General features: G+C 56.1%; 2 protein-coding genes across 6 annotated transcripts; one reads left to right on the forward strand and one right to left on the reverse strand.

Annotated features, from left to right (window-relative positions):
• On the forward strand, positions 1,695–25,337 carry ATP8B3 (ATPase phospholipid transporting 8B3). Of its 5 annotated transcripts, none has more exons than XM_021084219.1 (28): positions 1,695–1,930; positions 3,197–3,255; positions 4,000–4,091; positions 4,369–4,482; positions 5,472–5,570; positions 5,903–5,964; positions 6,434–6,506; positions 6,626–6,696; positions 7,103–7,185; positions 9,466–9,624; positions 10,285–10,373; positions 12,241–12,431; positions 12,547–12,755; positions 13,727–13,755; positions 13,841–13,997; positions 14,373–14,561; positions 14,639–14,751; positions 16,361–16,525; positions 16,631–16,742; positions 17,879–17,954; positions 18,175–18,295; positions 18,576–18,951; positions 19,073–19,296; positions 22,046–22,129; positions 22,257–22,496; positions 22,667–22,805; positions 23,082–23,209; positions 24,343–25,337. In XM_021084219.1, the coding sequence occupies exons 2-28, from the start codon at positions 3,207–3,209 to the stop codon at positions 25,222–25,224; spliced, it is 4,326 nt and encodes a 1,441-aa protein (XP_020939878.1). In that variant the 5' UTR covers positions 1,695–1,930; positions 3,197–3,206; the 3' UTR covers positions 25,225–25,337. The 5 variants fall into 5 exon arrangements, with proteins under 5 accessions (XP_020939878.1, XP_020939879.1, XP_020939881.1 ...); XM_021084220.1 differs by having other exon boundaries at positions 1,695–1,814; XM_021084222.1 differs by lacking the exon at positions 1,695–1,930 and adding an exon at positions 2,013–2,118.
• ONECUT3 (one cut homeobox 3) lies at positions 30,508–49,250 on the reverse strand. The gene is made up of 2 exons (XM_021085517.1): positions 48,065–49,250; positions 30,508–30,800 (listed from the first exon to the last, which is right to left on the reverse strand). The coding sequence occupies exons 1-2, from the start codon at positions 49,248–49,250 to the stop codon at positions 30,508–30,510; spliced, it is 1,479 nt and encodes a 492-aa protein (XP_020941176.1).

Here is a 69,177-nt window from a genome sequence, read left to right on the forward strand (position 1 = left end):
TTTCTTTTGTCTTTTGTCTTTTTTGTTGTTGTTTTGTTGTTGTTGTTGTTGCTATTTCTTGGGCCGCTCCCGAGGCATATGGAGGTTCCCAGGCTAGGGGTTGAATCGGAGCTGTAGCCACCAGCCTACGCCAGAGCCACAGCAACGCGGGATCCGAGCCGCGTCTGCAACCTACACCACAGCTCATGGCAACGCCGGATCGTTAACCCACTGAGCAAGGGCAGGGACCGAACCCGCATCCTCATGGTTCCTAGTCGGATTCGTTAACCACTGCGCCACCACGGGAACTCCCTTTTCTTTCTTTCTTTCTTTCTTTCTTTCTTTCTTTCTCTCCCTCTCTCTTTCTTTTTCTCTTCTTTTTTCTTACTTTTAGGCCGAACCTGAGGGGTATGGAAGTTCCCAGGCTAGGGGTGGAGTCGGAGCTGCAGCCACATCGGCTAAGATCTGAAAGTCTGCAACCTTCACCACAGCTCACAGCCAACATCGGATCCCTAACCCACCAATCGAGGCCACGGATCCAACCTGCGTCCTCGTGGATCCTAGTAGGGTTCGTTACCACTGAGCCATGACAGGAACTCCCTGTCCAATACCTTTCTAATTCTGTCCTTCAGAGGGTTCCTAAAAGACTATGAAAAACAGCTTAATCATCTCTCTTGTCCCCCCGAGTTTGCCCCTCCTAGGTGGACACTACCTTCCTTAGAGCCTCCCACACAACCTCCTGCCCTGGCTCAAGTCCCCCACTCTGGCCTGAACGCTGCCCTACCCTCATTGCTGGCTCCCACCCCTCTGGTACCTTCAGGAAGGCCCCCAGAGCCCAGCCCACCCTGGGTGGGCACACACCAGACCAGGACCTTATGGGCTCTTTCCTGGGCTCTAAGAGCCTCCCCCAGCCTGGCCTCCAACACTGCACCTACGCATAGGAGATGCTCCCTGAACTGGACCAGGATGAATGAATGAGAATCCAGGCAGGCAACTCAGAATCTATCCACTTGTACCAGCGATTTCCAATGAGTCCTTTCTGCGCCCCAAACCAACACCTGCCCCGCCCAGCCTCAGCAGGGTCCAATCCACCCCACCCAGCGCTTTACAAGGTTTTGCTCCTAAATGACCAGGCCCTTAATAACCCAAGCCCAGATAAAGACCCCCTCCATGCTACCCGGCTGTGAAGGATCCTCCCCATTGACCCGCCTCAGCCTCAACCTCAGCCTCAGCCCGCCCCTGCCCTGACACCCCTTGTTCTCTACAAGCACCCCCATCTTGGCCCACCCATAGGCTGCCATCACTCCAGAGACCCTCCACTGCCTCTGCCTCTGCCAGGGCCCCGCCCACCTTCTCTGCAAGGTCCGGCGCAACCGGGTCAAGGCTCCCTGGGGCCCCACCCCATCCTGCAAGTCTCCGCTTACCCCGGTATTCTGCCCCTCCCCGACCCCTGGCCTCTCTCCCTCGGGCCAGGTTCCTCGAGGTCACGCTCAGCCCCGCCTTCTGCCCCGCCTCGCCCCTCGGCCCTGCCCACGTCTGACCCCTTTGGGCTAGAAGGCCTTGCTCGGCCCTGCCTTATGCCCTGACCTCGCCCCAGGCCACGCTTTCTGCAGGTTCCGCCCCCTAGCCCCGCCCCGCCTCTATTCTGGCCCACAAGCCATGGCCCCGCCCTCATCTACCCGGCCCCGCCCCTAGGCCCCGCCCCACCCCGCGCAAGCCCGCGCCGCCCGTTTCAGGCCCGTTGGAACTGGGCTAACAGCTCCACCACGTCGGTCGCCCTGGACGCCCGTGGACCGCCCCAGGCAGCCCGGCCCCGTCCGCCCCGGCCCGCGCAGGTGAACGGCGGTCCTCCTGCAGCTGTGCGTCCCCGGACGCCTGCGCACCCTCTCTGGACTCCGCCCAGCCTGAGGGCTACAGGTCATAGCCGCGGCGGAGGAGGCGCCTCCTAGAGGTTCGCGCTGGGCGGGGTCCGGACAGGCTCCCGAGCGCCCAGTGTCCTGTGGACCCGGATCTCCCGGTCCAGGGAGGCCTCGGGGCGTAGGGGGGTGGACTGGTCATCGAACCCTACGCTGCTTCGCTACGGCAATGCTCGGATTTCCGGGGGGCTTGGTGGGCGTTCTGGCGAGCTTGAGAGTGCGAGTGAGGAGGAAGCAAGCCCGGGGGCGGCGGGGAAGGGGGGTGTTCCTGCCCCAGATAAACTTTGAGTGTATTCTGGCCATCAGCATCCCTCCAACACCTTCTGTTACCGGCCGGGTTCCCCCTGTCTCTGGGCCCCACTGACTGAGCCTCACTCACCCTGAACCTTACTTTTCCTCATCTGGTGAATGGGCGAGGGCCTTGCTTGGGCTCCCAGGAGCATGAGATCTGGCCCTGAGCCAGGCCCTCCCTCCATGGCCCCCCGGGACACCAGTGACTCAGACGCCAGCAGTCCCTGACCTAGAGGTTCCAATTTCAGCAGGCAGCCCAGACAGGGGAAGAAGCAGAGGAGTGAGGGTGATCAGAACTGGGATGGGGGACACTGCAGGCAGAGGGGGAGCCCAGAGGAGGTGCCAGAACAAGCCTGGGCGGTCCGGGAAGTATGAGCTGAGAGCAGAAGGGTGAGGAGGCTCTGGCCAGGTCAGCGGGTGGGGTGCTCGGGTGGGGTGCTCCTGGCCGAGGGAACAGTGGGGCTGGGTCATGGAGAAGAAGGAGCTGCCGAGTGCTGGGGGTGGCTTGGAGGGACTAGGGGTTACCAGGAACTAACTGATGGGAAACTCCCAGGCTCTGTGGAAGTCTGGTGTCCCCTTGTCTTCTCCATCACGCTTGGCTGCTCTGAGACCATTCTCAGACCTCTCAGAGCACATTGGCCCTCGTATACATGCTTCAGGATATGATGGAGAACCCAGGGACCCCGTTTAGTCCATCAGCAAACATTGACCGAGCACCTGGCCAGGTTGGGCATTGTGCTCTGTGTTGGGGTTGGGGCAGGAGGGGCAGCAGCCGGGGAGGGCACGGGTGCTGTTATCCCAGGAGAAGCTGTGGGGGCCTGGTCCTACGGAGCCGTGGGGGTGGGAAGCAGTGGCCAACTGACCAGCTGTAATAGGGAAGGACACACAGCCAGCGACTGGCTGGGGAGAGGACAGCAGATGGATGCAACAGTTCAAAAAGGGTGGAATGATGGGCACTGTCCAGTCAGGGCTGGGCCACTTATGTGACCTCAGGCCCCTCTCCCCGACAGCCCCACCAGCATGGGCAGTCTCGTGTACCGAGAAGAACTTGAGGAGGACAAGAACTCAGGTGCCTGTTGGGGCCCAGTGTAGAGATGGGGGTGGTGCGGGAGGGGATGGGTGGACCAAGCCAAGCGACATTAGAAAGTGTAGTGGCTTGGAGTTCCCGTCGTGGCGCAGTGGTTAACGAATCCGACTAGGAACCATGAGGTTGTGGGTTCGGTCCCTGCCCTTGCTCAGTGGGTTAACGATCTGGCGTTGCCGTGAGCTGTGGTGTAGGTCGCAGACGCGGCTCGGATCCTGCGTTGCTGTGGCTCTGGTGTAGGCCGATGGCTACAGCTCCGATTGGACCCCTAGCCTGGGAATCTCCATATGCCGCGGGAGCGGCCCAAGAAATAGCAAAAAAAAAAAAAAGAAAGAAAGAAAGTGTAGTGGCTGAAGTGGGGACGTGAGAGGCACAGCGTGGCATTTTCGTTGGACTCCCGATGATTCAAAACCCCATGACTGAAAGGTGGACTCAGGATGCAGGGGCTGTGAACCAGAACTCTCTGGGCTGGGTATAGAGCCTCAGCTGCCTTGCAGCCTGTCCTCAGGCCTCAGTGTATGCCTCTAGAGAAGGAATGGGAGTGAATGGGTCTCCCAGGGCCCAGGGTTGGCTCAGGGTCCCCTCAGATCCACTTGGGTGCCCTGAGTGGAGCGCCTGCTGTGTGCAGGGGCAGTGTGGACCTTCCCTCTGTTTACGGCCAGATCCCCTGAGGGCCCATTATCCTCCTCCAGGGTGTTGTTAGCCTGTGTTTGTTGTCTCCCGCTCCAGCGTTCACCTGGGAGGTGCAGGCCAACAACAAGGCCTACAACAGGCAGTTCAAGCAGAAGGCCTTCCTGTGCTGGTGGAGGAAGAAGTACAAGGTGGGCAGGCCCCGCGCACTGACCTCGACACCGTCCTCACTGAATCACTGGTCCGGGGCTGGAGCTTCACGTGTCTCTTCTGCCCGAAATCAGTTAATATGTAACCTTTGCAGGGCAGTGTGTCCACAGGCTCCACCTGAAACCCCTGCATGGGTCTCACTTTGGGAAGCCCTGGGGTCACAGCTCGGCTCACTGAATCTGCACCCAGTGTGGACAAGGCCGGGTGGGCAGGGGGGTCCCTGCCTGGCCAGTGCCCCCACACCGGCTCTTGTTCCAGAGGAATGCCATCCACACGGCTAAGTACAACGTCTTCTCCTTCCTGCCCTTGAACCTGTATGAGCAGTTCCACCGCATGTCCAACCTCTACTTCCTTCTCATCATCGTCCTCCAGGTAGGGCAGGTGGGGGCAGCTCCAGGTGTCAGCACCTGTGCCCACTCCTTCCAACTGTTCAAGTCACTTCCTCCAGGGGAGCCCTCCCTTCCCATCCTTCCCATGTGGCTCTGTAGACCCAGGGTGGTTCCACTGCATGTGTGTCTATGTGGTTGTTGGGACAGTGTCTGGCTTCCCACACACTGGGACACCCTCATAGCTGGGTCCCCACTGCCTGGCCCAGGGCCTGGCGCAGTTATATGTTGAATGATAAGGGTCTGTGGGTGGCTCCTCCAGGTCTGAGAAGGCCTTATGGCTCCTTTGGTCCCCAGGCTGAGTTGACCCTAGAGGACAAGGAGGAAGGATCAGGGAATTGGGACCCACCACGTCACTTCCTGGCATCAGGCCCATCATAGGTGGTGATGGGTGGGGCAGGGGTGGAGCCCTATGTGGGATGTACATTTTCCAGAACACTCCAACACCCGTCTAGAATCTTATCCTGTACTGAGTAAAGTGAGACATTCGCTTTTATCTATCAATCCAATAAATATTTATGGAGCACCTACTGTATGCAGGTTCTATTCTGAGCACTGGGGACTTAGTGACTTGAACACCTGTCTTCAGGTGCCTCAGGGACTGGTGAGGGTGACTGTCATTAAATCATGTGGTGGGAACCAGTGATGGGGATGGGGACTCCCACCTGGATTTGTCTGGGGCCTCTTGGAGCTCAGCCCTGAGGGTTACAGGCAGGAGAACCAGTGAGCACCAAGGCCCTGAGGAGGGAAGGAGCTTGGGACTGGGAAGGCTTCCTAGAGGAGAAGGCGTGGAAGGGGAAGAGGCACTGTGGGGAGAAGGTCCAGGCAGAAGGGAGCGGACCTTGGACCCAGGTGGTCAGCAGGTGGGACACGGGATGCTAGGTTGAGAGGCAGGGTGTGCTGGGTGGGAGGGCCGGGGAGGCAGTGTGGAGGCGCCTGGGAGCATGGGCCGGTGTCACCCACTCTTCATGTTAGGGCATCCCTGAGATCTCCACACTGCCCTGGTTCACTCTCTTCGCCCCGTTGGTCTGCCTCCTCACCATCCGAGCCACCCGAGACCTAGTGGATGACATTGTAAGCAGGGCCCTAGAGGGGGAGAGGAGGGGCGGGGGTACAGGTGGGACCCTGGGTATGGTGGGAGGGGGCCAAGCCATGGGAGGTGGGCACAGTGGCCTTGGTGGGCTGTGCCCATTTTGCCTTGTGGTCACAAGGGACAAGTGCCAGTGGCCCTCCAGCCACAGCACCTGGCTTTGGTGTCCACGCGGGCAGGAGGCGGAACGTGCCCTCCTGCTGCGGCGGACAGCAGGATGGCTGGACGGACGCAGCAGGGCCTGGGCTCGCTAGCAGGGCACCTGGGCAGTGTGCGGGGCAGCAGCATTGCTCTGACTTACCCTCTGTTGGCCCAGGGGCGACACAGGAGCGACAGGGCCATCAATAACAGGCCATGCCAGATCCTGGTGGGGAAGAGGTGAGGCTGCCGCAGTGGGTGTGGGTTCCATACCGGGGTGGGAGGAGGAGCGCAGGGATGCCAGCAGAGTCGGAGGTGGACACTGTTGAGAGGGGTGCCTGGAAGATCATCCAGCATCCTCCATGCTCCTGAACATCCTGGGGGGGGGACCAAGGCCAGCGTTATTAGGCACCTGCTGTCTACCAGGCCTGGGGTGGGCCTATGAAGGGGCAGCAGCTGAAGCCACATTCATTGTTCACCCTTGTGGATCTGAGAGTTGAGCCAAGGGAGGGTGGGAAGGAGGGGCTCAGGGAATCCTTCAGGGGTTGGCCCCCAGGGCTGGTAGACAGGGACCTGCAGGTGGGAAGCAAAACACCAGAGGGTGTCTGCACTGCACCCCCTCTTCCAGGCCCTCTAGGGCAGGCGGGAGGGGGGTTGGGGCTTCCCAGGCTGAGCCACCCCCTCACCCGTGCCACCCCCACCCATGCAGCTTCCTGTGGAGAAAATGGAAGAATCTGTGTGTGGGAGATTTGGTCTGCCTGCACAAGGACAGCATTGTCCCGGTGAGCTGGGGTGCTCAGGTGGGAGGGCTGCCCCCTGTGCGCCCTATGGGCAGCTTCCTCCCCACCCCACCCAAGCCCAATGCACAACTCCGTCTCCTCCCACCTCACCCCTACCCCAGGCTGACTTAGTCTTGCTGGCCAGCACGGAGCCCAGCAGCTTGTGCTATGTGGAGACAGCTGACATCGACGGGTGAGACTGGGTCGGCACTAGGGCTTTGGGGACCTGGTGGCCGCCCACCCTGCCCACTTGGATATTGTGGCCCTTTGCCCTGGGAGCACGGATGGAAGTGCCAGCAGGGGCACTAAGACAAAACCAGGGGAAGGGACTCACCTTTGCACCACCACTTCTGGAAGCCCCACTGTGTGCCACATGGCACCACCCTCAGAACAAGAAGGCCTAGGGTCTGCCTCACCCCTTTGGGAAACACCCTGTGTGACCTCAGGCAAGACCCCCTCCCTCTCTGGGCCTCCGCTTCCTGCTCAGCAGCTGGAGCACAGTGGGTGCTAAGGGAAAATGTGTGGGTGACTCTGGAAGGAGGCTGGGGACGCCTTGCCCAGGCACGGTCTGTCCTCACCTTTGGCCTTCTCATCCTCAGGGAGACCAACTTGAAGTTCAGGCAGGCCCCGACAATCACGCACCATGAACTGACCAACATAAGGAAGATGGCATCCTTCCAAGGTGAGAGCTGACAGACTCCTCCACCCCTCTGTGCCCCTGTGTCCCCCATCTCGTGCAGTGGGAGCAAAGGTTTGCCAGCTTGCTGGGCTGGGGGTTGTAACGGGATATGGTGGGGGTGTTGGGCGGCATCTTCCAGCCCCCTCTATCCGTTGTTCTTTTTCTCCTTTTTTTCCCAGACTATTGGGGTTGGGATGGCTTTTCAGAGATGGGCTTATTCTAGGCCTATATCCAATCCCTCAAATCCATGAGAAGTGGAGGCATTTTCTGTTATTACAATAGGTGCTGCAGTGTTTTATCAGGTGTTACTTTTTTTTTTTTTTTTTTTTTTTTTTTGGCTATGTTCATAGCTTGTGGAAGTTCCTGCTCCAGGGATCAAACTTGTGCCGCAGCAGTGAACCAAACCACAACAGTGACAATGGCCGATTCTTAATCGCTAAGCCACCAGGGAACTCCCTGATGTTATACTTTATTTTTAACACGTGACCACTTTAAAGCAAATGCCTTTGGTTATTTACTTGAAATGGCAGTCTGTGGGGACTGGCGAGCAATTCATCTGCATGGTGGGAGAGCCCACAGGGACAGGCAACTGTCCTACACCTACAAGTTTCTTATTTTCCCCCAGGAAAGTAAAACATTTCATGAGTTCCCTGGTGGCACAGCAAGTTAAAGATTCAGCATTGTCATTGCTGTGGTGTGGGTTCGATCCCTGGCCCAGGAACTTTTGCATGCCTTGGACAGGGCCAAAAACAAACATTTCAGGAGTTCATGATGTGGTGAAGTGGAAATGAATCTGACTAGTAACCATGAAGTTGCGGGTTCCATCTCTGGCCTTACTCAGTGGGTTAAGGATCCAGTGTTGCCACAAGCTGTCGTGTAGGTCACAGATGCGGGTTGGATCCTGCATTGCTGTGGATCTGGCATAGGCTAGCAGCTGTAACTCTGATTTGACCCCTAGCCTAGGAACCTCCATATGCCGTGGGTGCAGCCCTAAAAAGCAAAAAAGAAAGAAAGAAAGAAAGGAAGAAAGAAAGAAAGAAAGAAAGAAAGAAAGAAAGAAAGAAAGAAAGAAAGAAAGAAAGAAAGAGAGAAAAAGAAAGAAAGAAAGAAAGAAAAAGTTCACATCTAGGGATCCAGTTCCTGTTTGCCAGAGCCTAGCACAGGGATACTTTGTTATCACTATTACAATTATTATCTCCTTGTTGTATTGCAAAGGCAAGTTACTCTAACTGGTTCTGGAGCAGACCAGAATCTTTCCAACCCCAGCATCTAACCACTGGTTGCACGTCTGTTCATGAATCTGGGGAAAAGTCTTAACTCAAGTGGAGGGTGGCTGTACCTACCCTGATGGCTGTCTGGGTCCTGACCTGCTCCAGCTGCCATGGCATTTCCTGCAAAGCATGACCCTTTTCCAGAGGAGGAAACTGAGGCTCAGTGGAGTGATGAGAGGCGAGGGCTTGCTCCATGGGCTCCTCCGTCCTTTGCCTGCCCCTCCCCAGATAGCTTTCCTTTCTACATTGAGGACAGACTTGGGCTCCAGCCCTTGAGAAGGAAGGGGGTCAGGCAAGGGGCCTTCAAGGGCCCTGTAGCCACCCCCCAGCTCACTCCCTTCCTGGGTCCCAGGCCACCCACCAGATGCTGCCTTGGGCCAGCCTTTGCACCTGGGGCTGGTTTTGTCAAAAAAACAAAAAAAAAAAATACAAAAAAAAAACACTGTCTCAGGGTGCTGGTGGACAAGCCCATCCCTGCTGCCTTATGGGGAACTCAGTGCCATGCCCTGCTCTTGTCCCCTGTGGTTTAGGATTCTGGACCTGGGAGTCCTTTCCTTCCTCCCTCATTTACTGAGCACTTCCTATGTGCTAGGTGCTGGGCCTGGGTCCCCAGCTCAGGTGAGACTCCTGGACCTCACAGACACTGATGATACCACTGCAAGAATCAATGTGCCTTCCCAGGATTTTAACCAGGAAGAAGGGGCCCAGCAGGGGAGGGACCAGATCTGGATGGAGGATCAAGAAGGGCTTCCCTGAGGAGATGTGAACGTTGCCATAGGGAACAGAACACACACAGGCCCTGAGACTGGAAAGGGCCAGCTCTGGAGCATCCAGGAGGAGGCTGTGTGGTGGCAGTAGAGGTGCCAGTGGGTCAGGTTTGGGGCAGTGCAGGACCTGTGAGGGTGGCCCTGGCCGGAGAGTGACGAATATTCCATGTCCCCCACCGCACATTGGAGGGGTGTGGCCAAGCCCAGCCGTGCCCTTGGCTCCCTGACGGCCAGGTCTCCCACAGGCAAAGTGGTGTGTGAGGAGCCCAACAGCCGGATGCACCACTTCGTGGGGTGCCTGGAGTGGGAGGGCAAGAAATATCCCCTGGATAGCGGCAACATCCTCCTGCGTGGCTGCAGGATCCGGAACACAGACACCTGCTATGGGATGGTCATCTACGCCGGTACGGCCACCCTGCAGACCCGGGGTGTGCACTGCCCAGGTCGGGGGCGGGTGGGTGAGAGCCTTGATGTCACTGGCAAAAAGTCACAGGCAGGCCGGGCTGTTGCATGTCTACTGCCATAGGATGAGGGGCTCCTGGCATAGTTTCTCTAAAATGAAACGGATGTGTTGAGCCAGTGCCTTTGTTTTGACTGGAAAAATTAGGCTGTTTGTAGATGGAAAGATGGCTGGTGGGGCGAGTGGCGAGTGGATAGATAGATGGGGGGTGATAGGGGAAGGGAAGAGGGTGGATGGATGAGTAGATGGAAGAGTGGATGGATGGATGGATGGATGGATGGACAGATGAGTGGATGTATGTATGGATGGATACATGTACAGATGGATGGGTGGGTGGATGGATGGATGGAAGCATGGACAGGTGGATGGATGCATGCATGGATGGATGGATGGATGGATTGACAGACAGATGGATGAATGCATGGACAGATGCATACATGGAAAGATGGATGGATGAATGCTTGGGTGGATGGATCCATGGATGGATGGACAGATGGATGGGTGGGTGTTTGGACAAATGAATGGATGGAAGCATGGACAGATGGATGGATGGATGAATGCATGCCTGCGTGGACTGATGGCTAGGTGGATGGAAACCCTGCAGGTTTTGACACAAAGATCATGAAAAACTGTGGCAAGATCCATCTGAAGAGAACCAAGCTGGACCATCTGATGAACAGACTGGTGGTCCTGGTGAGCTTCCCCAAGCCACTTCCCTGGGTGGGGGAACATGGAGGAGGGGAGAGAAAGGGCCCCAACCACAGACAGAAGCCTGGGCTATCATTTTGTAGTCTCAGCTTCCCTCCTCTGCAAAGTATGCAGCCTGACTCCATGGTAGGTCTGTGGACCAGAGAACTTTTTCTTAAAATGATGATTTGAAAAAAAGCTTTTTTTGGAATTCCTGTCGTGCCTCAGCGGAAACGAATCCGACTAGCATCCATGAGGATGCAGGTTCGATCCCTGGCCTCACTCAGTGGGTTAAGGATCCAGTGTTGCCTCGAGCTGTTGATGTAGGTCACAGATGTGGCTCAGATCTGGCGTTGCTATCTATAGCTGTGGTATAGGCCAACAGCTACAGCTCCAATTCGATCCCTAGCCTGGGAACCTACATATGCCATGGCTGCAGCCCTAAAAAGACAAAAAAAAAAAAAGAAAAAAAAAGTTTTTATAAAATAATATTCGATCCTGACATTTGCCAAACCCACAGGAGATTATCAAATGCTCACCTCTCCTCCGTTAACATTTAGCAAGCCTTAACTTTATGCCTAATCAACTTCATCTTTATAAAAAGTTCTGGGGGCAGGGGGGCATTCCCTAGTGGCTCTGTAACTCAGATCACTGCTGTGGCTCAGGTTCAATCCCTGGCCTGGGATCTTCCTCATGCTGCAGATGTGGCCAAAAAAAAGTTATTGAAATAGTAATTTTATTTTATTTTAATTTGTTTATATTTTTAATGATTTTTATTTTTTGTATTATAGTTGGTTTACAGTGTTCTGTCAGTTTTCTACTGTACAGCAAAGTGACCCAGTCACAAATACATATACATTCTTTTTCTCACATTATCCTCTGTCATGTTCCATCATAAGTGACAAGATATCGTTCCCTTGAAACAGTAACTTTAAATGATTTTTTTTTTGGTCTTTTTGTCTTTTTATGGCTGCACCTGCAGCATATTGAGGTTCCCAGGCTAGGGGTCAAATCACAGCTGTAGCTGCTGACCTATGCCACAGCCACAGCAATGCCGGATCCCAGCCGAATCTGTGACCTGCACCACAGTTCACAGCAACACTGGATCCTCAGCCCACTGAGCAAGGCCAGGGATTGAACCTACATCCTCATGGATACTAGTTGGGTTCCTTAATCACTGAGCCAAGAGGGGAACTCCTGAAGGAGTAATTTTAAAAATGGCAGCCGCAGAATTCTCCTTGTAGCCCAGCAGGTTAAGAACCCAATGCTGTCTCTCCAAGTATTCAGGTTCCATCCCCAGCCTTGTTAGGTGGGTTAAAGATATGATATTGCCATGGCTGTGGTGTAGGCCGGCAGCTGCAGCTTCCATTCAACTCCTAGCCTGGGAACTTACATATGCTGCAGGTGCAGCCATTATTATTAAAAAAAAAAAAATGGCGAAAAGGGCTCAGTGGCGTTTTGGGGAGCACTAGGATGCAGGTTCAATTCCCAGCCCTGCACAGTGGGTTAAGAATCCAGCGTTGCTGCAGCTGTGGCTTAGGTGATCACTGAGGCTCAGATCTGATTCCTGGCTGGGGAATGCCACATGCTGCGGGTCAGCCAAAAATGAAAAGAAACAAAAAAAGCACACACACACACAAAACAGCCGCTAAGCCAAGCAAAACCCCTGCAAATACCCCTCTTCCTGGGGCTGCCAACCCCTCCCCAACCTCGGCCCCCTGCCCCAACCTGACACAGAGTTGGGGGCCGCCCCATCTCTGTGTCTGTCCCCTCACACTGAGAGCACGTGTCTCAGTTGGTGAGTTCCGGGGTGTCTTAACTGCCTGCCGCCCGCGTGCCTCTCACGCCGTGCCCCCTCTGGTCCTCTGAGCAGATATTTCTGAGCATGGTAGTGATCTCCGCGGCCCTGACATTGGGCTTCCGGTTCAAGGTGAAGGAGTTCAAGGCCACGCACCACTACGTGTCCGCCAAGCACGACCGCAGCGAGGACATGGATACTTTCTTCATCTTTTGGGGCTTCCTCATCCTGCTTAGCGTCATGGTGCCCATGGCCATGTTCATCATGTGAGCCCCGCCTCCTCGCCCCGCCCATTGCCCCAGATCAGCCCTGCCACCGCCGCCGTGGGAGGGAAGGTCCCTGCCAGCCGGGGTGTGACCACAGGGTGGTCTGCCTTGGCAGCGCCGAGTTCATCTACCTGGGGAACAGCGTCTTCATCAACTGGGACGTGCACATGTATTACGAGCCCCAGGACTTTCCTGCTAAAGCGCGAAGCACCAGCCTCAACGACCAGCTGGGCCAGGTGGAGTACATTTTCTCTGACAAGACGGGCACCCTCACCCAGAACATCATGACCTTCAAGAAGTGCTGCATCAATGGCGTTATCTACGGTGGGGACCCGCCCTGACCCCCTTGCCCCGCTGCACCCAGCAACCTCCCCCCAGATTTGTGCCCCAGAACCATTGCCAAATGGCTTCAACACATTTGGCGAGGGGTGGGGAGGTGGGGAGGGGGGTGTGGTTCAATATACTATTTCTGTAAAGGACACAGGAGTAAGTATTTTGGGCTGCTCAGGCCTCCCCCATCTCTGAGTTTGGCCCTTGTCCTGGGAAAGCATGTCCTGCTCACAGGGACTCCGAATCTTGCATTTCATGGCATCTTCACATATCACAAGATAATTTTCCTCTTTTGGTTTTCTCGCAACTCTGGAAATGTGACCAGCATTCTTGGTTTTTGCAGGCCATACAGAAGCTGGTGCTGTGGGTCATATTTTGCCAACCCCTGGTCTAGTTTAAAAGTAGTGGATGGGGTTTAGGTGAGGAGCCAACAGATGACCCCCCCCCCCCACCGTCAATAGCTGGGTGTGGTGGTCGTCACCAGCACAAGACACAGGCCTGGGCCCATGCCCTCTGGTACATGCCTCTGACCCTCAGCCGGGGTCTTGGGGGGATGGGGGGCAATGGGGCCTGTGTCAAGTGGCACCAACACCAGGCCAGACTGCTGATGTTTCTAGACGTGCCATGGAGCCATATTTTTATGGTAAACCACCTAATTTTTCAAAGCAGATGGCCAAGTCCCAATTTTTAACAGATACCATGAGGAGATCAAACCAAACATGTTCCACAGGGCTGATCCCCACTCTGGGCCCTCCCGGGGACACATGGCAGCATCTTTTCTCTCTTCCATACAGAAGGCAAAACTGAGGCTGGGACTTTTGGCTGTTTGAGGTGCTGGGTCCAGAGCCCGGACCTGGCTGGTCCAGCTATGTCTGATGGCTTCAGGAAGCCTGGCCTGGGGAGGGGGGCTGCGGGACCCCCAGCAGGTCCTAGGAGCTGAGGCCTGAAGCAGGGTCTTTTCCCAGGTTCAGAGGAAGAAGAGACCCCACTCAAGGTGAGCCATGCCTGCCCTGAAGCCCTGGATGGTGGAGGATGGACAATGACCCACCCAGGGCTGGCCTGTCCCCCACCACCCCCAGGAGGACCCCTACCGCTGGAACAAGTTTGCCGATGGGAAGCTGCTATTCCATGATGCAGAACTCCTGCGCATCGTGCGAGCCAACAAGGACCAGACAGTGCGCGAGTTCTGGCGTGTGCTGGCCATCTGCCACACCGTGATGGTGCAGGAGAAGAACAGTGAGCCAGCCCTGAGGGTGCCCCGGTCTTGGGCTCCCGAGATGCTCTCCTGCCCAAGCAAGAATCAGGGCACCTCCCATCTGGTTAGAGGGTGCTCAGGTCCCTGTGAAACTCCTTGCTGGGAGGAGAAGGTCACATAGACTGGGACCCACCCGGACCCACCCACCCACCTTCCCTTATTGGGCTTAGGTGTTATACTGGCCCTGGAGACTGACATCCTGCAAATGCCTGTGGGACACTTTCTGTGTCCATGTCCGTGTCCTCTCTCCCTGTGTTAAGGAGATGGAAGTGGGCCCTTCTGCAAAGGGATGGCCGGTCCCCAATGGAGGGCAAGTTCCCAGCCCCCTGCCCTCTCCCCTATCCACTCCTGGCCAGACCAGCTGTTGTATCAGGCAGCTTCCCCAGACGAGGAGGCACTGGTCACAGCAGCCCGGAACTTCGGCTATGTGTTCCTGGCACGCACGCAGGACAGCATCACCTTGATGGAGCTGGGGGAGGAGCGGGTATACCAGGTCCTGGCCATGATGGACTTCAACAGCATCCGCAAGCGGATGTCAGTGCTCGGTGAGTGTCCGCAGCCCCAGGGTGGGGGCAGGTGGGGAGGGGAGCACCTGTGGGCAGCCGGGCCTGTTCCTCCACAGTCCGCACCCCCGAAGGCTCCATCTACCTCTACACCAAAGGTGCTGACACGGTCATCTATGAGCGCTTGCACAAGAAAGGCCCAATGGAGTGGACCACAGAGGATGCCCTGGCCGTGAGTCCCTCTCAGAAGGGAAGGGAGATGCGCAGGAGTGAGGGCACAGGGATAGGAGGGTAAGGGCACAGGGGCAAGAGGAGAAGGGCAGAGGAGGAAGGAGAGTGGCAGAGAAATGGTCTCGGGTACCCAGGGTGGCCATGTACATTTGGTCAGTTTGCGCACTGTTTTGTCCAACATATGCACACGTGCGCGCACACTCACACACACTGGGCTGAGAAGGAGGCAAATTCCAAGCTGCGCCTTCCCAGAAGGGACGTCTTTTTCTGAGTCACAGGAGCCCCTATGGCTGGGCTTTTGCCCTGGATGCTGCCCCCATCTCCCAGCCAGGCCTAGGTTCTAAGACACACTCAGGCCTTTCTAGCCCAAATCTTTCCTCTCTGCGGGTGAAACCCAAACCCCTAGTCCCAGCTTTTCAGGCTGTCTTTCTGTCTCCTGCTGTCCTCTCTAGCCTGGTCTCTCCTTCCTCCCAGGGGTCCTCCAGAACCCCAATTTCTGGCTTGCAGTCTCCTCCATGCTCTGCTGTTGCCTCAGGACCATTGCACATGCAAACCCCTCTGCCTGATGCCTTCCTCCACTCTTTGCTCAGGATCCTTTGGTTCTCAAGGTTCAGCCATAGGTTCCCCACCTTCAGGGAGCTGTTCCTATACCGATTCTAACCTGGGACTATCCTATGGTGCTGGCCCAGCCTTGACCCTCTGGGACCCCCGGGGGGGGACAGGAGGAGTGGGGCAGGTGCCTGGTTTCTGACCCAGAACTCAGGAGACCCAGAGCCCCGGAGTGGCACGAGATGGCACGGTGAGCAGACGGGTGACCCTGCATGAGAGGAACAAAGGTCTGCCTGGAGCTCCTGATGCCCAGGGAGCTGCTGTCACGTCCCAGCTCAGCCCTCAAGCAGACCTCCAGTCTGGATCTCAAACGACACCTGCACCCCACCCCCTTGTTGTGGCAAAAAGCCTGGGGCACAGTTGAGTTGGGCCATAGGAGGGAAGGAAGGCCCCCAGGGCAGCCCTGGGGTGAGAGAGCTCTGGGTCTCCTTTGGAGCCACAGACAAAGCCCCACAGGACCTTTCCCGTTTCCCCCTTTCCAGAGGCCTCAGCCCCTTGAAAAAGGAGACAGAGAGAGGGGTCCAAGGCTCGGGGAGCCCTGCCTGGGAGTGGTCTGCCAGGGCTTCACTGAAGGCCTTGAGGAATAGTTAGAATTTGCCACAGTGCAATTCCCTGGTGGCTCAGTGGGTTGAGGACCTGGCATGGTCACTGCTGTGGCTTGGGTTCAGTCCCTGGCCCAGGAACTTCCATATGTTGTGGGCATACAAAAAAAAAAAAAAAAAAAAAGAATTTTTTCCATTGAAAATCATAGGGGGTTGGTTCGGGGCGGGAATGTTCCTGGCAGGGGGAACAGCAGGTGCAAGGCCTGGAGGCAAAACCAAGCCAGGCATCTGGGGGCCTAAGCCCAAGCCAGTGTGGAGCAATGGCCCGTGAGCCCAGCCCCCTCTGGGGAGGACAGACTATGGATGGGGGCATATTGGATGAGCCTAGGAAGAGGGAGAAGGGCCAAGGGGCGCCTTGGGAGGCAGGTGGTGACAAAGGGGTACCTGCCTGGTCCCCAGTCCTTTGCAGAGCAGACCCTGCGGACACTGTGCCTGGCCTACAAGGAGGTGGACGAGGACACATACGAAGAGTGGCGCCAGCGGCACCAGGAGGCCAGCATCCTGCTTCAGAATCGGGCCCACGCCCTGCACCAGGTGTATGAGGAGATGGAACAGAACCTCCAGGTGGGTGGAGCTGGGGGGGGGGTGCCCGCACCTGCCACTCCATACCCTCAGCCCTGCCAGCGAGCCATGTCCCTGCTCAGTCTGTCACCATCCGTCACCCTCCAGCTGCTGGGAGCCACAGCCATTGAGGACAGGCTCCAGGACGGTGTCCCTGAAACCATCAAATGTCTCAAGCAGGGGAACATCAAAGTGTGGGTGCTCACTGGGGACAAGCAAGGTGGGTCCCAGGGTGGCCGCTCCAGCATGGAGAGAAGGGAGGTGGGTGGGACCCGTACACCTGGTCTGCGTTCAGCCCTGCCATCCACCTCGTCCTTGGGAAGGGAGGATTGGGAGCAATGGAAAAGGCCGGGGTCCCTGGGCACCAGCCTTGGGTGTCCAGTGCTATGCTGAGCACCTCCTGAGTGTTTGGCTCCCTGGCAGCACCATGAGGTGGGGCCCTCATCACCTTTGCATGATAGATGGACCAGCAGGGCTCTGAGAGCATGGGCAACTGCTTCAGGGGCCCACCTACCTAGTGGCCAAGTTGGCCTGGAACTTCAGGTCTCAGGCCCTGGAGCCCTGACTCTCTCACCCCCTGAGGCCTCTCTGGGACACCCCCCTGGGCATGGGCGCCAGCTGGGCTGCTTTAGTACTTCTGTAGGTGGGAGGCACATACACACAAAATATTTTGTCTTTTTTTTTTTTTTTTTTTTTTTTTTTTGTCTTTTCTAGGGCCACACCCATGGCACATGGAAGTTCCCAGGCTAGGGGTCTAATCGGAGCTGTAGTTGCCAAGCCTACGCCAGAGCCACAGCAATGCGGGATCTGAGCTGCATCTGCAACCTACACCACAGCTCACGGCAATGCCAGATCCTTAACCTACTGAGCAAGGCCAGGGATCGAACCCACAACCTCATAGTTCTTAGCCAGATTCGTTAACCACTGAGCCACGACAGGAATTCCCAAAATATTTCAAATGATGTTTGACAGCTGTGCTGGCATAAAGAGAAATATCCAGGATGGATTTTTATGTTCTTTTTTTTTTTTTTTTTTTTTTTTTTTGTTAAGAAATTAAGTCATTCTTGTAGGCTTCTAAAACTTCCCTGGGGCCCTAGGTATGATGTGCCTTATGATCCCTTGGCCCTGGCCCCAGTCTCACCTCCTGTCTGCAGCCCAGCCAGGCCAGTGGAACCCATTTATGCTCAGAGCTGCAACCACAGTCTCAGGGCTGGCTCTCATTGGCTGACCTGAGCACATGCCTACTCTGAACTAATCATAGTGGCAGGGGCAGAAGGGGTGGGCTGCTGTGATGGGCAGGGTGGGTGAGGCCCTCAGGCAACAGGCTGTTGGGGGCTAAGCCTGACTGGTTTGCAGAGACAGCTGTGAACATCGGCTTTGCCTGCCAGTTGCTCTCAGAGAACATGGTCATTTTGGAAGAGAAGGAGATACTGTAAGATATGGGGGTCTGGCGGATGAACCCGTGTTGGGGGATTGAGGGTGGTGGCAGGGCATCCTCAGCCCAGGTGTGGCCCTAGGGTCTGCAGAGAGTGCCCTCAGCCTCTGCCTGGCCAGGCTCCCAAGCAGCACTGGGGAGACCCAGGCAGCACGGGGTTTGGGTGCCAGGGGGCCTGTATGGCTGGCAGGGCTGAGCCCCCGCTGGGCCCCCGCAGGCGGATCCTGGAGTCCTACTGGGAGAACAACAACAACCTGCAGGGTGGCAAGAAGGGTCGCCGGAAGAACCAGCTCCCAACGCAGGTCAAGATCGCCTTGGTCATTAATGGGGAGTTCCTGGTCAGTGTCAGCTCAGGGCGGATGGCAGGGCCCTGGGACATGGGAATGGGTGGGAGGAGCCGTGGGCCAGGGCTGGGGGGGCCCCCCACCAAAAGGCTCCCAGATGCCGTGTTGGACAAGCAGAGGCAAAGGGCCTTAAGTGCCTCACCGCGAGATGGTTCTCAGTGGTGTTGGAGCAAGTGGGGATGTGGTCAGGCCCAGCCTGGGAGGAGGGCCCGTCAGGGGTGTCCTGGAGGGAAGGGGTGCAGCAGGTGATGTCCCTCCAACCCCCACGGACCAGGACCAGTTGCTGCTGTCCCTGCGCAAGGAGCCCCGGGCCCTAGTCCAGAAGGCAACCTTGGACACAGAAGAGTGGCAGGAGCCTGGCGAGGAGAAGCTTCTGCAGGCCAGGCGCCTGTCCCTGATGTGGCGGACTCTTGGGATCCAGCTGAGGAACTCGGGGTTGGCATCACAAGACAAGGACTCCACCACCAGCGAGAGTGCCGAGGAGCGGCGAGAGCGGGCCTTTGTGGAACTGGCCTCCCAGTGCCAAGCGGTCATCTGCTGCCGCGTGACGCCCAAGCAGAAGGCCTTGATTGTGGCGCTTGTCAAGAAATACCAGAACGTGGTGACCCTGGCCATTGGGGATGGTGCCAACGACATCAACATGATCAAGAGTGGGTGATGGGGAGCAGGGCCGGGGCCGGGGGTGGGGGAGGCCTGTGGGCCACCAGCAGGTGGGTGATGGGCAGTGCACTGGGGGGGCCTAGCTCTGACCGGCTGCATATACCCCCGCAGCTGCGGACATTGGCGTGGGGCTGGCGGGTCAGGAGGGCATGCAGGCGGTGCAGAACAGCGACTACGTGCTGGCCCAGTTCCACTTCCTGCAGCGGCTGCTCCTGGTGCACGGACGTTGGTCCTACATGCGGGTCTGCAAGTTCCTGCGCTACTTCATCTACAAGACACTGGCCAGCATGATGGTCCAGATCTGGTTCTCCTTCTACAGTGGCTTCACTGCCCAGGTGTGCTGGAAGGGGGTTCCCTCTGGGGCTGTTCTGGGGGCAGCAGGCAGGCTTCCACTCTGGTCCCACACGGGGCACAGCTTGCCTGAAGTCACAGAGCAACAAAGTCTTTTATTTGGCTGCATTCATAGAGGTATAGATTCCAGGTAAAGGGAGGCAATGTTTCATGGCCAGCTCTGTGCTGAGCATTTTCAGGGAAATTTGGCAAATTTGAACTTTGAGGCAATGGCCAGACAGGTGCTCCAAATGGACATCCTTTAAGCAGGGAGAATGAGAGCTTGAACCCCAGAGAATAAGAATGTGGGCCCCTGGCTTCAACACTCTGGACAATATCATGGTGATTACTACATGTGCTCTGCAGAATATTAGGGGACTCCTTGGGCAGTGGCGTCTGTATATAAGGCAATTGTCTGAGAATAGACTGCCACAAGAGGGAGGGAATTCCTTGTCACTAATACCCAGGTATTGGAGAGGAAGCTTTATGGCAGCACCCTTCCCAAACATGTATTTGTTTTACTTTTTTTTTTGCTGCACCCACAGCATGCAGAAGTTCCTGGGTCAATATCAAACTCTTGGAGTTCCTGTCATGGCTCAGTGGTTAAAAAATCCGACTAGGAACCATGAGGTTGAGGGTTCCATCCCTGGCCTTGTTCAGTGGGTTAAGGATCCGGTGTTGCCATGAACTGTGGTGTAGGTTGCAGACGCGGCTCAGATCCCGCGTTGCTGTGGCTCTGGTGTAGGCCAGCGGCAACGGCTCCGATTAGACCCCTAGCCTGGGAACCTCCATATGCTGCAGAAGCGGCCCTAGAAATGGCAAAAAGACAAAAAAAAAAAAAAAAAAAAAAGATCAAACCCTTGCCACAGCAGCTACCCAAGCTGCTACAGTGACAATGCCGGATCCTTAACCACTGAGTCACATGGGAACTGCTCTGTTTTACTTTTTATTTCTAGATATTTTATGCTTTAAAATGCTACTATAGGCATTCCCACTGTGGCACCATGGGATTGGTGGCCTCTTGGGAGCACTGAGATGCAGGTTTGATCTCCAGCTGGAGGTTAAGGATCCGGCAGTACCACAGCTGCGGCTTAGGTTACAACTGTGGCTTGGGTCTAACCCCTGAACCAGGAACTCCATATGCCATGGGGTGGCCAAAAAAGAAAAAAAAAAAAAAAAAAAAAAAAGAGGCTACTATAAATGCAATTGTTTTCTTAATTCCCTTTTGAGCTTGTTTATTGCTGGTAGAAACACAATTTTGTGTGTGTGTTTATCTGTGCCCTTCAGCCTTGCTGGATTTGTTTATTGGCACTAGTAGCTTTCCTGTGAATCCTTTGGGATTTTCTGCATATGGGATTCTGCAAATGGAGATAGTTTTACCTCTTCCTGTCCAACTTGGATGCTTTTTCTTTCTTTTTCTTGCCTAATTGCTCTGGCTAGGACTTCCATTGTGCTGCATAGCCACGGTGAAAGCAGGCATCCTTGTCTTGTTCCTGATCTTAGAGGGGATGGTGTCCAGTCTTTCTACATTTGTTAGTTAGTATTCTTCTATAGGAAGAACTGCTCCTTCTCCCCAACTTATTCATTCACTTATCGATTCTGATTGCTATGGGCTCATGGATATTTATTTTATTCTATGTTTTATTGCTCAGATTGTCCCTGATTTGCCCCTTTGACATGTGCCTGCTCTTCTCTGAGCACATCCTCAATTCCTGGTGCTACTTAAGCTTCCAGGCCCATTTTGTCCTTTCCCTGCCCCAAGCCTGGAATGAGCCATTCCCATAAGGAGCCCCATTTATCTTCACTAGAGAATGGTAATTAGACACCAAGCTCAAAGTGTGGGGGTGCTTATTGCTACTGGGATGCCATTACCCTCTTAGCAGACAGAGCTAGGAAATGCACACACATTAACCCATGTTTAGACACACATCTATATCTATACACAGCCACCTACCTATCTTTGTGTGTCTGAGTTCACACTGATAACTCTGATTCCAGACCCACAGAACAAGTCTCAGCTTAGCCTTTTCCATGTCCTCATTTGTGACTCTTATCTCCAACAGTGAGAAACTTGATTCTGGTAGAAACTTTGACTCTTATTTGCTCAATCCCAGAATGCACAGAAAGTGGTTTTTGGAACTGAAACTGATATTCTTTTAAGTGGTCTGGATTCACGCATTGGGAAGGGAGTTGTACTGTTTGTCTGGGAGATCCTGTCCAACTCTTCTTCATCAGTAATTTCCTAAATTGAAAATTCTCTAAAAACACACTCTGTAGTCATTTGCCCTCCTGTAACTATTTATTGAGATCACCCACTTAAAACAGACTCAAAGATGCTGCTGTAAAAGAATTAGAAGGAATTCCTGGTGTCTCAGTGTGTTAAGGATCTGGTATTGTCACTGCTGTGGCTCAGGTTGCAGCTGTGGCACAGGCTCCATCCCTGCCCCGGGAAATCTGCATGGTGTGGGTGCACCAATGCCCCCCCCACACACACACACACAAAAAGAGAATTAGACCATGCCTTTTCTCTTTGCATTTTATCTTCCAGTCCTGATCACTTAATTCAGCCCTGATCTTTATCCCAGCCTTGGCTGCAACTTGACTTTCTAACTCACCTGGAATCCACTCCAGGTGCCGACCTAGCTTGGGTGGGACTCCTTGGGTACAGATTTGATTTTGTTTCTGGCCAGTTAGCTCTGAAGGTTCACTGCGTTCTCCCTCTCCTCTCCCCATCTCCACACCCCCTACCCCCAGCCTCTGTATGAAGGCTGGTTCCTGGCCCTCTTCAACCTGCTGTACACCACCCTCCCGGTTCTCTACATTGGGCTCTTCGAGCAGGTGAGCAGCTCCTCCCTCCCTGTAGATGCTCCTGTCTCTGCCCCACCTTCTTCTGGGGGATTAGGGTAGGGTAGAGGATGTCCCCACTGGTCCCAAGAGCCAGCCTCTCCACCCCACAACCTGCCAGGATGTGAGTGCTGAGCAGAGCCTGGAGCTGCCTGAGCTGTACATTGTAGGCCAGAAGGATGAGCTCTTCAACTACTGGGTCTTCCTCCAAGCCATTGGCCATGGCATGGCCACCTCCCTAGTCAACTTCTTCATGACTCTGTGGATCAGCCATGACTCAGCCGGGCCTGTCAGCTTCAGTGACTACCAGTCTTTCGCGGTGGTGGTGGCCTTGTCAGGCCTGCTGTCCATTACCATGGAGGTAGGCGTGGCTGCCCTTCTGCCCACCCCCAGGGGCCTCAGAGGAACACTGAGGTCTCCCTGCTCAGTGACTCGTCCCTTCACAGATTCCCAGTGCCGGGCTCCTACCCTCCCCATGGAGCTCCATCCCGGGCTTCAGCCCACCTTCCTTAATTCCCTCTCCCTTTTCAGGTCATCCTCATCATCAAGTACTGGACGGTCCTGTCCATACTGGCCATTTTCTTCAGCCTCTGCTTCTATGTGGTCATGACCTGCCTCACCCAGAGCATCTGGCTCTTCAAAATCTCCCCCAAGACCTTCCCATTTCTGTGTGAGCCCCTGGTAGGGTTGGGCCACTAGGGTGGGGGGACCCGGTTGGAACACCCTCTCTGCCCCTCTCTGAACCTCGCTCTCCTTGGCCATGCAGGTGGGGGGAGTTGTGTGTGTGCAGGGAGTGTCAACCTCTTTTGAGAATTTGCACAAGAGTGAAGGGAGGGGAAGCGGAGAGGGTGGGGAGGAGGGGAAGCAGATGGGGTGGGGGTGGGGCACCAGGCAGGCTCTGGGAAGGCTCTACCCCAGGCCAGCTGTGACCCTTCCTTGTCTCTAGACGCTGACCTCAATGTGCTGTCCCAACCCCCCATCCTGCTGGTGATCCTGCTGAATGTGTCATTGAACACCCTGCCTGTGCTGGCCTTCCGTGTCATTTACCAAGCCCTCAAGAGGCCACCACTCAAGGTGCAGGGCGGGGGGTGGGGAGGGGGAACCCTGGCAGCCAGAGCCTCTGCTGGGAGCAGGGACTCCAAGGAGACACAGGGTTGGGGGTTCAGGGGATAGAGACCCAAACACACACCCAGTACCCCCAGGGGGGCTCAATGACAGGCCTCAGGGTCCCTAAGGGGAAGCTGCACTTTCTGGGGGTGGAAGCAGTGGGAGCACGAAAAAGGCCATTGCTGACGTGACCTGGTCTCTCGGCATGAAGTAACTAGGGCTTGAGGGTTGAGGTGACAGAAATGACTTGGAAATGGTGTAGGCAAAAGGGGAAACTTCGAAGTAGCCCGAATGTTCATCAGTTGATGACGGGTAAACAATATGATATATACATACAGTGGAATATTAGTCTTTAGAAGAAAGGAGGAGTTCCTGTCATGGCACATCAGAAACGAATCTGACTAGGGATCATGAGGTTTCTGGTTCGATCCCTGGCCTCACTCAGTGGGTTAAGGATCCGGAGTTACCATGAGCTGTGGTGTAGGTTGAAGATGTAGCTTGGATCTGGTGTTGCTGTGGCTGTGGCCAGCGGCTACAGTTCCACTTAGACCCCTAGCCTGAGAACTTCCATACACCACAGGTGCGGCCCTAAAATGACAAAAAGACCAAAAAAAAACTATTAAAAAATGGTTAAAATGGTACATTTTATGTTATGCATATTTTACCACAATGAAAAAAGTTGGGGGCGGAGACTTACTGGCTCATGCAACCAAAACCTAGATGGATGGATTGCAGCTGGAATGGGCTCCAGAGTTGACTGGAATGGTGGACTAAGACAGGGCCACAAACCTGCCACCTTCAGCCACATAGGCTTGATACCTGGCTGCCCCAGGCTAACCTCTTCTGGCTTTGCCGGCAGAGGGTGCCCAACGTGCCTAGGGGGTCTGACCCAGAGTTAAGTTCCAGGGAAGGACTCTGGTTGGCTGGTCCAAAGTCAGGTCCGAGGGAGGACTCTATTTGGGGCAATTGAGTAAGAAAGACCCTGGCCAATCGATGGTGGCCAAGGACTCTGAATGGTCCCCCTTGGAGAAGAGGTGATCAGGAAACAATTGACACGGCTTGGGAGCCAGATGGCTTCTGATCCCCTCTTTGCTCTGTAGGAGAAGGAAGAGGAGGAGGGGAAGACGCCAAGTGAAGAGGTCTTTGTGGTGGAGCCCATGCCCTACTTACACCGGGAGTCAAGGACCCGGCGTTCCAGCTATGCCTTCTCCCACCGGGAGGGCTATGCGGACCTCATCACACAGGGCACAATTCTGCGGAGGTCACCAGGGGTCAACAGTGACATGCTCTCTGATCACACAACCCCACCTGATGAGCTGTCCTCCAACATTAAGGAATCCCTCTGGTCCTCCAGGAAGATGTCGTTCCTGGGAAGGAAGCGGCACCAGTACCGGGGGAAGGTGTCCTCCGAGGAGATGCAGCCTGCCTCCCAGGCGAGCTCATTCTTGACTGTGGATGGGCAGTCGGCTCCTTATCAGGAAAACCAGAACCCTCCCACCAAAAGCTCAGCCCTCTCCTTGAACCAACAGTCTGGGTCTTTGCAGGAGAAGTTGCCTGAGGGTCTGCCACCAACCAAGGAGAGGTCACTGTCATCTAAGGAGAGCCAGGTGACATTTTATGAAAGCCAGTCACTGCCTTCGAGCCAGCTGTCTTTGAAGATCCAGGCAGCACCACTGCAGGAGATTCCATCCCTCTGGAAGATCCCAAAACTGTCCTGGAAGAACTGGCCATACATCTGGCAGAAGGAGCTCGGGCCCTCCAAGGAGGGGACCGTGCCAGGTTCCAACTCAACCATTGCTGCTCCAGTGGAAACTCTACCACCAAGTGCAAGAGAATCATCCACGAGCCAGCAGCCGATGGAGGTAGAGCCCTCACCTGCAGAGAGGCAGCCATCACCCGTGGAGTGGCTGCCAGGGTCCAGTGGGGGCCAAGTTCCTCCTGATGTGTCAGGGCAGCCACCCTCACCCGAGCAGAAGCAGTGACTGCCTGGGCTTAGTGTCACTCAGCAAGGAAGAGGTCTTCCCCAAGAACGAGGGCTCTACATGCTCTTCTCTGTCTAATAAACCTGGGCTTCTTGAGGCTCCCTCTTCCTAAATTTCTTTTTTTTTTTAAATTTTTTGCTATTTCTTGGGCCGCTCCTGCAGCATATGGAGGTTCCAGGCTAGGGGTTGAATCGGAGCTGTAGCCACCAGCCTACGCCAGAGCCACAGCAACCCTGGATCCGAGCTGCGTCTGCAACCTACACCACAGCTCACGGCAACGCCGGATCATTAACCCACTGAGCAAGGGCAGGGACCGAACCTACAACCTCATGGTTCCTAGTCAGATTCGATAACCACTGCGCCACAACGGGAACTCCCTAAATTTCTTTTTTGTGATGCCCCAGGGAATAGTCTCCTGGTTTCAAAAATCAAAACACTGACCTCTAGTGGCCCAATGGGGGATCTTCAGGGAAAGCCGGGGTGGGGGCCAAGGTTTGGGGTTTTTTCTTCACCCAGGGGTAGATAACGTGTTTGTTAATTTTATGGCCTCATCTGTGGCAAGTGGAAATTCCCAGGCTAAGGACTGAATCTGAACCATAGCTGCGACCTATGCCGCAACTGAAGCACCACTGGATCCTTTAAGCCACTGTGCCCGGCGAGAGGTGGAACCTGCACCTCTGCAGAGATCTGAGCTGCTACTCAGATGAGATTCTTAATCCGTTGTGCCACGGTGGGAACTCCAGGGGGGTAGTGTGGATAAAACGTTATTGCTCTCCAAAAGGAGAAAGGTGCTGATCAGACTCTGCATTCCAGCCCTGGCTTCCCAACTGCTGCCTGCTGGCCAGTCCCAGGGCCATTTATGAGCCCCAGTCCTGGCACCGCCCAGCCTCTCCCTCCACCCGACTGTCCTGGTTTCTTCCCCCCAGATAAACCACCTTGCACTTTAGGCTGCAGAAAGCAAAGGGCTGTAATGCCTCAGAAGCAGAGCCCTCAAAATCTGGGGCTAGGTTGGCTCAAAGACCTTATGGAGGGGGGCGCCCTATGGGGGTGGGGGTTCAGAGAGGGGTGGGCAGGGAGAGGTCCATTTCCTCTTTCCCAGGTTCCCTTTGTGGGGGGCAAACCCCATGCCTCCCCCTCCTACACCAGCCCCCCCCACCCCCGACTCTGCTCCTTCCATCAGCCAATGCACAAGCCCAGGTGAGTGACTAGAAAATAATTTATTGGAGAAAAACAAAACAACAAATCCAGCACAGCAATGGTTAACAATGATGAATTTTTTTTTTTTTAAACTTTTAAGCCTGTAGCCTGAGGGTAGGGTGGGAAGGGCTTCGGTGCCCTCTAGCTCGGGGTGGGGGGGGTGGGGGGGAGGACTTTGGATGACCAAACAGTGTCCCCGCTGAAGGCAGCCCTAGCAGCCCTAGCATCCAGTCCTGACTGCAACTCAGGGCTACATGGCCTCTCTCTCACCCCTGACTGAGAGAACCTCCCCCCCCAGAAGACCAGCCCTTGGGGGTCCTGCTGGGGCCACAGGAGGAGCCCAGGGAGCTGACTGATTGGCTGGTGTGGAGGAAACTTCTTTGGGCTGAGAATGTGAAGTGGCCTAATTTCCAGCCAGTGCAGGGATCCGGGAACACGCCCTGCCCCCAACCCCACTTCAGGTGGGTAGAACCTGTGCCCCCTGCCCTCCACAAGGGACCTTCTGTCTTTCAGAGAGTGAGGGACCCCCTGTGGTTCCCCCAACCCCTCTCCCTGGGGCCTCTTCTGGAAAGTGGGCTCTCCCCTGGTGGGAGGGGGCGCCTCATGGCAGAAGTGGGGTCGCAGGCTGGGAGACTGTTCCAGAGCCCCCTTTCATGATTTCTGGGGCCCCTTTGTTCTCTAGAGTCCCAGCATGAGCCTAGAGGAAGGACCCCACAGGCACGCACCCCGGGGAGGCTGGGCTGACTTGGTGGGACCCTGGCAGGTGCCTGCCTGGGAGGCTGTCTCAGGAGGGCCCTTGGGATATGGGGAAGTTGGGGTACACCCCAACCCCCACCACTCTGGGCGACCAAACTCCAGTTGGCTGATTGTCTCTCTCCTCTGAACAAGACACTTGGGAATTCATGCTAACGTGAAACCGGATGGGGGCGTCCAAGGTAGCAGTGATGCCCACTGGTGCCCAAGGACCAGGACCAGGAGAGCCGGGGCACTGCCCCCCCCCCACCGCCGCCCGTCCCTGGGTGCAGGCAGGAGGCACGGGGGAGCCAGGAGGTGGGGACGTGGGAGTGAGTGCTCAGGGCCCACTGCCTGCCTGCTCTCTTCTCTCCACCCGAGGCCCTCACACCAACAGCCGGCTGGACACAGATCTCTGGAAAGGGGGGAATGAATACAGAGCAGCGCCAAGGAGCACGGAACTGCACCGCATGAAACACAAGATGCAACATATCAAATCCTGGGGCCCCGCAGCCCCGCCCCAACCCCCCACCCTTCCACTTAGTACATTATCTTCAAGAAAAAGTACATTAGTCATGCATCAAATCAAATTCCATTGCGTCTTTTTTTCATTTTTCTTCCTTTTTTTTTTCTTAAATTACATTTGAACACAGAACACATAGAATAATAAATACTCTCATAAGACATGACTCCAAAAAACGAGAAACAGAACACGCCAGAGAACAGGTGTACCTCTCTCTCGCTCCTCTCTTTCCTAAAGGACTCATTGAAATAAGAAATCTGTAAACGCCTGGTCCTTCCTCGCGCTCTCCCAGTCTCTCTCGCTCTCGCTCCCTTGGCCTTTTGCCTCCGACCACCCAGCTTCCTGCCTCGACATTCAATGTGTCTCCCACGGAAATCACCAAAGAAATGACATACCATCATCTGCAAAATTATAATTTAACGGTATAAAGCTTCAAGTCACGTATTCCAAAAACTAGCTAAGGATTTTTTTTTAATCACATAAACTATACATTAAATATCTTGAGGTATTTCAGAGAAAATTGTCAAAGGCTCAAAGGAGCTGTGCTGGAGGTGTCATTCCCTGTGTGGAGAACGGTCTTTGGTATGCAACAACCAGCTGGGTGTTGGGGTGAGGGGAGAGGGTCGTCTGGAGCGGAGGGGGAGGGTGGGGAGCTGCCAAAGCAGGGGGAGGGGGAGGAAAGAGGGAGATGGTGTGTGTGCGCACGTGTCATAGCAAAGTGTTTGAAGGGGACTTAGGAATCAGGCGTCCATGGGGCTTGCCGGATCTGACCACAGTTCACCGTAAGAGAACGTTCTACAACCAGAGGCGTCCCGAGTCAGTGCCTCACGGTCCACCCCGGGACAGACCGAGGCCCTGGCCTTTGAGTCTTGGGCCTTGAATGCGTAGATGGGCAAGTGCCTTAACCAGCAGAGAAGCCGGGTGCCCGGCAAGCAGATGCTCCGGTGTTCCTGGGGGCGGGGCCACGGCCGCCCAGACCCCAGCTCCCAGCGGGAAGAACAGAGGTGTGTGCGTGCGTGCGTGCGTGTGTCTGCGGGGAGGGGCTGCCGGACGGGAAAGGGGATTCTGCCCCAACACACAAAGGTTCTAGAAGCATCACTCAGATCCAGCTGCTTGAAAAGCGGGGAGAGTAGCGAGTCGATAAGGACAAGAGAGCATCTCACACACGTCTTTGGTTCAAGAAAAAGGCACTCATCGACCTCGCCACTCTCTCCTTCCCTCTCTTCTCGCGCGCTCTCTCTCTCCCACTCTCTCTTTCTCTCTCGCTCTCGCGCTCTCTCTCGCTCTGCTCTCTCTGGTAGGGGGCGGTTGGCACCCGGGAGGGCAGGGCCCAAAGCAGACCCTCACTCCCACGTGGTTCCCAGGCGAGGGAATCCTAGCATCCAGCACAAGTCCTTGGGGGAAATCTTTGGTATCAGGCGTGATTTTTCCAATCACAGACATGAACATTTGAGTGAGGTAGCCTTTACCTGGGGAGGGGGAGGGGCATTCCACTAGAAATGTCTCTTGCATTCTCAAGGGGGGGGGGCGGCCACCTCCCTAGGAGGCAGCGGTGGGGGCAGGTTTGTAGGGAGAGGTTCCTTCTAACCTCCAGCTTAGGAGCCCAGACGGGGGGGATGGGCTTTTGGGATCCACCTGCCTGCCAATCCCGAGGTCACCTGGAGGCAGCAGGGGAGGTGGGGGGAGGGGGACGTGCTCATCTTTTCTGACCTTTCCTTCCCCTTTGTCTTTTTATTTTTCCTTTTTTTGGCAAAAATCGGAGCAAGCAGATTCCACCTTGTTCATCGCCTTCCTTCTCTTTGGAGAGCGCGGCGGCTCAGGTCCACGCGCGCGCAGCACTCCCGAGCGCGGGCAGGTGGAGGGCGTTCCGGAGGGTCCCGAGCAGAGAGTGACGCCGCGACCCCAGCGCGCAGGGGCGCATGTGCGCTCCTACTTTCTCCGGGCCCGTTTCTCCGTGGAATCTGGGTGTTTTCTTCTGTTTCCTGGGGTCTTGTCTCTCCCTGCGCATCATTCATCAAGGTGCCTAGCGGTAAAGTGAACGGGCAGTGGGGTGCGGGGAAGGAGACGTCTGGAATTACCCGCTTGTTTGAGCTGCCGTCTCCTCCGGTCTGGGACAGGTAGGGAAGGGTGCTCGCCTATGGGTGCTGGGCGGTCGCCTCTACAGGCCCCTCCCCAGACGTTAAGGCAGGCAATTCTTGGCACAAAGAATCCTGGCCGCCGGGAAGGGCGGCTGGGTTCTTGGCTGTGGGGGCAGTTCTGCCGGCGGATCAGGGTTGGTCTTGGTGGGGTTGGGGCACTGTGAGGATCCGGCTCGACGTGGGCTTTGGCGACTTTGAGAGGGAAGAATTCCCGGGGAAGCGTCCGTGGGGGACGGCTGGAGAGGAAGGCGCCCTGCCTCCCTCCGTGGGGGCGGGGGCTGGCGAAGGAGGGGTTATTCTTTAAATTCCTTTTTTAAATACCCGGTTTGTTTCTAGTATGTGCTTCTTGACCCGCTTTCGGGACGACACGTGAGCCCTGGTTTTCCTCGAGGCCCTCTGGGGTCCTGAATTGAAAGGGAGCCAGGGGAGCCCCTTTCTGTCACCCCCTCCCCTCTGGGGGGTGGAGGGCTTCCTTTGGCCTGAAGGGGATGGGGATGGAGGGAGGAGGGGGTCCCTTTTGTGCACTTGGGCTGGGGGGGGTGTGCTGCGTCCCTTCCCTGGGTGCGGGGGCCCGGAGGCACCCCCTCCAGGCCCCCCCTGGGGCGGGTCTCCGGGCTGGCAGGGTGGAGGTTGGGGGACGTGGGAGGGAGCGCCCAGGCCGTCGAGGCTGCGAGGGCGCGGGACCCGGGCGCCTCAGGCCTTGGAGAAGGTGGCAGAGGCGCCCGCGGGGCCCCCGGGGGCCGCGCCGGGCTCCTCGGCCCAGCGGTTCATGCAGCGGCGCCGTGCGTTCATGAAGAAATTGCTGACGGTGTTGAGCTCCAGGCCGAGCTGCTGCGAGATGGTGACCTGCATTTCCTTCGACGGCCGCTTGTTCTCCTTGAAGATGGCGATCAGCGTGCGCCGCTGCAGGTCGGTGAACACCAGGCGCTGCTTCTTGGGCTGCAGCGCGCGCTCCTTCTGCTGCTCCTGCTCCTTCCGCTTGCAGGCTGTGGGCGAGCAGCGCCCGGGGCAGGCGGGCGAGCAGGTCGAGCGCCCCCGCGCGGCCGGACGAAGGAAGACAGACCACACAGCCCAGAGTAGAGAGACAGAGACACCAGGAAAGCCAGGCATGCGAGGAAACGCACGCGAGTGATGGAAGAAGAGAAGACGGGAGGAGGGAGGGCACAGAGACCGTGAGGCAGCAAGACGGTGGGAGAGGCAGCCAGTTATGGAAGGAGAAGAGGGCCGACAGTCGTGGGTGGGGAGACAAAGGAGGAAGATTGGGGGGGAGGAACAAAGAAGGGACACAATGTGAGCAGCCTTCACAGACACAGATCACCATCCCTCCCACCCGCTTCTGCATGCTAGCCCCCTCCCAGCTTCATATCCCCAAACGCCCCCCCACAAGAATCCTGAACCCAGATAGTACAACTGCCAGTGTTGGTGGCTTTCTGCCCACCCTCCCTTCTCCCTGGAGGGAGGGGGAAATGACGTTGAAACTCTACATGTGAGTTATTTGGCTCAGTGTAGACTTGGGTGAAAGAAACAGTTAATTAATAGGTCCTTGGTGGGTGTTGCAAACTCCAGTAAACTTCCCCTGGAATGACTGTTTCTCAGAAGTGGGGTGACAGTCCAGGCCTCCTTCCCTGGGTTGTCCTCTGAGGCCAGACCAGTTTAGAGACCCTGTATCAGGCTAATAGTTGCATCCACTGCCTGATTCTGATATCTGAGCCCCACCTTGGCCTCTGCCCCCTAAAAAAGCAGCAGGCTGAGATCTAGTCTTGGCTCCCCTCAGGTCCTCAAGGGACCCTCTGGAGTTGGGAGGACCTAAGGAGAATGGGAGTCCACCTGTCCCTCTCCCAGGGCCACCTAGCATGGAGCACAGAACAGGCTGAAGGAGGCCGCCTGTGGGCAGTGGATGCTTGCAAAAGGCAAAGGGCAGCATCTCAGGATGGTGGAGCCAGGCTGGAGCCTGTGGCCCTGCTCCTCCCTGCCCCAGCGCCAGAGTGGGCCCTTCCTCTTGATGCTGTGGGGGCCAATGAGTGGAAAAGATAAGCGTCACCAGAAACTCTATCAGAGTCTCAATTTCTCGTCTACGTACTAGTCAGAGGCGGAGGGTTGTGGAGACCTGCCCCCCTCCTTGTCTCTGTGAGAACCACTGTCCCCAGTGACTCCGTCACCCTCAGAAGTGGCAGCTGGCACAGGCTGTACTAGCAGATCCCGCTGCTAGCCCTGATGGCCTGCTGGGACCACACACCAAGCTGACTTTTTTTTTTTTTGGTTCTGGAACACTCCGAACCAGAGAGCATGCCAGATCAATGTCCACACATCCACAGGAATAAATGAATGTCCCCTGCACTGTGGCTCATTTCTCAGGGACGACAGGTTCCCCCGTGTGAACTGACGCACCACTTCCCTCCCTGGCTCCCTCTGACCTGGAACACCTTGCGCTTCTAATTGGCTGTTTCAGGTTTTATGATTAAATGAGAATGACGGTCGGAGGTTATTGGACATTTCAGGAAAGGCTCTAATGAAGGAAAGAGAGGAAGAGGGAGAAAAATGGTAGAAGGATTGGGAGCCGATGATCTCACAAGAAATAGACAAATCAGGCACAGCTATAAGTCATATTCTTGGAGGGGTAAGAGAAAAATACTGTATCCATGAGACAAGAAAGAGATGCTGTTCAATAAAAAGGACAACTAAAGGGGAAGACAATGTTCTTAGTTTTTTTGTTGTTTTTTGTTTGTTTGTTTGTTTGTTTGCTTTTTTAGGGCCACACCTGCAGCATATGGAGGTTCCCAGGCTAAGGGTCAAATTGTAGCCACAACTGCTAGCCTATGACACAGCCACAGCAACAGGGGATTCGAGCCGCATCTGCGACCTATACCACAACTCACTGCAACGCCAGATCCCCAACCCACTAAGCAAGGCCAAGGATTGAACTCACAGCCTCAAGGAAACTGCAAGTTCCTAGTCGGATTTGTTTCCTTTGCATCACGACAGGATCTCCTAGAATTTAATATATAATAGCTGGAGTTCCTGCTGTGGTGTGGTGGGTTAAGAATCTGGCATTGCGATAACTGTGGCATAGGTCACAGCTGCAGCTCAGATTTTATCCCTGGCTTAGGAACTTACATATGCTGTGGGTGCAGCCAAAAAATGTGTGTGTGTCTGTATGTGTATATATATATCTGGAATAAAGTCAATGTAAGAATTGGAACATGAGGCAAATATCCCTGAAAATACAAGTGAATGCAAAGAAGGAAAATGAGAGAAAGGTGATGACGAAGTTAGAGGATGAACTGAGCAGGTTTTTTTTTTTTTGTCTTTTTGCTATTTCTTGGGCCACTCCCTCGGCATATGGAGGTTCCCAGGCTAGGGGTCGAATCGGAGCTGTAGCCACCGGCCTACGCCAGAGCCACAGCAACGTGGGATCTGAGCCGCGTCTGCAACCTACACCACAGCTCATGGCAACGCCAGATCCTTAACCCACTGAGCAAGGGCAGGGACCGAACCCGCAACCTCATGGTTCCTAGTCAGATTCGTTAACCACTGTGCCACGATGGGAACTCCCATGAGCAGCTTTTTTATCTGAGCAAGAGGTTGTCTGAAACTAGAGGAGCCCAATAAATAAGGAGAAAAATAATCCACGGTTGGAGGACCCAAGGGTTCAGTTCAATGGACAGCTCGATGAATGGAAAAAAAAAAAAAACAACACTCCTTGAGGCTCAGCCTCATGAAATGTCAGGGACCTGGGAGGAAGAATGTAAAAGCTCCCAGAGAGGAGCCATGTGCCATTTGGAGGACTTGATTCAGAGTGGCTTCAGGCTTCTTGAAAACTAGGAGCCAGGGGAAGAATGCCTTCAAAATTCTGAAGGCAATTTGAAGAATGTCTTAAAAATTCAGCACAATTCTATATGCAGCTGGAATTGGGTGCCCAGCCAAACAGCAAGCATGGAGGTGGACTAAAGACACAGTCAGACATTCAACGTCTTCAAACATTGACGTCCACGTACCCTTTCTCAGAAAGCTACTAGAGGGTGTGTTCCATCAAAATGTGGAAGTAAATCGAAAAAGAAAGGTATGGGATTCAGGAAAGATGATTCAATCTAGAAGACAGGGAAGAGAGGTCCCCCCCAGTGAAGAGCAGAGAGCCTGGAAGGTAGCAAGATAAAGGCAGCAAGACATAGAGGGCACCCATGAGGTCAGAGCAGGAGCACCAAGGGCAGTGGAAGGGGAGACATGGGGAAAGTTTGTGATTGGCAACCACTAACTCCTGGAAAAGCAAACAGCTGTATAAGAAGGGAAACGCCATCCCAGTACTCTGTGGGCCAAAGCCTATGGGATGAACAGGATACCAGCTAGCCTTTTGTACACACGCTGGGGCAGAGAGAACATTTGTTCGTATTTTATCTGCATGAAGACATGCGGGAAGGAAGCACCAGGAACTGCCTCGACCCGCCCATCTTCTTGGAACTTGGCCAGCCTGAGAGGCTCACAGGAGGAGGGCACGTCCCCATCATTTCAAGGGAAAGCTGTGTCTCAGGCAGCAAGGCCAGGGAGAGTCAAAAACTCAGCCCAAGCCTTTACATTTCAAAAGAGGCCCTTCTCGCCCACCAGCTGTAATCTTGCAATCAATTCATTCATTTACTCATGCAGTCACTTAGCAGTTTACTTACAAATACACAAGAGGCATTTACAGACAGAGAACTAACGGAGAAACCTTTCAAGAGCTTTAACATGTCCAGGGCCTTCCATGTGCTATATATATATTTTAATTCTCATGATAATTCCATAAAGCAGGGATTTGCCTTCTTATTTACTCAGAGAAGGCAAGCCAGTTGCCCAAGGTGGCTCAGCAAGTCCTGGCAGGAGCCATGGTGGACTGCAGATGGGAGGGAGGTAAGATGTGGGTCACCTCTTTCCCACTGCCTCTCCCTTCTCCAATCCAGTGCCTAACAGGGACCCCAGAGGCCGAGGCTGGGGGAGGGGCCGGGCCCAGCAGAGTCGTGAAAAAACTTCGAGTTTTGTCGATTGCAGCAAAAAGAGGCTCCGCTAGCCCCCCCTTCCCAGCGTTCAATCTAATTACAGCTCCTCACAGCCCAGATCGATCTGGGCTCCAGTCGGAGCTGTTTACCGCCAGCAGCTTTTGTCATCGCTTCCATCCCCCACAGCCCCCAGCGGTGCGGCCGGGCCGCCTCTATCACCACCCTCCCCCCATCGGTCTCCCTTCCCAGTGCCGAGGATCTCCTCGGCCCGGCCCCAAAGGCCACTGCAATCCCTGGAGGCAGCCCCAGGAGGAAGAGAGGCCTGGGTATGGGCCCCTTTCACAGAAGTGAAAACCAAGGCTGTGAGGGAAGGACTTGCCCAGGGCACCAGCCACCAGCCTCACATCTCGATGCCACACCTCGATGCCAGTGCTGTGGCCACCTCTTCCACAATCACCTCCCCTGGGGATTGCCATGTGATGTGCCTGCACCTCCTCCTCCACTGTCAGTGTCACTTCTACCTCATCATGCCCTCCATGACCCGTTTCCATCGCCTCCACCATCATCACCTTCTCTACCTGTATCACTTCCACCTCCATCACGTCCTCTACCTGCATCACCTCTACAACCACCTTCACCGCCTGAATTACTTCTACCACTATCACCTTCTCCACCTGCATCACCTCCGCTTCCATCACTTCTTTTTTTTTTTTTTTTTTTTTTTTTTTTTGTCTTTTTGTCTTTTTGCCTTTTCTAGGGCCGCTTCCCATGGCATATGGAGGTTCCCAGGCTAGGGGTTGAATTGGAGCTGTAGCCACCGGCCTGAACTACAGCCACAGCAACGCCAGATCCGAGCCGAGTCTGCGACCTACACCACAGCTCATGGCAATGCCGGATCCTTAACCCACTGAGCAAGGCCAGGGATCGAACCGGAAACCTCATGGTTCCTAGTTGGATTCGCTGACCACTGCGCCACGACGGGAACTCCCCATCACCTCTTCTGCCATGACTTCATCTCTACCACCATCAGTATCCATCTACCACTACCACCTCCACCGTGACCACCACCACCTGTATCCGTAGCCTACCTCCATCACCCTCGCTTCCATCCACACCAACACCACCTCTGTTCTCATCAGGCCCACCTTGTATGTGCCCAATACCGGGGCGCTCAGCCTGAGTTCCCTCACCAGGGCTTCCCAGCCTCTGGTGGAGGGATATGGCGGGGCCCTGCGCACAGGCCCTCACCACCCACCGCGGTTGCCATGACAGCAGAGGGGGAGTCAGCTGGGCTGGCCCCTGGGACTGTTGTGGGGGTTGGGCCTTCGTACATTCTCTGGGACTCTGGGTGAGTCAATTCTCTTGCAGCACTGCCATTTCCTCAACTGCAAAATTGGGATGCTCTGCCTCCTTCAAACATTTTTCAGTGCATGTCAGCTGCCCGACCCCTCCCCACCTCATTGGGCCCCTTATCCCGGGCACCTTCAGGGCCTTTGCACTGGCTGTCATCTCTGCCTGCAGTGCTCTTCTCCTCTCCACGTTTCTTCACAGCTCTCTCACCTCCTTCCAATCTTTGCTCAAGTATCTGTGAGGCCCACCCTGACCCCTCCCAATTTAATACTGCAACACTCCCCTTCCCCCAGCTTTTTTCTTAAAACTTTCCATAGCATTTATCATTTCTCCGCTCAATCCAGGGGCACCATGGAGTAAGAGCTTTGGCCCCAACTTTCTCTCCTGTCCACCCTCAGTGACCCCAGAGACTGAGACGCTAATACTAGGAGCTACTGCTTCTGAGATGCTCTGGTTTCCCAACCCCTCCCTGTTTCACTCATTGTTATCAGTCCTTTGGGAGCCCATGGATGAGGAGGGTTCTGGGCTGGCTCCCGGGGGTCCCAGAGGACCTGGAGGGAATCGAAAGAGATACAGAAGAGACTGAGACCCCCCATTCCTAAATGAGCCCTCTGACGGGGCGCCCAGCAAGAGCTAACGTCGGGCCTTTGCACGGGCCTGTCCCGCGGTTCCCACTGTGACCGGCAGGGGGCAGCCGTCCCCAGCCCAGCCCAGGGCGGGGCTCCAGGTAGGAAGGTCGGCTCCGGCGGTCCAGTCCAGGCGGCGGCAAAGACAGGTGAGTTGGGGGGGTCCTTTAAGTTCCCTTTCATTTCAGATCCTCTGGGATGTGCTCCCCAAACACCTCTCCCCCTCCCGCTTCCTGCCTTTTTAGAAAGTTGCTCTCCTCCAGGACCTAAGACGGCAGACCGTCACTCCGTGAATTACTCACTTAACCTGTTTCCTCAGCTGGAAAACAGTATTAATCATGAGCCTTGTCAGGCGATGGGAGGGGATTTAACCAGAAAAGTCCTCTGCTGGGGCGGAGGTGAGGTTCCCATTCCTGGGCCTCTGGGAGCAGGAAGGTCTGGGCCCCACTTTCAGTGCCACCATAAAATTTCTCTCCCTCTCAGGGCAGGCCTCCAGCCTCAATATCTCTCCTGGAATCTTCCTGGAGAGGGGAGGGATGGAGAAACTCAGGTCTGGAAGAGGGGTTGGGCTGCCTCTGCCAGAGAACTCCTACACACCCCTCAAGGCCCAGGGTGGCCCCTGCTCCAGGAAATTCTCCTACCCACCCTCAGCAGAACCCCAAATCCCTCCTTTAGAGAACAGCACAGAGTGGATGGATGGGGGGGGGACTGCCAGCTGGCTGTGTTTGTTTAATGGTGACGCCCCTGGTGATGCTTCCCACCCACGGTGTGGGTGGTGGGGCAGTGAGGGGACTCAGTCCAGACTGGAAGATCCTGTGCTGGGAGACCCAGTTGGCCACTGTCCTGGAGGGCCAGGTGAGGCAGTCTGGGCCCCTGGGAGGGCCCTCAGCAGGGAGCACCCTGACCCCACTCAGTGAGGGAGAAGCTGGGGTCTGCTGCCGCATGGGCAGTGCTGGGGGGTGCAGATTCAGTCACCCTTCAGTGGATGAAGAGAATCAGGTCCACAATGGAGGGAGCTGGGGTTGCACCTGTTCCCCATCATTGCCTGATAAACACCTCTCTCCCGCCTCCTCCCAAGCTCTCCTACTCTCCCTGCTCCTCCCTCCCTTCCCCCTTCCCCCAGTCTCCACCTCCCCATCCTGTTCCTCTACATCCTCTCCCACCTTCTCTGCCTCTTCCCCTTCCCTCCCCCAGAGGCCCTCTGTGGTCTGGACAGGTGACTAACGTGGGAGGGGTGAGATGGTTGTCACCGCTGTGCTTATCCAGGGCCATCCCTGGTCCAGTGGGCTGACCATGCAGGCTCTGTCTGTGCCCAGTCTGTCCAGGGTGTGTGCGTGGGGCTGCACAGGGCCTGGGGGGAGGTGGTGTGTGCAGTGTGCTTTGCTGCCACTGGGAGGGGTGTCCAGGCACAGCAGTTTGAGTAGAGGGAGAACCTGTGACCAAAGCCAGAGCTGTTGGTGAGATAGGCCAACAAGGTGGGCGGTGGGTAGGGATCTGAGGGGCAGTGGGGGTTGGGGGGAGGGGGATGTGGCCTGTGAGGGGCAGCAGGAAAGACCTCGAATGGCCTGGGACTCGGAGGCAGTGTGAATAAAGGACAGAATGTGACTTGCTGAGTGTGACAGCCAGTGTGGGTGGCCCCCCCAGTTTGAGTGTAGAGATGCAGGACAGGCTCTTGTCAGCCCACCATCTCACCATTCTGGGTCAGCGGGAATCCTGGGCCCTGGGCTCCAGGGGCTGAGTGGCCTTGAGCCCACACTCTGTGGACATCCGTTTCCTGGTGTATCAAGCGGGCGTGGAGACCCATGGCCCTGACGTTCTGTCTGTACACGGGGGTGCCAGTGCCACCGTCTAGGGATCAGGAGGATCCAAGAAGCAAGGTCCAAATGTGTGCCACGGTGGGACCCTGCAACCTCTCCCTCCTTCATTCATATGCTTATCAAGCACCTACAGCGTGCACCATGTGCAAAGCTTTGCTGGGGACAGATGACTGGAGACTGATGCAGCCCCCCACCTCAGAGCCACAGTCTGATGCAAAGACGTGACTCTGACAATGGCAGATAAAGGAGAAGCTTTAAAAAAGGGATGCTGGCTGCCTGGCTGAGCAACGGGGATGCAGGTGGGTATGTGTGGGCTATATCTGGGGGGTCAACGGGAGCCCAGAGAGCTCTGGGTGTGGAAGACAGAACTGGAGGCCCAGCCAAAGGGGACACTTGGGTACAGTGGGGAGGGGGGAGAGTGAAGCCCAGGGAGGAGAGAAGGCAGGAGACAGGGTAGTCCCAGGTGACCCCCCCCACCCCGCCCCCCACCTTGAAAGGCTGGGTCTGACAAGGGCAGACCATGGCTCCAGAAGTCAGCAGTGTCCTCCTTCCTTGTGTCACGCCACTCTGTGCAGAGTCCCAAGCCACCCCAGAGCCGCTCTTGTCTGCCCCCAGCCCCCCTCACAGCAATGTGTGTCCACTTGGGCACGGGGGTGGAGGTTTGGGAGCTGAGCCAGAGCCACCATTTCCCTCCCGTCTGGCCACCTCCTGTGCTCAGCTCAGCTTCGCAGAGCAGACAATTCAATACGGAGCCAGGTCTCCGGCTGTGATGATGACCGGTTTCCTTGGTGACACGTCCCGCCCCGGGCCACCAGCTGCAGGGCCCCAGATGTGGGGCATGTGGATGCCCCCACCCTGGTGGCATGTCCCCACTGGGCTGAGCTGCCTTGAGCATCCTCTGCTAGCCCCCCCAGGCCAGGGACATGAATGACTTGCCCAAGGTCATACAGTGTGTCACTCTCAAGGGGAGAATGGTGTACATACACCCCTCAACCCTGACTAGCCACACCCTGCACCCAGGGAGCCAGGAAGGAAGGGGTTCCCATGGGTGAGAGGAGCAAAGTCACCCCCCTCCCTTCCTCCTGGGCCCGAAGCTCCCCTTCCAGCCTCTGAGCGCACCTTGGCTGTTGCCCAGCCTCCCTCTCTCCCCCCGCCCCTCTGCTTCCCCTGATGGGATTTTAATGGCCGCATTTTCAAATTAGTTCTGAGCTTTTCAAAGACTTATCAGGGAAATGAGCCTTTCCACTGGGCTCTGGCTGCCCCTGGGGGGGGGGGCGCTCCATCTGGTGGTTGCAATGCCTGGGGTGGGGGGACAGGGGTGTCCAGGGGCTGCTCTCACACCTCCTGCGATTCAGGCATTCAGGCACCACACTCAGGAGGCTTACGGCATTGGCGGGTACACACGCACATACACACAACTTTTATTAAAAAAAAAATGTTAAGAAGTCGCAGTGGCTGGCATCTGGAAATGGATTTGAAAAAGATGACAGGAAAGGAACCAGTGATAAGAAAAGGAGTAGAGAGGCCAACATGGGGGTAGGGGGAACCCAGCATCTCAGTGATTGAGAAATTAACCCACAGATAAACTCACAGGCAAAACGGTGTTCATTGCAGCTCTAGGAGGTGACCACAAAACAGCTGAGCCAGCCTACATGGCCCTGTGTGGGGAGGTGGTTGAAACAAGAAGGAAATGGCCGGAGAGAATACTATGCAGCCAGCAAAAATGCCCCAGAGGCCCAAGGCACTGTCTTTCCTGACGTGGATGTTCTGGGTGTCCGTGAAGCAGAAGCACAGCAGAACCAGGGGCTCTTGGTTGTGGTTTTTAAAAAGAAAAAAAGGAAAAGAAGGTGTGTTATGGCTGCTGGATTAAGTGTAACCTCTCCTTAGAAGGAGGAATAGAAACTGTGGTTTGCGGATAGGAGAACCTGTTCCACTTAGATTTGGAACTTGGTGACTGTATCTGCTGTCTGAAAAAAATACAGCATTTTTATTTTTATTTATTTTAAGGCCAAATCCAAGACATATGGAAGTTCCCAGGCTAGGGGTCGAATAGGAGCTCTGCTGCCAGCCTACACCACAGCCTCAGCCACACCAGATCAGAGCTGCATCTGCCACCTAGGCGGCAACATAGGATCCTTAACCCACTGAGCGAGGCCAGGGATTGAACTCTCACTGACACTGTGCGGGATTCTTAACCCACTGAGCCACAACGGGAACTCCCCCATACAGCATTTTTAAAGAATAGGGTCAAGGAGTTCGCTTGTGGCTCAGTAGGTTGAGGATCCTGCGTTGTCTCTGCAGCGGCTCGGATACCTGCTTCAGCGCGGGTTCCATCTCTGGCCCGGGAACTTCCACATGCCAAGGACGTGGAAAAAAAAATTAAAATTGAAAAATAAGAATCACACGAGGGACTTTGTCGTTCCTTCTGCGTGCAGGAGCCTTTTTCTTTATCCACTTTGTGCTCCCACAAGGCTGGAGATTCTAGACTCCATTCGGGGAAACGGAGGTGCTCAGGGGAAGCGACTCATCCACGGACACAGGCAGGAGCCGAGGCCACGCGCATCTCTCTGGAAGTGCCCCGGCGCCCGGCTCTTTGCGCTCGGCTGCGCTGAACAAGCGAAGTCCGGGATTGCGCCAGGAGGGAGGCAAACCCAGAAGCGGCTCCCACTGGGCGGGAAGTGATTTCCCCCGTGTGGGATTCGGCGCCTGTTGGGGTTACGCCCTCCTGTCCTGAGTCTCTCGGAGGCCGCGGGTGTGCAGGGCAAGGGTTTCTTTACACCCGGCGACGTGCGCCCACGTCCATCCGGGCAGCGGTGGGCGGAAGCACCCTAGGTCCCTTCGCGTTTGGAAGATCCACTTCTGTCGACCCAGACGTGCGCTTCGCGGAGGCCCCCCGCTACCCTCCTTTGCTTCGCTGGCTCTGCGGGGAGGCGCTACTTGGGGGGACAGAGGCACCCACCCTTCCCCAGCGTGTGAGGGTGAGCTAGGGTGAGTAGAGACGCGTGGAGCCCTGCTGTGCCCTCACCAGGTCTCCCTTCACTCAACCCGGTCAACGCGGGCGGACGCGACCCTCCCCCAACCCCCCAGCAGGAGGGCCTGGGGTCTGAGGGTAACTGCCCCCAGCGGCTGCCCCGGACAGGCTGTCTAACAGCCCAGCTGAGGGCCTTGATTAATCCCAGGCGCCTGTGCAGGAGGCGGGTTCTTCCCTACGCCGCCCGCGGCACCGTCTGCCCCCTTGGATACGCGCGAGCTGAGGGCAGTGGGGGTCGTGAGCCGGCACGCACTTGCCCTGGTGTGGATGTGAGCGTCTACACTTGTGTCCCTGAGGATTTTCACTTACATCTCCGTTCCTTTGCATCTCCAACGTGCGCTCCCCACGTGCGTCTACACTGTGTGCCGGCAAGTGTACACTTCCATCCCCTCTCTCTTGTGGCCCCCAGGAGTCCCTGTTTCTCTTTCCACCGCTGCCAGCCTGTGGCTTTGTGCGTGTGACCTGTGACTTGTTAGGTCTGAGCCCCCCATCGTCCACAGGGCAACACTTCAGCGTCAGGTGAGTAGTCTCCTACCCCATCCACACCCAATTGGCAGAGGGGAAACTGAGACTGCAGGTATCCCAGGACTGCCTGAGGAGAGGAGAGTCTCCCACGCAGTCCCTGGCTCCTGGCCAGTCTCTCCCCTCCCTTAGAAGTGCAGCCTTTCTTATTGATTGGGGCCATATTTAATTAAAAACTTGATTCAAACCAGCCTGAACTTCCCTGGTTAAGCATAGCTCACTGCTACATATAAAGACTCCAGACACAGGGGCCCAGCCTCGATCCTTACAGCAGCTCTGGCTTCCCACCTCCCAGCCTTTGTCTTCGGTGGTTCCACCTGCATCCTTGCAGGACTGAAAGTTAGGGCTGTGGCAGGAAGTTTCCTTGGCTTCTGAACTCTGGGGGAGTCATGCAGTGGGTACCAAGCAGAGGAGATGTGAATTACCATAACAAGCCCTCTCCAGCTTTCGGAGAGAGAACACCAGGAGTGAGAGTGGAGCCTGGGCACCAGTGTGGAGGAGAAGGAGGAGGCCAGAAGTGGGCAGCTCGGACTAGAATGGTGATGGTTGATAGGGAGGAAGCAGGGTTAAGGCAAGGAGATTTGGGAGAACGGCTGCTTGGTTAGTCCTAGGATTTTAGGCTAAGGGGTCTTGAGAATAAAGGTGCAAAGATGAGCCCCCCCCCCATTCCTCTGTATGTTTCTCTGTGACTTGGGGTGACCATCCATGTCTCTCAGGCAGGAAGGGATTATTGGCCTGGGGTCCACAGAGAGCTGGACCTCCAGTGCAGCACCCAGGTTCACCCTGAGGGCCGGCAGCCTGGAGGGGGTAGTTCACCAGGAAAAACAGAAGCAGTGGCTCTGAGTTGGCTAGGCGGAAGCTGGGACCCAACATCCACACACCCTCCATAGGGGTCTCTGGTTGTCCCTGGTGGTGGTGGGGAGCTTACATGGGCGGTGATCCTGTCCTTTTCTGGGACAGAAGGAAAGTGCAGGTATCCCCTCTCAGCCTTGAGGGTCAACCAAGCCCTTTGTAAAATGGACCTTAACAGGACCTTGAGAGCCACCCTCCTGTCCCTGGCCTCAGGCCATTGAGCTTCCCCCTAGTCTTTGTCTCTGCCAGGCCATCTACCCGGAATGTTCCCCATCTTTGAAGGAGGTGGGAGCCTGGACATCTCAAGCCCCATTTACTGCTGGGGAGGCTGAGGCTTTGCCTCACTCTCCGGTGTGCGGCTTTGGCAAGCACCTGCCTTCCTTTCAGCCTTGGCTTACTGGTCTGTAAAGTGGGCTTAAAAGGTCCTTCATTCCTGATGGGTGGATAAGAGGGAGGGGAGGGCTTGGACATCCCAGCAGCCCCCTCCCCATCTGATAGCATGCCCCCTCCTCCCCCTCTCCCTCTGCAAGGAGGTGGCTGAGCCAGAATCACCAAGCCTGGGCAAGGGCTGGGGCTGCCCCACTTGGGTCTTGTGGTCTGGAAGGAGGGGGCTGGTTTGGGGGGACCCTGGGCTTCGTGCTCAGCCCCACATGGCTCTGGCCGCACAGCCCCAGTCTCCCATCACTCCCTGCTTCCCTGCGTGGGTCTGCAGTGTCCCCTCCAGGTCCCAGGCCCCTTCTGTCATCCTGCCCGTTCTCTGTGGATCCCATGAAGCACAGGTGCTGGGGGGTGACCCGGGCCCTCCCCGAAGACAAGGGGATGTGGGTATGAGGGGGTGATTAAGCAGTGTGACTTCAGGGTGCAGGCTCTGTGAATGCATCCTGGGGGTTCTGGAGGGGTGGGGTTGATAAGAAAAACCCCATCAAGCACCTACAAGGTGGCATCTGATTCTGTCCATTGCTCAGATGAGGAAACTGAGGCTCAGACCATTGCCCAGGATCAGTCAGTGACAGAGCCCAGGTGAGGCCAGGTCTCCAAGTTCTCTGCTGAGATGTCTTTCCTGAGAGGTCTGTAAGAGGTGTGGACTCTTGTGGTCAAGGTCAGGTTTGACAGAAGGTGCATTGGCCTTTGTTGGGGAAAGTCCAGAGTGCTAGTGGGGGATGGATGCTGTTCCTCCAAGTGGACTCCTGGACTGGACCCCCCCAGGATTGAGTCTCTTCAGTTCAGGACGAGCCCCCCACCTCCCCACCCCCTGCAACACCTGGGATGGTGGGTGCAGAATGGTGGGAAGGTGGGGGACAGGCCTGCCCTCATCTGGGTGGGGGGCAGCTGGTGTGCCTTTTCCCATTTCCATCACCATCCCCTCCAGACTCCCAGCCACCACCGCACTGCCCACCCACTGCCAACCCAGATATCCACCATTGCTGCGCCCACCCCCCACCAGCTCCAGACATGGCTCCTTCCCTTCCTCAGTTTCCCCCAGGCTGGCCTCCCCTATCCTTCAGAGATTCTGGGTTCAGGGCTCACCAGTGGGCAAGGAGGAGGGGATGGCCTTATCAGTCGTCTCCATCTAATGTTTTATTATATATATATGTTTTCTGATCAGTTACCCTAAATACTTTTCCTCTGGAGTTGCAATTTAAACAATATTTGAAGGCGGCCAAAGCTATCGACCAGGGGACGGTGATGAATTAGAGACGGTAATTCGAATTCATCGACCACCCCACCCCTGCCCAGGGGTCCGCCAGTCCCTCCCCCAGCCCCTCTCCAGTAATTACTGCTTGAGACCCAGTTGGGGAGGGCTTGGAAGAGGTGGCGGCTCCAAAGGGGCAGGAGTCTCAGGACCCTGGAGTGGGGTAGGGAAGGCCCCCGCCCCATGGCAGTGGAGTTGTGGGCCTGTGGGAAGGGTCCAGAATCTCCGAGTGTCAGACCCAGATCGTGGCTTCCCCAGTGCACACACACTTTACATTTTGGTAAACTGAGTCACAAAGACTGGCAGGCATGGGCCACGGGAGTTGGGGACCCTGAGGTCTTCATGGTCGGATTTCCTTCCTGCTTCAGAGAAACAAAGAAACCACCCTTCTCTCCTCAGCTCCAGGCCAGGGAGGTGGGGGGAGGGAGGGCTAAGTGGGGGGGTGACCCAGTCAAGTGGACCAGTGCAGGGGCTGCGCTGGGAGCTCTCGCACCTCTCATTTTCCAGTCTCTCCTTTTCTGTCTCTCATTGTCTCTTTTTTTGCATTTCTCTCGGATTTGGCCAATCTCCATCTCTTTCTCTCTGTGTGTGACTTTCTCCCTCCTTTCTCTCTCTTGGTCCCAGCGGGGGCCAGACACCCTAAGGGATGCTGGGGCAGCTCAGCCAGGAGCCAAGGAGGGAGGCAGGTGCTCAAGCTGAGCTCTAGACTGGGCACAGAGCTGCCAAGTCAAAGGCTGGGTGGGTCTTAGATGGGGAGGTGGAGGAACAAGAGCAGTGAGTGCTCCCTGCTCAGGTTGGGTCATGTGGGCCGGGGGCACCTGGGAAGCACTTTGGGCTGTCCTGAAGGGCTGCGTGTAGGGGAGGGATGTGCCCGGCTGCCTCCCCCTAACTGCCGCGATTTGCCGCCACTTAACTGCTTTTCATTTGCGCAGCGACTGGAACTAAAAGCCTCTTGGCCAGTCGGCACCTAATTACCCCACAGCCTTTGGCCAGCCTGGCCACCTCTTAACATCTCAGGCCCAGCCCTGTGGTATAGACGGGCTGGAGGTGAGGCTCGCCAGAGGTGAGGCTGGCAAGCAGAACACAAGGGTGGTGGAGTCAGGGCATGGGCAGCAGCTGAAAGATCAGGGGACAAACTAGCAGTCACGTCCAGTGTCCCGTGGACCCTAGCATGTGCCGGCCCCTGCATTTGCCCCCTCCATTTCCCGCACTTGGCCCTGAGCTGGCCACTATTCTGACCCATCTGAAGGGGGACACTGAGGCTGAGAGAGGTGGGGTGGCTTGCTGCCTTAGTAGCCCCACCCCTCCATGCTTATACAGACTCTGGGAGCTGGTGCCGCTGGCTGTCACTGCTCCCCCACCCACAGCAGGTGCCTCTCACCTCTCACCGTGGGGGCATTTCTCCCCTGAGGCTTGTCATTCTAAGATGCCCTAGTCAGTCTTAGCTGGCCTGGAAATGTTACATTCAAATACCACTGGTAGGTCCTGTTAGTTACACAACCATGACGTGACAGTGAGAAAAAAAAAAAAAAAGAAAAAAAGAAAGTGGCGCGTGTCCTGTGGGTACGTGCATGTCAGACATGTCCCCAGAACACATATGCTGGGAGGAGGTGAAAGAGTGTGGCAGTCAGACCTCACGAGTTGTCCCATTCAACAAGGGCTGCTTACTATCTACAGCATTAGAGCTCTGCCTTTGGCCAGAGCCTGGGGCCGTGCTCCCTGCTACCTGATGTCACCTACACCACACCGGACTGTGTGTTGATGTGACTGAGTGTTCCCTGAGAGCACCCTTGTGTTATTGCATGTTTCGTGGGGAACAGGACAGAATGCATCCTGCCCATTACACAAAACTGTCCCACTTCCTGATGCCATTTCTAACATTTCACAGAAACCTCCCGGCGCATTTGGTCACCTGCCACATAACAGGAGGATTGATTTCCTCCTTCCTCAAAGTGGAGAATCTAGGAAGCCTATGGGAAGCTCAGCCAGTCACCTGGCACTGCAGAAGGGAAAACTGAGACCTGGGTGTGGGTGCAGGCTCCCCAGGTGGTCCAGGATGCCTGTGAGAAGGGAAGTAAAATAACACGGATACCCCCCTCCATCCCCCACGGGCACCCCCTCTCCTCCAGCCCCCCCTCCAGCCCTGCTGCCTGGTTCCTCAGGCTGGAGGCAGAGCCAAATCCTGCCTGGTCTCCTATGCAAGGGGCGCCTGCTTTGAGCCCCAGCCCACTCCATCCAGCCCCAGTCGCCCCTGTGTACAGCGAAGCAATCGATCAGGCGCCCGAGGCCGCTATTGTCCCTGAGGCTGGGGCGGCTGCATCCCCTCACCAGAACGGCCAGGAAAAGACGCCCCCCCCACCCCAAGCCAGGCCACTATGGTGAGAGTGGGGGCTCTCCTGCACCCCCACACACCCGGTAGAAGGGGTCCTTCACCCCACCCCACCCCCCGCTGGCTGGGGGCAGGTGTGGACCTAGCTGTTGTCAGCTGGGAGGGAGGAGGGAGGTGAGCATCAGTGAGAGTGAGAGACTGAGACAGGGGAAGAGGGATAGAAAGAGAGCGCGACAGAGAGGAGAGAGAAGAAGGAGATCTGGACGAAAACGAAGATCGAGCCAAAAATAGATGCCAGTCCTCCCCGACAGAGAGAGAAGTAGAAACGACAGAAACACACAACGGACAAGAGAGGCCGGAGGGGTGCGCGCACCCGAGCCAAGAGCAAACGCGCGCGGGGCTGGCGGCCCGCTGGGGTGTGAAGGCCTCCTGGCCGCGCGGGCCGAGGGTCCCCCGGGCCGCCCCTCCCCCGCCCGTTCTCGGGTGACCTTTGCCAGCGGCCGGAGAGGGGGAGGGGGCTATCGATCGCGGAGGCCCAGCTACAAAGAAGCGCGCGCTAGGGCCGGGGGCTGCGCGCGGGCCCGGCCCCGGCCGCCAAGGCTCTGGAGCCCAGTGCATGGTCCCAGCGTTCTGCCCCGGGGGCTGAGGGCGCAGCGAGGGGCTGTTCGCGTGGAGGGGAGTGGCACCCGGAGGTGAAAGCGGCAGCGTGTCTGGGGCACACCCCCCCCAACACACACACGCACAATGAGCGACCCTGCTGGCGTCTTGGGGATCCTCCAGGAGTCTAAAAGGATCCAGGAACCCCATTCTGGTTCCCAGAGGGGCTGGGCGGGAGTCTATGGGAGGGACGGCGGCACAATCCTTTTCTCCCTTTTGGCGACGGTACAGATAGGCAGGGGTGCTGATCAAGCTCTAGCCTCCAGCAAGGGGGTCCCAAGCCAGTGGCGGGGTACAAGGTTGTCGAATGGGTAGGGAGGCGGGGCGCTCCGCTGCCTCACTGCTTGGTGCTGGGGAGCCCCCGAGCCAGAACCCTAGGGTGAAGCGGTGTGCGCCGCGCTCCTACCTGCGAGGCGCAGCGCCGACATGCGCTGGAACTCGGGCTCCTGCAGCCACTTCCACATCCTGCGAAAGGTCTCGCGGCCGGACTTGAGCTTGCTCCAGGGCTTGGGGTTGCGCAGCAGATCGGAGAGCGTGCCCTGCGAGCGGCACAAGATTCGCTGCGCGAAGATGGCCTGCGGGATGCTGTAGCGCTTCAGCTCCGCCGTGATGCGCTGCGCCACCTCCTTGGTGTTGATCTCCTCGGCTGCTGCGCCTGCCCCGGGGCCGCCTCCTCCAGCGCCCGGGCCGCCGCTGCCCGCGTGCGGCCCGTGCGCCCCGGCCGCCGCCAGCCCGCCCAGCGGCGCCAGCAGCCCAGCTGTGCTCCCGCCGCCCGCGCTGCTGCCGCCGCCGCCGCCGCCTCCGGGCAGCCCGCGGGCCAGCGCGTCCTCCGCGCGGCCCAGCAGCGCGGCGTGAGGCTCGAAGGCGGCGGGCGGCAGCAGCTTGTCCCCAGCCAGGTGGCCCGGCGCTCCATAGGCGGCCAGAGGCGGCGGTGGCGGCGGCGGCGGCGGCTGCGGGGCGCCGTGCAGAGCAGGCGGCAGCGCGTTGGGCAGCGGTGACAGCGGCGACCCCATGGCGGGCAGCTCCTTGCCGTAGGGCCCGTAGAGGTGGCCCACGGATGCGAGCGCCGCGCGCTCGTCGCGCATAAGGGTGAAGCTGCCGCTCACGCTGGCCGCCAGGCGCTGCGGCGGGGGCGGCGGGGGCGGCGCGGCCGCAGGGTGCGGGTGCGCGTGGGGGTGGCCGCCGTGCGCTCCGGCTACTGCCGCGGCCGCCGCGTGCTGGTGGAACTTGTCAGCCACGGCCGCGAGCGGGGGCAGGTGCTGCAGGGGCGTGAGCGTCGTGTAGGTGCTGCCCAGGCCCGGCGCCTCGCAGGCCATGCCCATGGCTGGGTGCAGAGGACCCGCCAGCTCCCCACGGAAGTCGGCACCTCCACCCGCGCCGCTCGAGCCGCCTGCGCCCCCAGCGCCCCCGCCGCCTCCGCTACCGCCGTCCAGCAGGCTCGCCATGCCGGCCACGAGGCCGGGGCGCCCGGGCGCCACCAGGCCGCGGTGCTGCGCCGCTGCCGAGCGCGCGTGGCTCGGGCTCAGCAGCTCGCCCGCCTGCGCGTGGGCCACGCCGTGCAGGCCCCCCAGGCTCTCCAGGCTCAGCTCCATGTTTGGCCGCCGCGCGCGGGCCACTCGCCGGCTCGGCCGCCCGCCCGCCGCGCGCGCTCCTCGGCGCCTGCCTGGCGCGCTCAAGGCCGCCGCATGGCCCCCGCCCGCTCCCCGGTGGCTGCGCGCGAGGCTGCCCGGCTGCGCAGCGCACGGCCCGGCCCGGCTGCGAACGCGGCCACCAGGATGTGGCGGGGGAGCGGCCGCCAGCGCCCGGGCCCGGGTCTGACGTCAGCGCCCCCGCCCACCGGCTCCCCTCGCCGCCGCCTCCTGCCGCCTCGCTCTCCGCCCGCCCCGGCCCCCTCGAGCGCCAGGCAGGTGGAGTGGGCCAGAACCTGGGCTTCTGGGGTCCCCTGCCTCTGCGACGGCCGTGTTCCCCACCCCCCGCACCGGTAGTACCCCAGGACAAGGGGCGGGGGTCGAGGACAGACTCCACCGAGGTGGGGCTGGGGACCTTCACGCTGTCTTTCCCCAAGATGTCGAAGGTTACTTTCCTGCCTGGTACCTGTCAGTCCATCTTTAGGGAGAGAGCAGGAGTGTGGCTGGGTGGAGGACTGTGATCCACTTGCTCCCTCCACACAGACCGCCAGGAGGTGGGCTCTCTGCCTGCTCACCCCCTTCTATAGGAACACAGGTGGGGAGTCATAGCACCCCCCCCCCACACACAAAGGCCTGTGTGCGAGGAATGGTGCTGAGAGGAGGATCCTCAGGCTGGGTCACAGCCTGTCCCCCAAGTGTCTGGATCTGCTCCCCTGGGTGGCACATGGGCCTTAGTTTCCCCAGCTGTACAATGGATCAGCTGGCTTCAGGGGTGCCAAAGTCACTTCCCAATTCCAGGTCCTTCTAGTTCCCTCCATCTCCAGCGTGGGAGCAGCTCCGACAACTCTTAAAGACCCCCTCGCGCCCTTCAGCTCAGACAGGCCAAAGATGCACCTTCCCTGCTTCCCCCCACTCCCTCTCTAGGGTTTCTCTTTTGAGTGGGGAGAACGAGGGCGCTCCTTTTCCTCACCATCTAGAGACAGAGACAGGTAAAGCCCAGGCCCCTTTGGCACCTGGGATAAATGAGGGGGCCTCCCACACTCAGAAGACCCCCCCCAGGTGACCCCTCTAGTGGAGTAAGATGCAGGTCAGGAAGGGGAGTCCAGAGTGGCCAGGTCAGCCCCCAAAGCGTGCCCCCATCTGAAGGCCAGAGCGTGAGGGGGGGAGGATTCCAAGATCAACCCCACTCATTCTCTATTACACCTGCCCCAGGGGGTAATTTTCCCTTATCCAGGAGGGTGACCGCTGGGGTCCCCCAGGCACCCCCACCCCATGGGGACGACCAGGGCTCTAAACTGGCGACAGAGGGGAGGGCCTGATCAAGGAGCTCCCCCCTCACACAAACCATTGAGCAGCACCCCCATCACCTTCAAGGGGATTTCCCCACACACACACTCAAGGTGGCTGCACCTTGGAGATTTGCTTCTCTGAACTGGCACTAGGTTTGGCCCTGGTGCCAGGGCCCTTTCAGTGTCTGTTTCCTTGCCACCGGGGAGGAGGGTGCCATCCTGCCTGCTGCACTGAGAGTACGAGGCACCTCTGTGTCCACCCGAAAGCAGGAGAGGGGGATGGGCTGTCTCCTGGATGATTCAACCCACAGCATGGGGGGATCAGACTAGAATAGCCCCATCCAGATCCACTTCCTGGAGGGTGGGCCAAGGCTAAAAGGGACCCCTCTCAGTGACTTGGGTTTAGACCTCAGCGTTTAGTAGCTACCTACTGTTTACTAGGCACACAGTCTCTTCTCACACAGCCCCAAGGGGCAGTTGCATCGCCATGTCATTCTGCATCTGCCTCAGACCCGAGGTAGAGAGTGATGGTGGCCTTTCTCATGTTCTGTCCAAGTGCACACCCTGCCCCCAGGTCTGGGTCCATAGACTTCTCAATTCAGGATTTATCTGTAATTTCTGGTTATACATCAGTACACCCATCTTCCAGGCAGGAAAACAGAAGGGGCAGAAAGGGGCAGGCCGCACAACTGAATATCCCTCTCCCCAGGCAGATTCCAAGTCTGGGAGGGGGTTCTGGCTGTGCGGGTCTCCAGCCCGCCCCGTCCCATTCTCCAACAATCACAGATAATTAAAAATAATCGTGGGATCTAAAAATCAATCAGCCTTCATAAAATGATTGCATCCCAGGCCCCAGGAGCACAGGTCAGGTGGGGGCTGGGAGGTCTCCCTAGGCGGGAAGGCAAAGTTGGAAGGAAGTACCCCCAAATGTCCACCAAGCTTCCTTGAGGGGGTGGGGTGGGATCTGCATGCAGCCTTTCACCTCTGTCTTTACGTATTTCCTCCAGCTTGATTATCATTTTCATTTTTATAACAAGCGTGTGTGGTTTTTCTAACGGAGAAAGCGTCCATTTTGAAAGAAAAGAGGCAGACCGCAGCTTTGAGAGGAAGGGGCCCCTCCCCTCTGTTGCCTCAGGACACGCTAAGCACCTCACTGGGCAGGGGCTGCCTGGCCACATAGCCCCTACCCTTCTTAGGGTGGCCCCAGGGACAGGAATGCCGATCCCGAAGAGGCTATGCTCCATGTGGGAGATGGAGCAAAAATTTGCCAACATCCAGAGAGCAAGGAGCCCCCTGGAGCCCCAGAACCAGCTTCCCCCACCAGCAGCCTTTTAGTAATTAGTAAAATAGAATTGCACTGGCCACGGACTGGCCAGTGGCTCAAGCCCTGATCGATCTTGGGTCATTAGGCAAATTGCGGGCCCGGGAAGGGCGGGCTGGATGGGGGCAGGGCGACCCCCATCCTCACCCCCGCCAGCACCTGGGCCAAGTTGAGGATGTTCTCTGGCCTCTGTATCCCCTCGAGGACAATTGGAGTTAGCCCCTGGAGTGTGCCCCTTGAGGTGCCTCCATACATGCTGGGCTGCCCCAGTCAATGCCCACCCTCTCTGTGCACTGCTGGGCCTGGGAGAAGCCGGGAAGGGCGGTCTCAGGTCGTGCTAACCCGGGGTCTTGCAGTGTCCAGCAAGCGGCAGGGGGAATTGGCTGGGGCTCAGGCTTCCTCCCCGGCCCTGGGGGCCCCTGCCATGACACCCCACGCTCGCTCCAGCTTGGGTCACTACGTCCACCTCCCCTCTTCTAGGACAGGAAAAGTTGCTTGTCCTGGCTGCCCCTCGCAGCTAAAAATATGGGGAGGGGCTGTTATACTCAAAGTTTTCCCTTTCCGGGCCTCCCCTAGGCCCCTCCATGCGTCCCAACTGATTCTGTGATTTGATCTGTCCCCCACGGAAAAGAAATGAAAGTCACCAGACGCTGCGCTTCCCTCCTTTTTATTAGAGCGAGGTTTTAATAAATAGTGGCGATTCGTGTCCCCCTCCAGTCCTGCCCAAGTCCGAGATCCATGTCAGTTCCAGGTACATCCCCCCAAACCAGCAGACATCCCAAATCCTGGCCAAGCGCACCTGATTGGGCTCGCGTGCTCCAAGCTGACTCCCGTGCCTTCGTTCGGGCGGGGTCAGAGGACTTTACTTAGATTGGGGGCTGGGGGTAGGATGCCAGACTTTCCTGGCCTGGCAGGGGTCCCAGGCCGGTCGTGCCCGCGGTGTCTGAAGGTTCCACTCTAGGACGATGGGTGCCAGGGACAACCCAGCACCGAACCTGGGGCGCCAAGACGTTAGGGTTTCGCCGCTGGCGGGCAGAACCTCCGAGCCGCCTGCCTGCGGTCGCGGGCGCCCGGTCGCGCTGGCCCGCGGGGTGGATGCTCCCGCGGGCGTGTCGGCGACAGCTGCGCCCGATCGATCCCCGCGCCCGCCCGGGCTCCGTTACCCCCGCCGCGGCATGCGGCTCCATCGAATCCTCATCGCTCCTGGGCCGCGCCGCCCGCCGCGCTCTCTGCAAACACCGCGCTTGTTTGCGCGGGGGCGCTGGGGCTGGGAGTCCGCGGCAGGCGGGGGCGGGGGTCCCCGGGGCCGCGCGTCCTCGCCCCTTTCCCCCAGCCGCTCGGCCTCTGCGGGCCGGGAGTTCGAGGCACTGGTAGCGGAGAGAATTCCACCCCTGCCACTACGATTCTGGGTGGGTGGTCGCCGTCAGGCCGGGGCTGGTGCGGGGGACTCCGGGATTGGGGAACTTGAGCCCGCACCGCCTGCCCGCGCTGTGGAAACTGACCCGCAGGGCCTGGGGAATCCCAGGGCGCCCGAGGTCTGCTCGTTCTTCTTCCGTCGCCTCCGCCTACTTTCGCTCTCTCTGCGCACCTGGGATCCGGTGCAGATCCCGGAGCCGGGCTGGGGGCCGGAGCCTCCGGACGCCAACGCTGTAAATACGGAGAGGCCCAGTTGGATACGCAGCCAGAAGGGGCTGGGACACCAATACGTCCCCCTCAGGCCCGAACCCTTGGTCTCTGGGCTCAGTGGAGATCACACCTGCCCACTCCTCAACGACCGTTTTAGTGAGGAATTCCTCACTGCCTGTTTCGCAGTTTTCAGTCGGGAAAGTCGCGGCCAGGCCTGGCAGGGCGCGGGCTGCGGCCACGTGGAAGGTTTGGGTCGGGAGCCCCACTACCCAACTCCGATGACTGCGCGGCCCTGGCGCCGCAGGCCGCGGACTTCCCCGGCACAACGAAACCCGCGTCCTGCGCCCGCTCCGGAGGGGCGGAACCACCCCAGCGGCCAACCTCTGGCCTCAACATTTGAGCGAGCCCTCCGGCCCTGACCGGACCTGAGCACCCTCTGGCCCTTCCTGGAAGGGACGCTCCTTTGACAATTAAAGAGGTAAATATATATGTATATATATTTAATCCACAACGCTTTCTTCCTTGCAGAAAGGCGGCCCAGGTATCCTGGAACAGAGGTGGTGCAGGGCGCGGGAGGTGGGATGGGGGGAGGCCCCAGTCTGGGGAATCCAGGCCAGGCTGCCGCGGGGCTGTCCCCAAGGTGCCTCCAGGAGCCACCTCAGCCTGTTGGCGGTACTGACTTTGCGGAGCCCGAGGAGCCCAAGCACACCGGCTTCGACATCCGACACCCGGGAGGGTCCTGCCCTGGATCCCCGGAGCCCAGGATGAGACAACAGAGGCGAGGGTTGGGGGAGGACAAGCCTTGGAGAGCGCCCACTTTCCAGACGCCGTGATGGAGGTCCCAGCCCGAGTGAGGACTTCGCCCCTCCCACCTGGGGAGGGTCCGACAGCCCGGCCCCAGTGGGTTACCCTGAGCGGCTTCCGGCAGGGAAGCCGCGCCCTGGCCTGGCGCCCCATTAATGCGCAATTTATCTGAACACACCCATGCCCTTTCCGCCAGGCCAGGAAGGGGGAGGGGAGGCTGAGGAGGGTTCCCCCCTCAGCTCCAAGCCTAGCCCCCATCTATTCCTAGCTGCCTTCCAGGTCTGTCTCCTTTGCCTGCACCCTGGGGCTGAGAGGACCCCAGAGACTTCTCTGAGGGACCCTGAGAAGAAGAGATGGGGCCGGGTGCATCTATAAGCGTTGAATCTATAAGTCCAGGATGGAAGAAGGGAGCTGTGCCGTTCTTGATTTAACGAATCCCTCAGGGCAGCCCTGCCCTCCCTGTGCAGCTCCTGTGCTTGGGGAGGAAGAGACAAAGATGACACAAGCACTTATACCCCTGAGATCAGATTTCCTCCAGGCTGGGTTTTGTAGGATGTGCAGGAGTTCAGGTCAGATAGATGAATCAAGAGATGAAAAGACCCCTTATAACTGGGGCACAAGAGGATGGAGCAGGGGCAGGAGGCTGGTGTTAACTCGGTCCCGGGCACCTCACAGGCCTTCATCAAGAAAATATTTGTTAAATGAGTCAGTGAGATAAAGCTGGGAACTGTTGGGAGGGGGTGAGTGTCAAGCCAGGCCTTGAACGCCAGATTAAGAGGGCTTGGGCTTTCTCTCCCTGGTTGGGAAGCCAGCAGGAGAGGGTCCCAGTGGCCTGTAGAACAAGTCCCTCCATCACCAGTCCAAATGAAGGAGCATCATAATTTAAATGACTCCACCCCACTCCCACCTCCCACCCCACCCCCTCCCAGCGTTGATTGGGGGGTGGGGGAGGGGAGGGAGAGCTGTTTGTTCCTGAGCCCAGCAGGTGAGTCACGGTGTGCGGGAAGGAAACTGTTTTCTCCTTCCTCCCTCCTCAGGTGTGGGGGTGGGGGTCCCTGAACCCTGGGGGAGTCAAGAGCCCAGCGGAACTGGGTTCTACCCGCCTGCCCCCACTACTCCTTCTGCCTGCTGCGCATTTGGGGAGGTGAGACAATGAGGGAGAAACACAATTATCCCCATTTTTCAGATGAGGAAACAGGCTCGGGGAAGTCCCGAGACCTGTGAGCAGAGGCCTGCAGGACTGGGGAGCCTCAAGCTGTGAGCCCAGTTTGCATGGGTTGTGGACACATTGGTGTGTCCAGCTGGTGGTAGAAGTGGCCTCCAGCAGCAGTGATGAAGTCCTGGCTGAGTTCGTGGGGCAGGGGGACCAGCTGCACAGAAGGACCCTGCTCAGGGTCCTCCCCTCCCACCCAGTCCTTTGGACCATCCCAGGGAACCTAGGACCCCCATGGACTCTGGCATTTTGTGGGGGTGACCGCTCAGCCTGCACTCGAAGCGTGTCCCTTATTCTGGAACCGGTGAGCCATCATCTAGGCCTTGGGGACAAAAGTTGGGAGGGGCTCCTGCATCCTCCCCGGTGGCTCCCACCCAGACAGGTAATCATTAAAGGGACCTGGGAAAGGAAGGGTCAGCTGGCTCCTCCGCAAAAGGCTGCTGCTGTCCCCACTCCAAATTCTTTCCACATTGACTTCTGGGAGCTCCGAGGTGGGGGGAAGACCAGGGCCTGGCTTAGGACACCCCCCCCCCGCCCCGCTCCAAGGGGCTGACTGAGAAGGTCAGCTTCTCCTGCCTGGAAGGAAGGGGGGGGTTGATGCCCCTCTCCCCCCCTTCCCCCGCCTCGTCTGCCTTTCCCGCTTCCTTCTATTCCACCCCGCGGTTCCCTCCCCTCTCCTCCCCTCCGGCGCTAACAGCTGTAACTGCTGGTTAGCCCACCTCCCTAACAAGCACCCTGGCCCCCAGCAGTCCCAGCCGGCTCCCTCTGTAATTGCCTCTGTAATAAATCCCCGACTTTGGCTGCGTAGGAAACACCGGCCTCCTCCTCCTCCCTTAAAACACACACACACACACACACACACCACAACACAACCATTTCTATTATCATTGATCTCCCTGTGCAGCAGGAGGTTAAGCAACTAGACACCCACCCCCCCACCCTTGGGCAGCATCTCCCTGGGGAATTTGGGGAAGGACCCCCTCCAGATCCCTCCTCATTCTCCAACCAGAGGAGGCCAAGGACCCAAGTGGAGCAAGACACAAGGGCCAGGCTCCATTAGGAGGGTACCCCATGGGCTGCAAGGCCTGGGGGTGGGGGCTCCCCACAGCCACAGCACCGGCAGGAGACGGAGGGGTTGGGGAGGGCCAGGGTCACTTGGTCAACCCCTCGCTTGTTTTCCAGGTGAGGCAGAACCCAGGCTCCTCCCTCCCAGAGCAGGCCTCTCTCAGCTGCCCAGGAAATGCCCTCTGAAGGTCCCAGAAGCAGAGTGATGGGCAGGATGCAGGTGGACATGTGTGGAGTCAGCTGAGTGCTCCTGAGGCTGACCATCTCCCAGGTGAGGAGGCTGAGCCTGGCGCTGGCCTGGGGCGGCTCACTCCTGCCCTCTGGGGCACCAACTGGATGCCTCATTGCTCGGGGCCCTTGGTACCATGGGCTTTGCCCCACAAGCTCAAGGGGAAGTTCTGGATGTGAACCCCAGTGCCCCCACCATGTTCCACATCATGGACCCTGTGAGAGCCTCAGCTTGCTCGTCTGCAGAATGGGCACAAAACACACACGGTGCAGACTCACCCAGGAGAAGCTCAGGGACTGCTTGTGACCCTTGCAGTCACCAAGCTGTGTCTGAGGTAGAGAAAACCTGTTGGTGGCGGGATTGGAGAGAGTTTGCAGCAGGTCCAAGAGGCCAGAGCTTGGCATTGATCCATGCATTGATCCTGGGGGAGCCAGACTGGGGGGTGGCAGGAGGGGAGGGCGAGGGGCGGGCTCTTCCCCTACAGCCCCCACTCCCACTCTGGCCGCACATCACAGGAGGTTCTGGAGGAGGCAGTGCCAGGCCCTGGTTTTAGGGGCTGGTGCCAGAGTCCCCAGTCCACTTCTGTGCACCAAGCCCCGGAAGTTCTGTTTCTTGGACCTTCCCCAGGGCTGGATTTTTTCTAGTTCCTCTCAATGGGGCAAAATGATGGGGCAGGCTCAGGCAGGGGGGCCTTCATTCAGCATCCTTAGGCATCACTGGAGTGTGGGTCTCAGCTCACCTTCCACCCCCAGTCCCTGTGGTGGGGAAGGCCAGGGTGGGCAGTCACTTTCCTTTTGCAGGTGAGCAGACCGAAGCCCCAGCGCCCCTGCTACCTCGACAGTTACAGACCTGGGCCCCAGCTGGTGGACTCTGGGTTCTGCTGCAGTTTCCCCACATGTAAAAAGGGGAACATGGTGGATTGTTGGGAATTGATGCAAGTGAACTGCTGGGCCCTTGTTTCCAACGAGGAGAGCTGGATGCCAACATGCCCTGGTGTCCCCATCATCCTGCTCAGGCCAGGGGTGTGTGGTAGGGACAGTTACCTGCTGGGAGTTCTGTTCAAGGCTCTGCAGGAGCGGCTAAGGCCTGTGCAGCCCACACGAACAGCTAAATAGGTGGTGCAAGCAAGCATCCTGCCTGGCCCAGGCCCCTCAGCTTCCCTTTGGAGGCCTCTGGGAGGGCCGTGAGGCCAGGCCCTTGTCCAGTGGCTGGAGGGGCCGAGAACTTCTGGCTGCTCACTCCAGTGAGCGACTGTTTTTTCCGACCTGCCTGAGATTGATGTGTGGGTGGAGGGGTGTTTACAGATTATTTATGCCCAGGCAGCCCCGCTGTCCAGCTCTGGGTTCAGGTTCTAAGAATGGGGAGGCGGTGACTGTTGTGCAACCTTCCTGCTGGTTGGTTTGACTCTTTCTGAGGTTGCTTTGCAGAGCAGTCTGTGTGTTTTCTTTCTTCCTTTCTTTCTTCCTCTTTCCCTCCCTCCTTCCTTCCTTCCTAATATTCTTTTCCAGTATGGTTTAATCACAGGATATTGAATATAGTTCCCTGTGTTATTCAGTAAGACCTTGTTGTTTATCCGTTCTGTACATACTAGTTCACATCTGCTAATCCCCAATTCCCAATCCCTCCCTCTCCCACTACTCTTCCCCTTGGCAACCATAAGTCTTTTCTCTATGTCCGTGAGGCTCTTTCTGTTTCATAGCAGTTCTTTTGTGCCGTATTTTAGATTCCACATATAAGTGATATCATGTGGGATTTGGGTTGGATGAACATCTGGATTACATCGAGTTTGCAGCTCTCATGAACGAATCTGCTATGAATGAGAATCTTGAATGGCATTATTTCATTCATTTTTATGGCAGAGTAATATTCCATTGTATATATGTACCACAACTTTATCCATTCTTCCATCGATGGACATTTAGGTTGCTTCCATATCTTGACTATTGTAAATAGTGCTGCAATGAACAGAGTGGTGCATGTATCTTTTTGTTGAATTGTAGTTTTGTTTGGATATATGCCCAGGAGTGGGATTGCTGGATCATATGATAATTCTATTTTTAATTTTTTAAGGAACCTCCATAGTGGCTGCACTAAGTTATATTCCCATCAAATGTGTAGGAGCCTTCTCTTTTCTCTACATCCTCACCAGCATTTGTTATTTGTAGACTTTTTTTGGGGGGGGATCTTTTTGTCTTTTTAGGGCCACACCCAAGGCATATGGAGATTCCCAGGCTAGGGGTGGAATTGGAGCTGTAGCCGCTGGCCTACACCACAGTCACAGCAATTTGGGATCTGAGCTGCATCTATGGCTACACCACAGCTCACAGCAATGCCAGGTCCTTAACCCACTGAGCAAGTCCAGGGATCGAACCTGCAGCCTCAGGGTTCCTAGTCAGATTCGTTAACCACTGAGCCATGATGGGATCTCCCTTGTAGACTTCTTAATGATGGCCATTCTGACTAGAGTGAGGTGATACCTCATTGTAGTTTTTTTGTTGTTGCTGTCTTTTTTCCTTTTTTTAGGGCCACTCCTGTGGCATATGGAGGTTCCCAGGCTAGGGGTCTAATTGGAGCTATAGCCACCGGCCTACGCCAGAGCCACAGCAACACCAGATCCGAGCCGCGTCTGTGACCTACACCACAGCTCACGGCAACACCGGATCCTTAACCCACTGAGCAAGGGCAGGGATCGAACCCGCAACCTCATGGTTCCTAGTCGGATTCGTTAACCACTGCACCACAACGGGAACTCCCTCATTTTAGTTTTGATTTGCATTTCCCTAATAATTAGTGATGAGGAGCATCTTCTCATGTGCCTGTTGACCATCTGTTCATCTTTGGAAAAATGTCTATTTAGTTCTTCTGCCCATTTTTTGATTGCATTGTTTATTTTGTTGTCGTTGAGTTGCATAAGCTGTTTGTGTATTTTGGAAATTAAGCTCTTGTCAGTTGCATTGTTTGCAACTATTTTCTCCCATTCCATAGGTTGTCTTTTGTTTTGTTTATTGTTTCCTTCATGGTGCAAAAACTTGTAAGTTTGATTAGGTCCCATTTGTTTATTGTTGCTTTTATTTCTTTTGCCTTGGGAGACTGACCTAAGAAAACAATAGTATGATTTATGTTAGAGAATTCTGTATGTGGGAGTTCCCATCGTGGCGCAGTGGTTAACGAATCTGACTAGGAACCATGAGGTTGCGGGTTCGGTCCCTGCCCTTGCTCAGTGGGTTAAACGATCCGGCATTGCCGTGAGCTGTGGTGTAGGTCACAGACGCGGCTCGGATCTGGTGTTGCTGTGGCTCTGGCGTAGGCCGGTGGCTACAGCTCCGATTCGACCCCTAGCCTGGGAACCTCCATACGCCGCGGGAGCGGCCCAAGAAATAGCAACAACAACAACAACAACAAAAAGACAAAAAGACAAAAAAAAAAAAAAAGAATTCTGTATGTGTTTTCATTTAGTTTATGTGATGAATGCTTGTAGTCCAAGATCTCAAACTGTGGCGTTGAGCCCAGCTTCTAATCCGGATTCCCTATTCCACTTCTTAGGTGGAACATTTCCCTCATCCCCATGAACGGCTTTTAGCAAAGATGAAATGAAGGAATCCATGTAAAGCCCTTAGAACAGTGATCATATGCTGAGCAGATGGGAGCTGCTGTCCTTGTCATCTGTTTTGAGGTTCAGAAAGTTGGGATGGAGAGGGTGGCAGAGAGGCAAGTCAGCCAGAGAAAAAAAATTAGAAATGAAGTGTAGAGAAGCTATAGCTAGAAGAGAAGTTGGTCCAAAAACCCACAGCAAGTGGTTCTAAACCCTTGCCAGAGGTAGGTCACAGTATTGGCTCTGAGCTCCCCAGCAGGCAATGTGAAAAGAGAAACACTTGCTATTACATATCCATTGACACACACACACTTTCATGGCCTTTGCAAAGCACGATCGTGAGCCTATGTGCATGTGAGTGTGTGCCCAAGCAGAATGTGGTCAGTGGAACTCTAATGGCCTCAGGATCTCTACCTGCAGGTGTTATATCCTGTATAATCCCTTCCCCTAGGTGTGGCTCATGTATAACCAGTGGAATATGACAAACATGATGGAGGTGCCCCCATGACTATGTTGTGTTATATAAGACAACACAGATTCTCCTACTGACCTTAAAGTAATGAGCTGCCTTGTTGTCAGGGGTCCCTGGAGGGGAATATGTGTTGGGAAACAGCTGCTACCTTTATTACTGTAAGCCAGAAGAAAAACCCAAAAAAACCTCAGTCCTACAACCATAAGGATTGAATTCTGCCAACAACCATGTCAGCTTGGAAAAGGAACTTGGACTCTAGAAAGGAACTCAGCCTGGCTGACACCTTGACTGTGGCCTGGGGGACCTGAGCAGAGGGCCTAGTTAAGTCCTGCCCAGACTCCTGACGTAGAACCCAACAGGCCATCAATGGGTATTGCTTGAATCTGGTCAATCTGTGATGGTTTGTTACACAGCAATAGCTAACTCATACATGAGGTGACATGCTCTGGCTTTCTGCATTTTGATCTGCCTCTGGCTTGGCAAAGGGTTCCTGTTCCTTAATCAAGCACGCACGTGATCATCACTGGCCCTCACATTTATTGAGCACCTACTGTATGCCGGGCTCTGCACTAAGCCCTGGATCTGGGTCACCTTGGTTTGTCCCTTCTCCGGCTGTAGGAAATGGGGCTGCTAACCACACTCATTTTCCAGATGGAAAAACTGAGGCCTGGGGGTTGAAGTGAGCCCTCCCAAAGCACAAAGAGGGAAGGGGGTCCTTGAGGTTGTCTGGCCCCAGGACCCTCCTTTGCCTATCCCTGGAGATTCAGCCCTTGGCTCCATCCCACCAAGTTATTGGTGCTTTGCTGGTGCCACTCAGGGAGGCTGCCCTGCTGAATCAGTGCCCTGGGGAGGCCTGGCTGGCTGGCATCCTTGAGCCTTCCGTGGAGAACCACTCAGAGCAGATTTGGATGCCTTGGGGCCCTGTGCAGACCACTCCCCCCAGACAAGTCTGAGCACCTCACCGTCCCTCTTTCCAGAGGCCATCTGCCTGGCCCTTCAGGGCTCAGCTGGTGTCACTGCCCTGAATTCCCAGCCCCTCCCTGTTTTACAGTCTTGTCACAATTTGTAGGGATATATTTTTCTGCTATTTTTGGCTTAGCACCCTTCTCTCCCACCAGATTAGGAACTCCAGGAGGACAGGGCCCCAGGGGCCACCTGGTGGTTGCTGTGACTCTAGCACTGGCCTGGCACATACTAGTAGGTGCCTAGTAACTGGGTGACAGTTGAGTGAGTGAATGGACAGGTGGATGGGTGGATGGGAGGCTGGATGGGTAGGTGGGTGGGTGGAAGGACAAATGAATGGCCCTCCCTGCCTTCCTGCTTCTTGAGAGAAAGGCAGGCAAATTTCAAACAATTCAGAGATGTATGTCAGCCTAGAGCCGCTGGAAACACCAGCTCCCCTGGCAGGGCGCATCGACCCACTGTGGGGCGGGCGTCTGGCTTTGTGGAGGAGGAGGTGGGGGGCTCAAGGCGGGTAGGGGGCTGCGCCAACCCGCCCGGCAACGATCAAAACTCCCCCGCCCCTCTGCCAGCCAGCCGCACTCCCAGCCGTCTCTGCAGACACCCAGGCCTCAGCAGCCGATGGGGGGCTGCAGTGGTGTGTGTGTGTGTGTGTGTGTGTGTGTGTGTGTGTGTGTGTGTTTGTGTGTAGGTGTAGCGGTGGGATGCAGCCTCTGCAGCAACCAGGACGGAAAAGCCCTCTTAACACACAAAAGCAGGAAAGGCACATTAAGCCCATTATCAATATTTTGCCTGGAAAAAATACAAAAAGCATTTTCTTCTCTGAAAAATTAATAACCTGGAAGAGGAGGAGGCTGAGTTTGATGTCTGGTTAGTGGGGAGAAGGTGAAGCTTTGGTCTCCCCACCCCCGTGGTGCCTGGGTCCCTCTGAACAGGCCCTCTAGCCCCCACCTACTCCTCACCCTGGCTGAACCCCCAGTGGGCCTTCAGCTGCGACTCTGGTCCCCCAGTCTACCCCTATCCTCCCCTCTGGATGGGGGCGTCCTCCCCAGTTGAGTTCCTCCCAACTCTGGATGGGGGCGTCCTCCCCAGTTGAGTTCCTCCCAACTCTCCTCATATAGATCATGTTCTCTTACCTCCCGGCCTGTACTTATTCTAGTCCCTCTGCTCACCCTTGGAAACTCCTACTCTACCTGCACAGCCCAGTCTCAATGCCTCTCCCTCTATACAACTGCCCCTCCCCTCCCAGACAGAACCCTCATTGCGCTTCTCCAGCCCCCTCAATTCCAGCACCCTTACCCCACGCCAGGGACTCCCAAGGCCTAGGGCTCTCCCTCTGGCCCATCCAATGTCCCCTCTCTGCCCACCAGCCTGGGAGCTTCCTGAGAGCTTGGCCAGAGCTGTTGTCACCCAGCATGGGGGATCAGTATTTGGACAATGAGTCAGGCTCATTTTTGTGAGCAGCAGTGCTCCCCTCCTCTCCACCTATTAGCCCTTAGGCCTGGAGAGCAGGTTCTGCAGTCTGGCTGGGGGGTAGTGCAGAACTATACTCTCCTCAGGTCTCAGGTCTCAGTTCCCCTTTCTTACACACAAGGGGTTTGGGTCTGGTTTGAATTTTTTTTTATTATTATTGTTTTTCTTTAGGTCCGCACCTGTGGTGTATGGAAGTTCCCAGGCCAGGGGTCAAATTGGAGCTGCACCTGCTGGCTCACAGCCACAGCAATGCCAGATCCCAGATCCTAGTTGCATCTGAAGCCTATGCCCTAGCTTGTGGCAATGCTGGGTCCTTAACCCACTGAGCAAGGCCAGGGATTGAACCCACATCCTCGTGGATACTAGTCGTGTCCTTAACCTGCTGAGCCACAACAGGAACTCCAGGTTTGAAATTTTGGCACATTTATTTACTCATTCATTCCACCAACCCCCACCAGGTCCTTCCTGTGTGAGAAAAGTCGTGGCCAGTGCCCAGGAAGGAATTCGTGGTTTACAAACAGCGTTGACATCTGCTGCCCCCCATGCCCTATGCCCCCTGAGGGCAAGGCACTTTCTTTATTTTGCTGGGGATACTGAGGCCCAGAGAGGTCCCAGGAGGATCTGTCAGCGACCCTGAATTCTGAGTGCCCTGATGAATGAAGACCCCTCCCATCCAGAGAGGAGCAGGGAGCTGTTCTTGGTGCTGAAGTGAGGGCCAGAAGTCTTCATCTGGGGAGGGGGCTTCTCCTCCAACCTGGAGCTCTGAGTTCCCTCCCCTGCCACAGGATTCAGACCCCATGTCTCCCATCCCCAGGCTGGCTGGACAAGCCCCATCCAGTCACATTTGGTTGTCTGCTCTCTAGTTTGCTGCTGTTGTGTCCTGATGGGTCTCCTTCCTGCCCGGCACCCTACCTGGTGCCTCCCTGCTCTGTATCTCCTGTGCCCCCACCCCTTCTTGCACAGCCCCCCATGTCAGCCCCATGGGGCTGGGAGTACCAGAGCCCGGCTCTGCCTCCCTCTTTGTTGAGCAAGTGGACAGTTGAGAACTGTGGCATCTGGACACTTCTGTGTGACCCTACTCAAGTTCAAGTCTCGGTTGCTCTGTACACCTAGCCTCCCACTTCCCAAAGCATGAGATCAGTGGGGCTACAGGAATCCAGAGTCTGGGTTCAAGTGATCTGGGAGGACTTCCTGGGGGAAGTGACCCCACCAGCACCTGGGTAGATGGGAGGTGGGAATAATTCTCTTTCCACCATCACCCCCAACACTTGAGCTGAGCTTGAAAGGCTGGGAGGGGGCAGCATCTCATCTGCCTGGAGGGGAGAGAAGAGAGCTCATTAGGGGAGGGGATCAGACATGCAGCTTCATTGGGGTGGGGGAGGCGCTGACAAGAGGGAATATTTTATCGAGGCGGCTGCAATCTCTCTTCCAAGGCCAGAGGCCCCTCAGATATTGAGTATCCCTGTCGATGCTGCTAGCTGTAAGTGGAGGAAAAAAATCGCTTAATGGGCTGCTTGAGCCTCATCAGGTGGGTGGGTGCTGGGTGGCGATGGACCCTTAAAGGGCCTCTGTCCACCCCCCCCAGGCTTGGGGGCTCGTGGAGTGGGGGCTCTAGATGGCTGCTAATAACCCTTCAGGCAGTGATCCCATTTGCTGAGTTCTAGCTGCAGAAGGCTATATAGGCTCCATTTATTTTTTTTTTTTGGTTTGTTTATTTATTTATTTATTTATTTTTGCTTTTCAGGGCCACACCTACGGCATATGGAGGTTACCAGGTTAGGGGTCTAATTCAGAGCTACAGCTGCCGGCTTACACCAGAGCCACAGCAACACCAGAGCCGAGCCACGTCTGCGACCTACACCACAGCTCACGGCAATGCCCAATCCTTAACCCACTGAGCGAGGCCAGGGATTGAACCCACGGTCTCATGGTTCCTAGTCAGATTTGTTTCCGCTGCGCCACGTCGGGAACTCCAAGTCTCCATTTATTTTAATCTTACACTTGCTCAAAGGATCTTTACTGCACCTACTGTATGCCAGAACTGGACATGGCACAGGGGGACAGGGAAATTCAGTCTGGCTGTGGCAGACCTTAAAGCATGACCCAGTCTAAGTGGGGGGCTGAAAGGGGGAGTTGGGGCAGGACAGATGGCCTGGGGGCTCCCTGAGAAGAGGAATTGCCCTGAGAGCTATAGGCAGAACAGGACTTAATTAAGTGAAGTAGGGACAGCTTTCCAGGTGGGGGGAACAGCATATGCAAAGACTTAGTGATAGGAGGAGGGTGGGCTTATGAGGGGCTGGATCAGGCAGGGCCCCATCCCCATCCCAGGGGCATGGCAGCCCTTGTTCCAAGGTGTCCTTGTATTTATACGAATGGGAGTCTCCACATGTACACAGATATGCCCCCATTTCTTTACTGAAATGTGAGCATCTCTACTGACTGTTTGGCACCTAGCTTTCTCTCTCTTTTCTTTCTCCCTCTCTTTCTTTCTCTCCCTTCCTTCCTTCCTCCCTCCTTCCCTCCCTCTCTTTCTTTCTTTCTTTCGTAAAAGACTCTGCTCTTTGGAGTAGTTTTGTATTCACAGGAAAAACAAGCCGTGTGTAGGAAATTCCTATATACACCCCTGCCCAGAACCTCCTTTATTGTCACCGTTGGTGTGGTGAGCTGGCTACAATGAATGAATCAACATTAGTAGATTGTGAGTAATTGCTTTTGGTTGGGTTGAGTCCCTTGCAAAGGATGCTGAAGTTCTAACTCCCAGTACCTGTGAAGGTGACTTTATTTGGTCCTAATAGAGTCCTTGCAGATGATCAGGTTAAGACAGGCATTCGGGTGTGTTGTAATCCAGTACGACTGGTGTCCTTATCAGAAGGGGACATTTGGACATAGAAACACATAAAGATGCAGGCTGAGATTGGAGTGTTGCTTCTACAAGCCAAGGAACAACAAGATTGCCAGGGGTCCCCAGAAGCTAGAGAGTGGCCTGGAACAAATCCCCTCTCTCCATCAAGCCTCAGAAGGAACCAGCCTTACTCATACCCTGACCTCGGACTTCTGGCCTCCAGAGCTGAGGGGGAATAAATTCCTGTCATTTAAACCATTCAGTATGAGGTCCTTTGATTTGGCATATTAAGGTCTGTACTTACATCAAGGCTCACTCTTTGTGTGGTAAGTTCTATGGGCTTTAATTGCATAATATTGTATTCCCACCATTGCAGCATCATACAGAATTGTTTTGTTGTCCTAAAATGATTCCTCTGTGCTGACCTATTCGTCCCTTCTCACCCATACCCCACACCCTCCCAGCCCCTGGAACCACCAATCCTTTTGCTGTGTGCAGAGTTCTGCCTTTCCAGAGTGCCCTAGTGTTGGGTCATAGTGTGTAGTCTTTTCAGACTAGCTTCGTCCCCTTAGTTCTGTGCATTAAAGACTCCCCCGTGTCTTTCCATGACTTGAGGACTTCTTAGCGCTGAGTAATGTCTGGATAGTCTGTCTACCTGCTGGAGAATATCTCAGTTACCTCCAGGTTTGGGCAATTAGGTGTGAAGCGGCTATAAACACTTCTGTGCAGGTTTTTGTGGGGACTTAAGTGGCTAACTCCTTTGGGACAGCTGGCCTCTTCTCCAAATCTGTCTTAGGAACAGTCACAGCCTCTTCCTGGCTGGTACCATCCTTTGGAACAGCTGCATAGCGCTTGGAGCTGCGGGCGGTCTGTAACTGATTTCAACAGCCTCTTATTGTGGGCTATTCAGGCTGTTTCCAGATTTTTGCTGGAACAATGAACACCCCTGGGAACATGCTCTTGTGTAAATATTGCCACACTGTGTGTGCCCCCGTGGGATGCATTTCTAGCAGCAGAAACACAGGTCAGGGGGATTTGCTTATCATTTGTTGAGTTTCCACTGTGTGCTAGACATGGTTTTAAGGGGTTTGGGGCCAAGAGGGGAAGGGGACAGATAAAATCTTGCGTCTTTGCCAAGCTCGAGTTTTAAATTTGGCTTTTAAATTTTTGTTAGATATTGGCACATCACCTTCTGGAAAGGTCCTCTCAAACTGACCCAATCACAAAAAGTGTACAATTGTGAGTAACTGTGTGAGTGTGATGGGCCTCTGAGGGGGTCCTGGTGTCCCCTGTCCTCCTGGGCTGATGGAGATGGAGGTGTGGTCCAGATCCCTAGAGGGGGCAGAAGTAGCCAATAAGCAAACATGACCATCACTCCATCAGTCGAATTGGGTTAATAAAGCTGCCAGCTGGAGCGATGGCTTCGGAAATCCATGAGCCTGGCCACATCCAATGGGGACAGTGTTCTAGGACAGCTGACACCCATCAGGGCCAGTGTTCAGATGGGGTGGGAGGCACATCCTGGAGTGGGGGACTGTTGTTTGGGCCTCACTTTCCCCATCCATAGAAGGGGGCACACCTACAACTGTCCTACTCTTGTCCAGTCATCCTGTCCTGGGCTCTGGGGACCAAGAACCAAGCCATGTTGCAGACTCAGGCCCCTGCCCTCAGGTAGTGCTCAAGGGAGGCTGGCAATTATGGAATGAATGCGCTCAGGTCCCTGCAGCAGGAGAATCAGGAGAGAAGGCAGGGAGGCCAGGAAGGGACGGAGCAGCCTCAGAAAGTTGGGAGCTGAGCTTAGGTGAGTGAGGAAGGCAGGAGGGGTGGGGGTGCAGCTACACAACCTCACATGCTCACGCGTGTGCACAGACAAGGCACTTGATTGCAAGCACACATACTCATATGCAACTGCAGCCACTCACACATTTGTACACAGGTATGCATTCACACACACAATTCTCCCACACACTCATGCACACTCTTGCACACACCCTCATACCACAACACGATCATGTGCACACATACAAATACATGCATGCATGCACTCACACCACACCTGTACCCACTTACACCCTTGCACACCCATGCACACACACTAAGAATTACACAGTCACGTGCACAGACCAGCCTCTGCCTACTCCCTCTCCCCACTGCCTCACATGGTGCGCACACACTCACACTCGTTCCCATGTACACGTAGCCACTCACACACATACACACATGCATGAACACACACTCAGACGCATGCCTGCATATTCATTTCTATACTCACATACTCAAATGCACGAGGACTTCCACACTCACTCACACAGACAGCACTTTTTCAGAGCTGCTGCTCAACCACTCACATTTCATAAACCCAAGCAGCCATTGTCCACACAGCTCATCCTTTGATAAAATCCAGCTTTTTCATCGTGTACATGAATTAGCCAATCTCTGCCTCCCTCCCTGTCCCCACTCAATAACCAGGTTAAAATAAAAATTGAATTCCAGCATCTGCTTTCAAAAATAACCCCCACATACTCCACCAGTCAATGCTCAATGCAACCTTCCTCAGCTGCTAAGAATTAGAAATGCAAAGGCTGAGGAAGGAAACTGGGTGCAGCATTATGCGAAAAATAAAATTAAATGAATGCAAAACCCAGGGAGGCTGACAGCCTTGTAGAGTGTGTCTGTGTGTGGCACAGAGGCTAGGGAGGAGGGCTGAGCAGAATGACTGCATTTGATTTTAGGTGGGTGAGCCTGTGGCCAACAGTTTTGTCCCTTTTTTTCCCCGTAAAGTGATTATAGAGCTGAATTGAGAGTTTCCTCCACTGTAAAACCATACTGATTTTTAGATGTGTGTGTCTGGAGGGAGATTTACTGGGATCATTTAAACAAATCTTTTGGGACTGCACAGTACAGTATGCATATTACAACTATTACATTTAATTTTTTTAACAATCACACATTTGCTTCAAATAATTCACTATTGTTTTTTACCCTCAAAGAAATCTTTTTTGCCC

This window comes from Sus scrofa, chromosome 2, assembly GCF_000003025.6.
Source record: "Sus scrofa isolate TJ Tabasco breed Duroc chromosome 2, Sscrofa11.1, whole genome shotgun sequence".
NCBI lineage: Eukaryota > Metazoa > Chordata > Mammalia > Artiodactyla > Suidae > Sus > Sus scrofa.

Excerpts from the sequence above, each read along its gene's own strand:
- ATP8B3 (XM_021084217.1), top strand. The coding sequence starts at position 3,109 with ATGCAACAGTTCAAAAAGGGTGGAATGATGGGCACTGTCCAGTCAGGG. Across the intron at positions 6,507-6,625 it reads ACAAGGACAGCATTGTCCCG|GCTGACTTAGTCTTGCTGGC; the intron begins GTGAGCTGGGGT and ends CCCCTACCCCAG. Across the intron at positions 23,210-24,342 it reads TCAAGAGGCCACCACTCAAG|GAGAAGGAAGAGGAGGAGGG; the intron begins GTGCAGGGCGGG and ends TTTGCTCTGTAG.
- ONECUT3 (XM_021085517.1), bottom strand. The coding sequence starts at position 49,250 with ATGGAGCTGAGCCTGGAGAGCCTGGGGGGCCTGCACGGCGTGGCCCAC. Across the intron at positions 30,801-48,064 it reads GTCGGCGCTGCGCCTCGCAG|CCTGCAAGCGGAAGGAGCAG; the intron begins GTAGGAGCGCGG and ends GCTCGCCCACAG.